Source organism: Oryza glaberrima, chromosome 6, assembly GCF_000147395.1.
Source record: "Oryza glaberrima chromosome 6, OglaRS2, whole genome shotgun sequence".
Lineage (NCBI taxonomy): Eukaryota > Viridiplantae > Streptophyta > Magnoliopsida > Poales > Poaceae > Oryza > Oryza glaberrima.
The window spans coordinates 24,722,139-24,791,031 of NC_068331.1; the positions used below are offsets into that span (position 1 = coordinate 24,722,139).

Genomic DNA, 68,893 nt, shown 5'->3' on the forward strand with positions numbered 1-68,893 from the left:
GGCACAGGGGCGGGCTTGAGCGGCGGCAGCGGTGCGGCTGGGTGGCGACTGGCGGCACGAGGCGAGGCGCGCGACTGACCGCCGCCTCGCCTCGCCTCCTCGGCCGCCCGTTGCCGGCCCTCGCGTGCCGACCGCCCGCGCTGCCGCCCGTCGCCGGACCTCGCGAGCCGACCGCCCGCGCCGCCGTCTGTCGCCGGCCCTCGCGAGCCGACCGCCCGCACCGCCGCCCGTCGGGGTCGACGCCGTGGCCGTCTCCTCCTTCGTCGGCTCCATGTCCGCTGCAGATCGATCGAACGACGACGACGTCGCCTCGGCCTGGGCCCTGACGACGAGCGCGACAGCACGCCGGCGAGTCGGGAAGCCAACCGCGGCGCGGCCAGCAGCACGCGCTCGCCACCGCTCCCCCCTGCCCCCGCCCCCGACCCCGCGCCGCCGCGCCGACACGACGTTCTTGATTTGGTTCGGCCGCCGCGCCGACACGACAAGTGGGCTCGCCGCCGCCGCCTCTTCCGCCGCCACCGCCGCCTATTCTGTCGCCTGCCTCAGTGCGCCAAGGAGCGAGAGAGAGAGAGAGAGGGGAAGGGGTGAAGAGAAGGGGAGAAGAAGAGGGATTGGGCTGACAAGTCGGTCCCATATTTTATTTTACCTGTTTTGGCTGATTAGACTGCCACGTATGCGTCCACGTAGGACCAAAACCGCCCTGAATCGATCCAGGGGGTAATTCATCCGGTTTACAAAGTTTAAGGTAAAAAATAACTGGTATTAAAGTTTAGGGTAGTAAATCGGACAACCACAATTGTTCACGGGGGTAATTCGTATTTTTTCCTACAATTAAACAGCTACATGTCCCTCTATAGAATATAAATAAATAAATAATGTAATTAACTAACAGTGCAAACTATTTCAAATAACAACACCTAAAAAAGATTCTTCGTTTTAAATCGTTATAGTTATGATTCGGTTACTTTTTTTTAGTTTTGAACCTTTTTAAGTTTTAGTTTAAAAATAAAATCTCCAAAGTTATTTCTAAAAGTAAACCTTAAGCTGGTGTGGCAAGAGTTTCGCCACGCCAGACATGATGGTGTGGACAAAATTTGAGAGATTTCATTTTTTATATTAAAAATTTAAAAGGTTTAGAAGATAATAAAAGTTCTAATTCAGTGTCTTTGAAACAAAAGAATAAACATATTCTCTCCGTTTTATTCAGGTAGGAATTTGCTCGGTATACAATTAGTACATTAATTTTTAGACTGATAAGTTGAATCATAATATCAGTATGCAATTACACTAAATTTGATTTTCTTATTTTCGTTTTAAGGCCAACTTAAACACAAAGATATAAAACACCCGATTGTCCAGTTGCAAAACCGCATCTTCGCCATCCAGATTACTTGGAGCTCCACACTGAAACGACGTCATCCAACCCGCGGGGTCTTTGCACGAGCCGTCGCCTCCATTATATATTTTGTACACACCTACACTTGCAAACAATAGCAGCCCAAGCATCCTGCGCGACACAGCAATGGCAGATGATTACTTCTACCTCGGCTTGGCTCTCGCGTCGTTGCTCGTCGTGCTGTTCGCCAGGCGCAGGCGCTCGGCGGCGCATGGCGACGGCGGGCTGCGGCTGCCGCCAGGGCCGTGGCAGCTGCCGGTCATCGGCAGCCTGCACCACCTCGCCGGCAAGCTCCCGCACCGCGCGATGCGCGACCTGGCGCGCCGCCACGGGCCGGTCATGATGCTCCGGCTCGGCGAGGTGCCCACGCTGGTGGTGTCGTCGCGGGACGCGGCGCGGGAGGTGATGCGGGCGCACGACGCGGCGTTCGCGTCGCGGCCGCTGAGCGCCACCGTGCGCGTGCTCACCAGCGGCGGCCGCGGCATCATCTTCGCGCCGTACGGGGGCAGCTGGCGCCAGCTCCGGAAGATCGCCGTCACGGAGCTCCTCACCGCGCGCCGCGTCGCCTCCTTCCGCGCCATCCGTGAGGAGGAGGTGGCCGCCATGCTGCGGGCGGTGGCCGCGGCGGCCGCGGCCGGGCGCGCCGTGGAGCTGCGGGCGGCGCTGTCCGCGCTCGTGGCCGACACCACGGTGCGCGCCGTGATTGGCGACCGGTGCAAGGACCGCGACGTGTTCCTCCGCAAGCTGCAGCGCACTATCGAGCTGTCGGCCGGGTTCAACCCGGCGGACCTGTGGCCGTCGTCGCGCCTCGCCGGCCGCCTCGGCGGCGCCGTGCGGGAGGCCGAGGAGTGCCACGACACCGTGTACGGCATCCTCGACGGCATCATCCAGGAGCACATGGAGAGGACGAGTAGCGGCAGCTGCGGCGCCGGTGACGGCGACGGCGACGACGACGGCGAGGACCTTCTGGACGTGCTGCTGAGGATACAGAAGGAGGGCGGGCTGGAGTTCCCGCTCGACATGCTCGCCATCAAACAAGTCATCTTTGTAAGTAACTATCACCAGTAATATTCATCTATAGCCTCTTATTCAAAATTTGATATATTTAAAGTTGATATCATTCGTATTATTCACAGTAATTTGGAAACACAAAAAATTATAAGTTAGTATGTTTAAAAATCTTTAATGATAAATTAAATCACAGTAAAATAAATGATAATTACGTAAATTTCTAAATAATTAAGATGAACGGTAAATATATTCTAAAAAGTCAACAATGTTATATACTCCCTCCTTCCAAAAGTTTAAGACCTATTTTCATTCTATTTTTATTCTTTAGGTTTTCCAAAAAATCTAAGCCTTATTTGTAGTCATTATGTGCTAAATTAAATTATTGATGAGAATCGAAGAAGCCATTTTAGTACTTATTAATTGGTTGCATATTCATTGGTTTTGTCACATGGTGAATGAGTTAATGGCTTCTTAGTCTTGGTGAAAAAAGAAATAGGACTTAAAATTTTGATGGAGCTATTATTAAGAACTATAGAGTGTCATTTTACTTTCATAAAGCGACCCGTTCTCCTGAGACTTTTTTTTTTTCACTTAGAGCTTAGAGAACTCAACAACTAGTTGTAGTCGGACAGACATGGAGAGAAAACAGGGGCACAAATGTCGTAATATTACTAAATGTTAATATAAATGTTAATAGAGCTATCCTGGAGCAAACAAAGACACGTTTGGAAGTATTTTCGGCATTATAGCAAAAATAGCAAGTGCGGACAATATTTTATTGTTTGCGAGGACAAATAGCAAGTGCGGATAATAAAAAGGGAACAAAATTCTACATATAGGAGATATGGTACATCATGGAACTCATTTTCAAATGGAGTCTTTATCAATGGCAAATCGTCCACCAACTATCAGTAATATACTAATAACTGATCAACGTGGACACATTTTTTTACCTTGAACTACTAAAACTGGTTAGAATATACTAACCTAAGAAACGGTCAAATATCACTCCAAGGCAACCCAATCATTTTTGAAAACTGTTATTTTTTAGTTCACAATTTTTATATACTTGCACAGAAGTACAGAACCCAGTTAGAAAAAATGGTATATCAAAAATTAAAAGTATTTGCAATGTTAGTAAAAATCGTGTTGTTAGAATATCAAAAGCATGAGACTACAAATAAAACCTGGATGATTTATCTTGGAGAGATGTTTGAACTGGTTTTGATATTGAAGATTGCAAAATTAATGCCCCTTTAGTTTTATAGTTAAGATTTTTTTTGGATTATGAATTTATGATGTCCTAATAGAGGTGCCTTCGAGTTATCTGGACAAATAACACCTCTAACCGTACAAGCAAGTACAAATAACTAGATATTAGTATTATACAATTACTTTGCTACATGTATAGGTCAGAAGGGTTATATAATGTTTACAAAGAAAAGAAATATAGATACAACATATGTGGAGGGGCAACCTTTCTCCTTCATTCTCTTCTTCAAGCGTACGATTCTCCTCTCTACTTCTAGATCTATTTATATAATGTGCACTTTTCATTTTTTTTTTGACTTGACACTTTTCATACATTTAGTGATGTATTAGTGTATACCCTGGACGACTGGTTTCTAAAAATAGCATCGTGCACATCAGCTGCTACACAGTGCAAAGTTTAATTAGGAACATGCATGATTGGTTACCAATAAGGGAATAAGAGTCGTACCTTCTTTAATTTTTTTTGAGAACGGGAGTCGTACCTTCGGCTTCCAGAAGTAATAAAAAAAAACCCGATCCGATCTTTGCATTGCCGCTTGCATATGGCTTTAATTTGGCTATTCCCTCCGTACTATAAATTATTGAATTGGATATATTCTATCAAACTTGATAATAATTGACATCATTAGTTTGAAGTGTTTTCAACCTAACTATGTGAAAAGTGAAAAAAAAAATAAAATATTGGGACGTACAGTAAATTTTAATGTATCCATCGTACCAAAATTTCACTGGAAAATATGACACTTATAGAGAGAGAAAAACATAGGGATAAGAAAGTGAACCGTTTCCAGAATCCGAGCTATAAAATGAGCTAAAAAAAATGTAGGCCTTCATGTGCTCTGGTGAAATAGTTCGGGAGAGTAAAATATTTTTTTCTCAAAATACAAATGTTAAAACAGAGTTTATATTTTAAGTTAGAAAATAGTACGAATTACTCCCCGGAACTATCGCAGTCGACCGAATTATCCCCTGCACCCAAAAACCAGGCATTGCTCAACCTAAACTTTTAATACCGGACGAATTACCCCCTCAACCTAATCCAGAGCAGTTTTGTCCTATGTGGCGTACGCGACGCAATCCAGTCAGCATTTTATTTATAAAAAAAATATGAGACCCACCTGTCCTCTCTCTCTCTCAAGCACAAGATGCGCCATCGCGGACGGCGGCTGCCAGCACCACAAAAGGGGGAGGAGATGGAGATGGGAAGACGAGGGAGGAAGGGGAATGGGAGGGAGATATGAGGGGAAGACATGGTGGCCCCTGCTGCGCCTATGCCTCTGGCCGTCACATGCCTCTTTGCCATGCCCCCCGCCTTGACGACGCCTCCGCTCGCCGTCCGCCTCTCCGCCACGCTCCAGCCTCGCCCACCATGGCCACCGCCGTGCGCGCCGACCTCCCCTTGCCAACTCCATCTCCTCCTCTTCCCCATCCACCTCCAATCCCCCTCTCCCCTCCACATCCCACACGCGCCACTGTATGTGCGCACCGCCCGCCCGCCTTCGCGCGCTGCTGTGCATGCCGACCGATGACGCACCTCAGCGCGCCGCCGCCCACTGCCCATCCCTGCGCCGCCATGTGCCCTTGTGCCCAAGAGAAAGAGATAGAGGCGGTATGATAGGTGGGTCCTACATTTTTCTATATAAATATAGAGCTGACTGGATTGCCGCGCATACGCCACGTAGGACAAAACCACTTTGAATTGGATCGACGGGGTAATTCGTCCAGTTTGAAAGTTTAGGATAAGCAATGTCTGATTTTTGGGTTCAGAGGGATAATTCGGTCAACTACGATAGTTCAGCGGGTAATTCATATATTTTCCTTTTAAGTTATTTCACCTGTTTTACAATGTTGACCTTTTACCACTAAATAATGTGGATAAAAAAAGTTTTACCATAAATTATTTTGGTCGGATTTTTTTTGTCTCGTGCTAATCATCTCACACACCTACGCGCAAAAATGTACCATATGCAGGACATCTTTGGCGCCGGCAGCGAAACATCGGCGACGACACTTGAGTGGGTGATGGCGGAGCTGATCCGGAACCCGAAGGCCATGCGGAAGGCAACGGCCGAGGTGCGGCGTGCCTTCGCTGCGGACAGGGTGGTGTTGGAGAGCGCGCTCAGCAAGCTCCACTACATGCACCTCGTCATCCGAGAGACGTTCCGGCTACACACGCCGTTGCCGCTGCTGCTGCCGCGTGAGTGCCGGGAGCCGTGCCGGGTGCTCGGCTACGACGTGCCGCGCGGCACGCAGGTGCTGGTCAACGTCTGGGCAATCGGCCGCGACGAGCGGTACTGGCCCGGCGGCTCGCCCGAGGAGTTCCGGCCAGAGCGGTTCGAAGACGGAGAGGCGGCCGCGGCGGTGGATTTCAGGGGCGCCGACTTCGAGCTCCTGCCGTTTGGCGCTGGCCGGCGGATGTGCCCTGGGTTGGCGTTCGGGCTCGCCAACGTGGAGCTCGCGCTCGCTAGCCTGCTATTCCACTTCGACTGGGAGGCGCCCGACATGGCCGACCCCGCTGAGTTTGACATGACTGAGGGATTTGGTATCACCGCCCGCCGGAAGGCCGACCTCCCGCTCCGCCCCACACTTCGTGTGCCCGTGCTCGTGTCTGGCGTCTAGCTGATGTTGCCGGCCGGCTCGGAGCGGTGATTAATATTATGTATGCTTGCCACCATACAGATCTAGTACTTTATATGAGCTTGGCTCTACTCTCCTCTTCTCCCTAGCGCGTATCCCAAACTATTACACGATACGTCTTGTAATAGCTTTATATATAAAGTTTTTCTTTTCTAAAATTAAACAAATTCATTTGTAAGTTTATACCAGTTAATTATTCATATATTACTGGCATTTTGCGTGCCACCAAAAGCTCGTGCCATCCGACTTCGAATGAGCCATACCTAGTACAAATCAAACAAAGTTGGTTACTTAGGAGATGAACCAGTACAAATGAACTTGCGAACAGTAGCAGATGAACCTGATATTCTTCTCCAAATTATGCAGCAGAAAGGATTGATACCAATAAAACTAAAACTATTAAGGAGAGTTATCCAAGCAATTGCGTGACAAGAATTCTGACTAGCTAGTCTCAGCTAATTAATATAGTAGAATGTGCTGTTTGTGGCTATTAATAGTACACGACTATTGCTCGGATTTTTAAACTAAGTGGTTTTTTCTGTAGTCATTGACATATTCCAATTTCTTTAACATATAATGGAAGCTTTATTAAACTTAGCTAATTATATAAAAGTGATACCACCGACTGAGAATACTCTCGACCTCTGCATAACCAAGATACACAAAACCAATTCCATTTTGGCTTTAATTAGTTATAGCACTTGACTCCTTGCATTAAACACGTAGCAACTCTTTTGCGGATTTCCAAGCAAATCGTAACTTTTAAATATTTGTTAGAAATATTGACAATTCACCATAATATTTAATAAAAAAAGAGCGTAAACAATGACAACATTAACATAAATCATCATGACATAAACCAAAGTTTCTCAACAATAGTAAGCAAACTAGAGATATAAAGATTAGAAGATAGTATAAACGAGCATGGATTGGCACCGGGGTGGGGCAGGGGCAAGTTGGACAGGAAAAGCCCTGCCCCTGCTCCCCTACGAGTTCACTCGGCCTTGGCACCAGAGTGAACAATGGGGTAAAATCAGTCCCCGCTCCCGAATCCTTCTAGGTTGCACTCCTACCAGATACTCGCACCCTCGAGCGGATACGTGATGCGAGCAGAGATAAGGAGAGGGTATGCGGGTCATGGCGCTGCATATCTCTTCTCTATAGACTCACTGCCACGTGGAACTCCATAGGCATCAATGGCGGTGCACGGAACTCAATGGGAATCAATAGAGGTGGCACTACTATTGTGACCTCACCCTCACAACAAATTACCAAAATTGAATTTAACAATATCAAGAATTCAAACAATATTCTAATGATGAGAATTCAATAGTGAGCGCGTTTGACCTGTCTACCCCTGCAGTGGAAAAACATAAAACCACAAACACACAAAAAAGAAATCAAGCAAAGGTTGAGGGTGAAACATCACTACTAATCCATAGTACTAGATTGTATTGAAACAAAATAAATAGAGTTGCAACAGAAGGGATTAACAACATGTTAATTTGAAAGTTTTATTGCAGAATCCAAAATAATGTGAGCATCATTTAACACAACAAGAGGATTCAACATCCTATAAATCCGTGAGAGCAATGATTAGTTAAATTTGTAAGGTTCCAAATGAGCTATGAAACACTTGAAAATATTTGTCCCAAAAACTTGCAACAAACTATTGCAAAACATCCCATATATTTTGAAGGTGATGACCTTGGGCATGTTCCGCAGCTGTTCTTGCTTCAGCGGCTGTGGCTGCGAGCATCCAAAATATATAGGTGCAAGCTATAGAGCGACTTTCAATAACCGATCATGGCCGTTTTCTATTTCTTCAACCTACTTCACTTGTCAGGTCAATTGGAGGAATTTAAAATCGAAATACGAGATACAAATCGATGAGGACATATAAAATCAATGAGATAGTACATCAGATGAGGTCGGTATGCTACTCCCATAAGTCATGTATATTCAAGGGAGTGTATAGATTTGAGGCACATAGAATTTTTCGAAAATTTTAGTTACTTTTGTCACCCATTGTATTATAATATAATGGTTCCCATTACTCTTTTGTTATTTATTTAACAAATTATAGTCCCTTCTTTAGAAGGTTGAACAATTTTTTTTTTTAAAAAAATACATCGCAGAGAAATTCAAATTTAGATAAAAATAAAGTAAAATCACATATAACAAAATAGTTAGAGTTGAAATTTCACATTGCATAGCACTATGATTTTAGTTTTAGCAATGTGTGTAATTTAGATGACTGAAAATTTATAAATTTTTATGAGCCTGAAATCTAGTAAATCCCATATTTCAAATATAAATGACTGGATGGAGTAATACATACTTTTAGACCCAGTTTTAATATATATTGCCGCCATCAATGATGTTGAATATTCGTCCATTCTTATCATAAAGCTCCATTTTATCCTATTTATTTTTCCGTACTGAATTTTACATTTATTAATTTAATGATTTAATGTAACAAAGTCAATTTGATTTCATCAAAGGGCATTTTCATGTGGCACGTATACTTGCATGTGTGATTCATCCACAATCGTCTTGGAACAGCTCTGATCATGATATGGACGCCTTCGTGCATCCAAGATAATATTGTTTTGTTCTAGATAATCTTGTTTTATCTAAGATTAGACAGTTATGAGGTATATAAATATAGCTTCGAGCCAAAGTGCATGGATTAGACAGTTATGAGGTATATAAATATAGCTTCGAGCCAAAGTGCATGTAATAGTTACACTACCTTCTGGTCATGGGTTCGATTTCTTATAGGAACGAATTTCATATCTAATTAAAATTTTACAAGCTAGTCCCTTGTAAAATTACATGTTAAGAATCGATATACGAAGGACCTATTCTCGTGTAGGGGTGGAGGCCTTAAAACACAAGTCAAGGACCAATCTATAGGGGTGAGCCCGTGTGTGGGGGTCAGAATTCGTGGCCTTTCTCGACAGATTTGGTTGAGGCTTTTTTCTTAATAAAAAGTTGTGATGTGTTCTTTTGCCCGTATGTTGAGATTATAAAACATTCGATAATTTTTTTTGAAAAAATTAAAATGAAGTTATACTATAAATAGAGTGTAATTATAATGAAATGCACATAACTTACATGTAACAGGTACATTTAGAAAAAAAAAAAGGTGATTTGTGGTTGTGTTGGCTTGCGTGGTCTCTGCTTCCGCGTTAAGGATCAGGGTTCGAGTCCGTCTCATGCATGCTTAGGCCCCGGTCAGCACAACTTTAGCTTCCAACTCCAATTTACCTAGAACTGAAACTGTGCCAAACGATACAGATTCTTCGTTTTTCAGAGCGGAGCTAACAGAATTGCACTACAAATTTGTAGTATGGGGGTGGAGCTGGGTTTTTGCTGCTCCACAGCACCACTCCACCCTAAAAGAACCACTATCCTTTAATTTTTCAATGTATTAACACAAAATGCCATTGAACTACCCCTTCACACCCCTCTCCTCTCATTCTCTCTTCTCCCATCTTCCTCCCGACCTAGGCGGCGACTGACGGAGGGCTGCGGCGGCGGCGGCGGTGGGCGCGTGGCACGGTTGCGAAGCGGCGTGTGCGGGCAGCAGGTCGCGGTGAGCGTTGACGCGCAAGGTCGCAGGCAACACGCGGGCTGACCGGCGGCGTCGACGGCGCGCAGGCTTGTCGACAAGCATGTGTGGCAGCGACGCCAACAAGGTATTTGATGAAATGTCAATAAGGGACATCGTGGCGTGGAGCTGACAAATCTAGCCAAACACTTTTTACACCCACCTCAGCTTCTATTGGAGCCAGCTCCCACCAGAGTTGAAATTTAGAGTTGGGAATTGAAATTTGGAGCTTTACCAAACAAGGTCGTAATGTGAAAAATTCTCTTATTAATGGTCCATAAATGCAATCGGATGGTCGATGAACTGAAAAATTATCTCTTATTAATGGTCCATAAATGTAATCAGATGGTCCACGAACTGAGGCCGAGTTTAGTTTCAAATTTTTTCTTCAAACATCCAACTTTTCCATCATATCAAAACTTTTCTACACACAAACTTCCAACTTTTCCATCACATCGTTCCAATTTCATTCAAACTTCCAATTTGCGACAATTTTCTCCCGAATCCGCTTTATAAATATCGCCTGAATATGTACTAATGTCCATCCACAGGAAGCCGCTCCGAAAAGGAAAAGAAAATGGTGGACGCGTCTGACGGTGACGGCTATGTCTACGTCGGCTTGGCTGTCGTGTCGCTCTTCGTCGTGCTGCTCGCATGGCGAAGCCGCTCGCCGGCAGTGCATGGCGAAGGCGACGGCGGGCTACGGCTTCCGCCGGGGCCATGGACGCTGCCGGTCATAGGTAGCCTGCACCACCTCGCGGGACAGCTCCCGCACCGCGCGATGCGCGACCTGGCTCGCCGCCATGGGCCGGTCATGCTGCTCCGGATCGGCGAGGTGCCCACGCTCGTCGTGTCGTCCCGCGACACGGCGCGCGAGGTGATGAAGACCCACGACATGGCGTTCGCGACGCGGCCGCTGAGCGCCACCCTGCGCGTCATCACCTGCGACGGCCGGGACCTCGTCTTCGCGCCGTACGGGGACTACTGGCGCCAGGTCCGGAAGATCGCCGTCACCGAGCTCCTCACCGTGCGCCGAGTCAGCTCCTTCCGCTCCATCCGCGAGGAGGAGGTCGCCGCCGTGCTTCGCACGGTCGCCGCCGCGGCCGCGGTGGGAGAAGCTGCTCCCGCGCGCACCGTGGAGATGCGCGCCGCGCTCTCCGCGCTCGTGACCGACATCATGGCGCGCACCGCGTTCGGCAACCGGTGCAAGGACCGGGAGGAGTATCTCGTCCTGCTCGAGCGCATCATCGAGATCGCGGGAGGGTTTAACCCGGCCGACCTGTGGCCGTCGTCGCGTCTCGCCGGTCGGCTGAGCGGTGTCGTGCGCCGCGCCGAGGCGTGCCGCAACTCGGCGTTCAAAATCCTCGACGGCATCATCCAGGAACACCAAGAGAGAACCGGCGCCGGCAGCGAGGACCTCGTCGATGTTCTGCTAAGGATACAGAAGGAGGGCGAGCTCCAGTTCCCGCTCGCCATGGACGACATCAAATCCATCATTTTTGTAAGTGACTGCCACATGTCGAGCATCTTTCACGATGATCAGCTTACGTAGCCTCACAAACACTGTGTCGCGTGAACGCAGGACATCTTCAACGCCGGCATCGAGACATCGGGGACGACGTTGCAGTGGGCGATGGCGGAGCTGATCCGGAACCCGACGGTCATGCACAAGGCGACGGCCGAGGTTCGCCATGCGTTCGCGGCGGCCGGCGCCGTGTCAGAGGACGCGCTCGGCGAGCTCCGGTACCTGCAACTCGTCATCCGTGAGACGCTCCGGCTACACCCTCCGCTGCCGCTGCTGCTGCCACGCGAGTGCCGGGAGCCGTGCCGGGTGCTCTGCTACGACGTGCCGCGCGGCACGCAGGAGCTAGTCAACGCCTGGGCGATCGGTCGCGACGAGCGGTACTGGCCCGGCGGCTCGCCGGAGGAGTTCCGGCCGGAGCGGTTCGACGACGGTGAGGCGACCGCCGCGGTGGACTTCAGGGGCGCCGACTTCGAGCTCCTGCCGTTCGGCGGCGGCCGGCGGATGTGCCCCGGGATGGCGTTCGGGCTTGCCAACGTGGAGCTCCCTCTCTCCAGCCTGCTCTTCCACTTCGACTGGGAGGTGCCTGGCATGGCCGACCCGACCAAGCTCGACATGACTGAGGCGTTCGGTATCACTTCACGCCGGAAGGAGAATCTCCATCTCCGGCCACTCCTCCGCGTGTCTGTGCCCGGCGTCTAGCCGGCTTCGCTGGACGACGACGGCCTTCTCTATGTTGCCACGACACACATCTAGTCTAGAGTACTCTCTCCATACGTTTGGATAGCTCAAAATTCAACTGACCACCGTCAAACATTTATGGAGGTATATGGAAGTGTTTCCTTTTTCCTTAAGGGGACATTCTCTTGTTTTATGCATGACAATCAAAATGTTATCAAAAAATTTTAAATACTTTATAAGATAGATCAATATACGGTATATCTTTTTACAAATATGTGAGTTAAAATTCGATTTATATAATTAAAAAAACAAATTTGGCAGTAAATTACATGTTCTTTTCATAGTCAAATTTGTTATTTTTATTTCTACCTGTATAAGTTGAATTTAAATTTGTATGTTTGCGAAGCATTATAGATCGAGGACCCCGAGTCCCCCAAGCTATTTCGAGCGATAAAGCCATTCCTAATTCACTTCACATTTTCCTCCTGATAAGTTCTCTCCCCTAGCCCAAAGGAATTTTCTCCTGAGCTTGTCTAGCGCCTCTAACACCGCTTTGGAAACCTGATGGAGGTGAGATGGTAGATGGGTTGCGAGATTAGCACCACCTTTAGGCCTGGTTTAGTTCCCAAATTTTTTTCTCAACAACGTCACATCGAATTTTTGACACACACATAGAGCATTAAATATAGATAAAAACAAAAATAGTGCACAGTTTGTATGGAAATCGTGAAACGAATCTTTTTAGCCTAATTAGTCTATGATTAGCCATAAGTGCTACAGTAATCCACATGTGCTAATAACGGCTTAATTAGGTTCGAAAGATTTGTCTCGCGGTTTCCAGCCGAGTTATGAAATTAGTTTTTTTATTCGTATCCAAAAACCACTTTCGACATCCGGTCAAACATTTGATGTGGCATCCAAAAATTCTCATTTCATGAACTAAACAGGACCTTACAAGGGCGGATCTACCGGCTTAATTCAGAAGCTTTCCTTGCCAATGTGTCAGCCTTGTCGATACCTTGTTCACTAGGGGGAAACTGAAACTTACTCCCTTCGTCTCAAAAAAACTCAACCTAAAAGGGGATGCGACCTACTAGTACAATAAATCTGGACTACCCTTTATTCAGATTCGTTGTCTTTAGAGTGGTCTGGTCATATCCTCTTTTAAATTAAGTTATTTTGAGACGGGGGAGTAGCTTTGAAGGAGCTAATGGTAGCCTGAGATAAGTCAGCGGGAAGGTTGTTATTAATTGTTGCCATGAGGTGCACGAGCATGCTGTTGAGGTCGAGGGACCGACATCGAATTGTGTATTCGTTCATTCTTAACGGAAGACGATAAACCTTACCCTATTTAATTTTCCCTACTGAATTTTATCCTTATTAATTTAATTTAACAAAGTCAACTTGATTTCCTCAATGGGCATTTTTATGTCACATATATGCTTGCGTGCGCGCTTCATGCATGTCAATAACTTAGTATACCATACTAATCTATGTAGTGAACCCAATCGTCTTGGAACAGCTCTCGCCATGGACGCCTTCGTGCATACAAGATAATCTTGTTTTTGTTCTTGATAATCTTGTTTTATCCAAGATTAGATAGTACTACTAGTAATGAGGTAGTATATAAATGTCGTCTCGATATGTACACCCACACTGCCACATAAATCCTTTGCGAAAGGAAAGGGAAATGGAAGACGCGTCTCATGGCTACGTCTACGTCGGCTTGGCTCTCGTGTCGCTGTTCGTCGTGCTGCTCGCCAGGCGCAGGCGCTCGCCGCCGCCGGCAGCGCATGGCGACGGCGGGCTACGGCTGCCGCCGGGGCCATGGACGCTGCCGATCATAGGCAGCCTGCACCACCTCGTGGGGAAGCTCCCGCACCACGCGATGCGCGACCTGGCTCGTCGCCACGGGCCGGTCATGCTGCTCCGGATCGGCGAGGTGCCCACGCTCGTCGTGTCGTCCCGCGACGCGGCGCGCGAGATGATGAAGACCCACGACATGGCGTTCGCGACGCGGCCGCTGAGCGCCACCCTGCACGTCATCACCTGCGACGGCCGGGACCTCGTCTTCGCGCCGTACGGGGACTACTGGCGCCAGCTCCGGAAGATCGCCGTGACGGAGCTCCTCACCGCGCGCCGCGTCAACTCCTACCGCTCCATCCGCGAGGAGGAGGTCGCCGCCATGCTGCGCGCGGTCGCCGCGGCCGCGGAGGGCACCGGCGCCGCCGCGCGCACCGTGGAGATGCGCGCCGCGCTCACCGCGCTCTCGACCGACATCACGGCGCGCGCCGTGTTCGGCAACAGGTGCAAGGACCGCGAGGAGTACCTTGCCCAGGTGGACCACACCATCGAGCTCACGGCGGGGTTTAACCCTGCCGACCTGTGGCCGTCGTCGCGCCTCGCCGGTCGGCTGAGCGGTATCGTGCGCCGCGCCGAGGAGTGCCGCGACACGGCGTTCAAAATCCTCGACCGCATCATCCAGGAACGCCTAGAGATGGCTCGCAGCGACGGTGCCGCCGGCGAGTATCTCATCGATGTTCTTCTCAGGATACAGAAGGAAGGCGGGCTCCAGTTCCCGCTCGCCATGGACGACATCAAGGCCAACATCTTTGTAAGTGATTGCAACGTTGACGTGTGACTTAGGAGCGTTTCTGACGATGATGTCGCATGCACGCAGGACATCTTCGGCGCCGGCAGCGAGACGTCGGGGACGGCGTTGGCGTGGGCGATGGCGGAGCTGATCCGGAACCCGACGGTCATGCGCAAGGCGACGGCCGAGGTTCGCCGTGCCTTCGCGGCGGCCGGCGCCGTGTCAGAGGACGGGCTCGGCGAGCTACCGTACCTACACCTCGTCATCCGCGAGACGTTCCGGCTGCACCCTCCGCTGCCGCTGCTGCTGCCGCGCGAGTGCCGGGAGCCGTGCCGGGTGCTCGGCTACGACGTGCCGCGCGGCACGCAGGTGCTGGTCAACGCGTGGGCGCTCGGCCGCGACGAGCGGTACTGGCCCGGCGGCTCGCCGGAGGAGTTCCGGCCGGAGAGGTTCGAGGACGGCGAGGCGACCGCCGCGGTGAACTTCAGGGGCGCCGACTTCGAGTTCCTGCCGTTCGGCGGCGGCCGGCGGATGTGCCCCGGGATAGCGTTCGCGCTCGCCACCGTGGAGCTCCCTCTCGCCAGCTTGCTCTTCCACTTCGACTGGGAGGTGCCCGGCATGGCCGACCCGACCAAGCTCGACATGACTGAGGCGTTCGGCATCACTGCACGGCGGAAGGCCGATCTCCATCTCCGGCCACTCCTCCGCGTGTCTGTGCCCGGCGTCTAGCTTATGATTTCGCTGGACGACGAGGGCCTCCGTTATAATATTGCCACGATACACGTGATTTATAAATGTTTGTTTCCTACATTATCTTTTGTTTTGAAACGAAGCACTGAAAAGGTGTTGGTGTTTAAAAATTGGGACTACCTATTGATCTTGTGAAGCTTTGAATCTTATAGTATTTTTAACCAATGGATGTAGCCCATTTTAAATAAAATAACAAAAAAAGAGATAAGTATGTGAACAATCGTAAATAATCTAGAGAAAAAAATGCTCTAAAATTTAATTTTGGTGCACTCTAATTGAGTGTAAGTGCTATATAACCGAGTATAAATGCACTAACTGAATGTAACTGCAAATTGGATATGCAAGAACATAAATTTTGATGTAAGATCCTACAAATGAAAAAGTGAAAGAAGCCTAAAAATATGTTATAAGTGAAATAACAAAACCGTTAAAAACTTGATAAAATCTTGTTCTGATCGTTGGATATTTATGCTGTAATCGGAGGAAATACTGTTTTGAAATGTTGACTATATAGTTATAATGTAAGGCTTTTTTACGTCTACACATATAAAGCTTATTTGGTTGAGTTTCAGCTCTATGTCTCCTGAGTTGAAGCTCAACCGAATGGTTTGAGCTCCAATTAAAAATGAAGCGGAGTAGGCTGAAGCGATCTAACAAAATAAATTAGAGATGTGAAATAGGGTTTAGGCTACTACACAACTCTATTCCAGACCCAGTTTTTGGAGTTGGAGTCCTGGTGAACATGACCATATTATATTCTATGCACAAAACATGGTAGGGAAAACTATATATACATGTGGTACATTTGATATTGTTGCATCCAAATCACTAGATCCCACCATTATCGTCTTGTCTAAATCATATAAAAAAAGACTGGTACTTGTATTAGAGTTAGCCAAGCACTTGGTTCATAAGAATTTCCTCTAACTAGTTTCAGCTAGTTAATATAGTACTCCCTCTGTTTCAGCTTATAATATGTTTTGACTTTGGTCAAAATTAAATTGTTTCAAGTTTGACTAAGTTTATAGATAAATATAATAATATTTCCATTATCAAATTAGTTTTATCAAATTGATAATTAAATACTCCCTTCGTACTCGTAAAGGAAGTCGTTTTGGACAGCGACACGGTCTCCAAAATACAACTTTGACTTCTTGTTTCTATAAAAATATTTATTGAAAAATGATATATGTATACTTTTATAAAAGTATTTTTCAAGACAAATCTATTCATATAATTTTTACATTTTCAAACTCAACAACTTGAGAGTTATTCATGATTTATATTTCCAAGTATTTCCTCGAGAGTATTTTTGACGATGATGTCGCGTGCACGCAGGACATCTTCAGCGCCGGCAGCGAGACGTCGGCGACGACATTGGCGTGGGCGATGGCGGAGCTGATCCGGAACCCGACGGCCATGCACAAGGTGATGGCTGAGGTTCGCCGTGCCTTCGCCGCGGCCGGCGCCGTGTCAGAGGACGCGCTCGGCGAGCTCCGGTACCTGCAACTCGTCATCCGTGAGACGCTCCGGCTACACCCTTCGCTGCCGCTGCTGCTGCCACGCGAGTGCCGGGAGCCGTGCCGGGTGCTCGGCTACGACGTGACGCGCGGCACGCAGGTGCTGGTCAACGCCTGGGCGATCGGCCACGACGAGCGGTACTGGCCCGGCGGCTCGCCGGAGGAGTTCCGGCCGGAGCGGTTCGAGGACGGTGAGGCGACGGCGGCGGTGGACTTCAGGGGAACCGACTTCGAGTTCCTGCCGTTTGGTGCTGGGCGGCGAATGTGCCCAGGGATGGCGTTCGGGCTCGCCAACGTGGAGCTCCCTCTCGCCAGCTTGCTTTTCCACTTTGATTGGGAGGTGCCCGGCTTGGCCGACCCGGCCAAGCTCGACATGACAGAAGCGTTCGGCATCACTCCATCTCCGCCCATGCCTCCTTGTGTCTGTGCCAGGCGTCTAGCGTACATACGTCCAACCAACTTGCTTTCGTTAGTACTCTCTCTATAATATATTACCTCCGTTTTTTAAAGTAGATGAAACCATTGACTTTTTTAAATGTTTGATAGTTCGTATTATTAAAGAAAATTATGTAAATATAATTTATTTTGTGAGTTATTTTATCACACAATATTTTAAGCATGATTTATATCTTATGTGTTTAAAAGTTAACAGCGTCATCTATTGAAAAATAAAGGGAGTAGTTGCTATTATATATTGTAGTGGAACCATTAGATCCTGTTTGGTTAAATCCCAAAAGGGAGGGAATTTGCTCCAAACCGAACAAGTCATTAATCGTGTATTGAGCTTATGAGCGGTAGCAAATGAACATGTCATTAAATGGATGAATCTTGCCACATCACACGGAAGGGCCAATATATAGCGATAGGTTAAAAAAACTACATGTAGCAACGTGGCATCGTCTCGAGTTACTCTAAACGTTTTCTTTTTCTTCTCTTTCATTAATGTGGTTAACTATAATCTAATTTTCTTAGTAGGGGATTATCTTTAGCATATATATTATTCTACTAATAGGCCATGAGACAACGTGTTTTACTAAACTCCGGATTGACTGGTTGTCTTATGCAGATGTATGCTAGATATTCTCACTACGATTTCAAATTAGAACCAGAATGGTTAACCGATTTCAGGATGGTTACGGAAAATTTCACTCTCTTGGCTAATTGTACCATCCTTTCCTCTAGGTATTGAGATCCTTCGACAAGTTGTTCTTCCCTCGAAGAATTGTCACCAAAGATATTCTTCCATGCTTATTTTACATTAGGTGGGGAGGGGGCTCAAATTTGTAAAAGATTATGGGTTTGTGTTGAAAATTGGCCTTCTAGACCTTTTTCTCCATGCGTACCCCCGTACACGTGAGCTCTAGCAAAACAACCCTAGCTCTTCCTAACAACTAGTAGAATTGGTATTCACTTCTATATTCGGAAGTAGTTCATTAAGAGAATTATTCCTCGGGAACGAGGGCGACATTCCCTCTGCTCTGCTACCTATAGAGGTATAGATCGAGTTTTTATTTTCCAAAATGCTTCCTCCGGTCAGCAGAGGGTCCCTTTTCTTTTCACTTACTTCGACTTTGATCTGTCATTGGGTCTCACCACTTCCTTCCTCAAGGCGTATCAATAGTAGACCTAGCTTGTAGTCACTTGCATGCTTTTTACTTCTCTTCTCTGGTTCTTCTAATTTAGTTACTCGATTGAGAGGAGTAAGAGCTTTTGAGAAGCATCCATAGATTGGTAGAGGTGGTGCATGACACAACATGAGGAAGAATCGATGGGAGGATAGACGAGAGAAGCCAAGCCAGTAGGATGGTGGAATTCAAACCTGGTAAAGGATCTTTCCTTCTGTTGATTTGATAAAAATATCATTTTTCTTTTCATGTCTCTATAGTTTTTGATGAATGAGCATATGGTAATCCTTTTATCTCTATTTTATAGTGCAGGCTCCTAGTTGAATAGATTACTCAGAAATAACCTTAGAAGAGAAAGAAAGGAGGTTGCTACAATTGTGGCAAACCTGGGGCCACGATAAGAAAGAAGCAAGTGAAATAGCTAGAAGCACTTGCTTTGTGCACCCAACATTTCTTATTCACGGGAACCCAAAGATTTGATTCGAACTTCATAGAGCCGGTGCTGATATGGTTCATTCATGGGCTATGCTCTTTAAACAATTGACATAAGTCGGGGGTGGGCAAAGAAGGGAACGAGCTGAATCCAAAAGATAGCCAAAAATAGAAAGGAGCCTGTTCGTGCAGCTAGCTGGGCTCACACGCCAACGTGCTTGTAACGGCCCGCCTCTCCCAGGCCGGGCCCGCTTACATCTGATAGCTTTCATAGGTCATAGACTGCCCTCACAGACCAACACATGTCTTTTCTGCACACTTTGTCCTCACTCGTGTGCACCCGGGAAGAATTTTCCCGGTCGGTCACCCATCCCAAATTGCTCCAGGCCAAGCACGCTTAACCCTGGAGTTCTTTGGAGATTGGCTTCCGGAAAAGAAGTTGCAACTTGTTGATATGAGTATTCTATTAATCCTATTAAGCCCTAGGCCGGGATGTTACACCCTCACCCCCTTAAGAGAGATCGACGCCCCCGTCGATCAACCCCAGGCCAGGAACGTCCTCTCTTGGCCACGTCCATGTGTCCAGTGCCAGCGCATGTGCCATGCTGTGTAACCACTCCCGGTCTACACCAGCCATGCGCACCATGCCTGCGCAACTGCGACACACGCGCCCGTGAAACCGCGAGAGTCGGCTCTGATACCATTTTGTAACGGCCCGCCTCTCCCAGGCCGGGCCCGCTTACATCTGATAGCTTTCATAGGTCATAGACTGCCCTCACAGACCAACACATGTCTTTTCTGCACACTTTGTCCTCACTCGTGTGCACCCGGGAAGAATTTTCCCGGTCGGTCACCCATCCCAAATTGCTCCAGGCCAAGCACGCTTAACCCTGGAGTTCTTTGGAGATTGGCTTCCGGAAAAGAAGTTGCAACTTGTTGATATGAGTATTCTATTAATCCTATTAAGCCCTAGGCCGGGATGTTAAATAAAATGTCATTACAGAGGTAGATAGTTCCTCTCAATCAATAAAGATCTAAGCAGCGGAAAATAAGATAAACGGCGCAGACGATTCCACTCCACAGGCAGCTTGACCAGGGCTACACCTAATCCTCCACACCATCAGCATCACTGTAGAACTCCTCCTCTGATGAATGATTGCAAGGTGAGTATATGACATACTCAGCAAGCCACGCAGCAAATATGCAAGTGCACAGGATAACAAAGGATGGCATAATAGGGTTTCATTTGCATAAACAGCATTTAATAAACATTTCAGAATTTAGTAAAACAGTTGAGTAATAATTAAACAATATTAATCCAACGCTATACAACATACCCTGTTGCATAGGCCCAACCATTCTGAACAACCAATCCCGGCTGCACAGTTCTATCTCCAAACCAGGAATATACCATTCCAAACCAGGAGCTAATCAAATTATTACTAGTCATAGTATCTTTTATTATGATGAGAGGTATGAGACTAATCACGAAAGACATTGTTAAACCCGCCCATAACCGCGGGCACGGCTATTCGAATAGTTTTACTCTGACCAGAGGTGTACCACTGTACCCACAAGACACAGCCCCACGACATGTCACCATGCGCCTTGATACCACCACGGTACCTCAGAAAGGAGCTGTGACAGTACCCCTCGCACAACACAATCCACCACAGCGCACCGTTCCTGGATCATAATCACCCCCTTATAAACAAGGCATGGACTCCCCAGCGACCCCCGTGGGCTTATCTCCGCCACTTCTCAGTCTGGTGCCCCGCAATGAACTATGCTATACAAAAGGTAAAGCCGTTGCCCACGCTGGCTTGTGGTTGGCACGGTTAATGTTTCACAACCGAAACTCGTGAACCGGTCCTTAATTGTCATGAGCACGACCATCAAAACCATGTGCTCACAACCCACCATTAACAGGTTTTAGTTGGCAAATTAATTAATTAACCAATCATGATTAACCATCATGAGTTATCATTAAGCCATCATTAAATAATAGGGAGTCATAAGTTATCCCAATAGTGTGCTAATGTTTCTAAGCATGGCTAAGCAATCACATCTAATATCTAGCTGAACCAATATATAAAGCTCAACTAGTCAATTTATAAGAACCCAAGGTATCAAGGAATAAAATAATCAAGAACAAAAGGGCTATAACAAACAATAGGTTAATTCCACCCAATGACATTCGAAAATAAATGCAATAGTTGAATAGAAACAATAGCTTTAAACGGGATCAACATGTTCAAAGGGTTATTTGGGATCTGTGTGACTTGCCTTGCTGGCCTTGGAACTCTTCAAAGTCTTCTCCTGCGAAAACGGACTCTCCGGAAACGTCGGAATCTAAACAGAAAAGAGCAAAACACCAAAACAGCACATAAACAAGCATGAACAGTACATGTGGATATTTTTAACATGTAGATCTCAATTTTAGAAAAATTTAGAGACTTGAACCAACTAAATCCGAGCTAAGATGAATTAGTTATGAATTTTTAAAGATTAAATCGGATTAAAACACTTATATGGACTTTAATTGAATTATGACGCAATAATGAATTATTTTTGAAAAGGAAAAGAGGATTTATTGCGTCAGCGGCTAGGGTTAGCGGTGAACCGGGTGCACGGCGACGGTTCACAAGATTGGACGGCCGAGATCGATCCATCCAAAACGAACGGCCGAGATCGACCGGTCCACGGCCGGACCACGGCGGACGGCATCGATGACGTCGGCGATGACGTCATCTCCGGCGGCGACCGAACCGCGCGAGCTCGCCGGCGAACGACGGTGTGGCGGCGCGAACGGAGAGCACCTACGGGTGGCGGACGGCACGGCGAACTCACCGACGACCAAAGCGACGGCGGACGATGACCGGACGACGTCGGCGACGAGGAAGAAACGGCGGCGATCTCCGGCTTGACGACGGCGACGATGTTCCGGCGGTCGACAGCGACGGCGAAGGGGCGGACGAGGACGGCGACTCGACGGCGACCACGACGGCAGCCTTCCCGAGCGACGGCGACGACTGGAGCGACGGCGGCGCACGGCTGGAGCGGCGGCGACGACGGCGGCGCGAGGACTCACGGCGCTAGGGCTCTACGGACGACGAGAGGCGAAGGCGAGGGTGGCGACGGGTAGCGGAGACACCGGGGATCCTTTTATAGGGGCAAGAACACGGCGGCGAAGGCCCACGGCGGCCGGCGACGAGAAGGAAAGTCTAGGGTTCGGAGGAGAGAGACCGATCCGATTCGAGATCGAATCCTCCGCTTTCCAAACGATTTAGATAAAGTTCCAAAAGGGAAAAGGTAGAGGAGGTCCCGAAGATCATTTCCCCTCTATTGATTTCATCGGAAACGGAAAGGATCGGCCAGATTTGGAAGGAGACGACGGCGGCGCGGCGCTAGGGTTTCGGGTGGCGGCGGCGCGAGGAAGACGAAGAGTCTGACAGGTGGGCCCCACCTGTCAGCGGGCGGGAGCGCGCGCGCGCGAGCGACGGCTGCGGCTGCGGACTGGGCCGACTTGGGCCGGAGAGAAAGAGAGAGGGTTTTGGGCCGACTTTCGGCCCAAAGCCAAAAGAGACTTTTAAAAACCTTTTTCCATTTAAATTATTCATGAAATGCAATTCCATTTATTAAAAATACTTCCTTAGCTCAAATAAATCCCAGAAAAATCTAGGAATTATAGAATTAAGCAAAGTATTTAATGAAATTTTATCTGGCCCCATTTTATATTGGAATTTATTATTTAAAATTAGATCTTCTCTTCTAGGCTTTTAAAATCAATTCTAATAATTCCAATTAAACAACAATTTATATATTTGAAATTTTTAGGGTGTGACAGTGCTCAAGAGCTTTTCCAGATGCATCAGGCATATGTGGGCTCTCCCCAAGGAATTGGGCTGCATGGGGGAATTTATAGGCCTTCCTATTTGAGGTCTTCAATAGATACTATGACTATTGTGATGTGAGCAGTTCTATTGGTTTGATCTTTCCGGCACACTTGTACAAAGATGCATGAACTACGTAGGCTTGACTTGAGCATTTGTCAAGCTTGAGCCTAGGTAATCAAGTTCGTTTGAGCTCGATTCGTTGATACCCCTAAATGGGTTTCACAAAAGAGATAGTCTTGAAGGTTGTATCTTCTCATTAGATTAGGTTTGCATAAGAAATTACACATGAGACATTGAGATATATGTATATCATAGGAAAAACATGAGAGCTCTTAGGAATTCCAAATGCGTCGCAAAATTTCCACAAAGAAATTACAAGAAAAAGTTTAACATAACAATCACATCAAACAAGCAAAGCTTCCAAATACATTTCATGATAAGGTGCATATCAAAGTACGATTAGTGTAGGTGGAAATCTTATAAGAAGCCGCTTATGAAAATTTATTTTTCACATATAGCCTCAAGCTTCACCATAGGTGGTTGCACCTTTGAGTTGCCAGTCAAAAAGATTGCTTAAGTGTTGTACAAAAATCAGTGTGCTATGATGAGCTTATATTGTAGGCAAGGGTACGTGGACTACAGGAATAAGGACAAGGTCATGGAGCCGCCGCGTGGTGAATCGCATCTCCTCTGTCATGTCTAGGTTCTCAGCGTGTATCCCACTCGGCAGTTCCCAGTTGAAATGGTATAGGAGGCTCGCTAATGTGAGCTCCACATTGGCTAGACCAAACGCCATGCCAGGGCACATCCTCCGACCTGCTCCAAATGGTGTGTACTCAAAATGTGTGCCTTTAAAGTCAACATCACTATGCTCAAACCTCTCTGGAATAAACTCTTCAGCTTCGTCCCAGTACTTGGGATCCCTACCAATAGCCGATACGTTAACAAACACCGTTGCTCCCTTGGGTATATCGTATCCTAGGACTTGGCACGTGCGTCGGCATTCCCGTGGTAGCAGCAATGATCCCGGTGGGTGTAGCCGGAGTGCCTCCTTGATGACCATATGCATGTAATTCAGTCTACATAGGGTATCTTCTGTTACTTTACGATGCCCGATGAGCTCTCGTCGTACTTCATCTTGTGCCTTCTGCATCACTTTCGGATTCCTCACGAGCTCCGCCATGATCCAATGCAGCGTCGTTGCTGCGGTCTCGCTGCCCCCAACCAACATGTCCTGTACACACATAACACGAAGCCAAATTCATTAGCGTTACTACCTCCGTTTCAAACCATAGGCCTATTCAGATTTATAACATTAGGATGTATCATATTCGGTTCTAGATTGCTATATATTGAGGCAAGTAGTATTACATTTCCTAGAAAGTTATGTGGTATTTCGTAGTTAAAAGGTCCTTACTCCAATTGTTGCCTTGATGCTTTCACTGGACAGGGGAAACTGCAGGTCGCCTTCCCTCTGGATCCTCAAGAGCACGTCGAGCAAGTCGTTGTCGTCGTCGGCGGCGGCTGATCTGTTCTCTTGGTGCTCCTGGATGATGGCGTCCAGGAACGCGACCATGTCCCGGTGATGCTGCTTCATCCGACGCGGCATTCGACTGAGGCGCATGGCGAGGCGCGACGACGGGTAGAGATCCGGCAGTGCAGGCTTGGCGAACAGCTTGAGGCCGCGCTCCAGCATCGCCAAGAACGCGTCGCGGTCCCTGAACCGATCGCCCATGATGGCGCGCACCGACGAGTCGGCGGCGTGCGCCGACAGCAGCTCGCTCAGGTTGACGGCCTGCCCCGGCGACGCCGCCGCCACCGCCCGGAGTAGGCGGCCGGCCTCCTCCTCGCGGACTGGTCGGAAGGACTGGACGCGCCGCGCGCTGAGCAGCTCGACGGTGCAGATCTTGCGGAGCTCCCTCCACCGGTCGCCGTACGGCGCGAAGATGATGCCCTCGCCGCCCTCCGGGAAGACGAGCCGCGCCATCCGGCTCATGGGCCGCGTGGCGAAGTCGAGGTCGCGCGTCTTCATCACCTCGCGCGCCGCCTCCGCGGAGGACGCGACGACGACGGGGAGCTCGCCGAGCCGGAGCAGCATGAGCGGGCCGTGGCGCCGCGCCAGGTCGCGCATGGCGACGTGCGGGAGCGCGCCCACCAGGTGGTGGAGGTGGCCGATCACCGGCAACCCCCACGGCGACGGAGGCAGCCGGACGTCGCCGCCGCGCCGGCGCGCGACGCGGTTGAAGTAGACGAAAGGCACGACGGCTAGAGGGACAAGGACGAGCACGTAGACCAGAAACGCCGCCATGGCTTAAACTGAAGGAGCTGCAGCCTGTCTGCTGGTATGTGTCAAATTTTCCAAGGTAATACTGATATATACTAGTGGTAATCATGTGATGACATCGTATCTACTACGAGTAATTATCTAGGAGAATTAGGAAATGACAACTGACAAGTCGTTGACCTACCATGAATCTGTTGGCTATGAGATACTGGCACTGACTTCACCTTTGAAAAAACAAGGCCGTTTCTTGCAGAAGGGATCACAGAAAGAGATTGTAGCCGCTATAGTTTGGAATATTCGGAGAATCCATCGTCATAGAATTTAGAAAATAAACTAGAAGCTAAGAATCTGGATTTTTTAGCTTTTTTTTTATACTTAGAAGCTGACGCCTAAGTTACAATCCAAATGAAAATGTGCTAACATATATATAGGAATGTGAGATCACTGCAGTTGTCCCAAATGTTGATAAAAACTACTATCAAGAAAAGAATCAAATAGTGCGAGATTTAAAAGCCAATAAGACATGAGCTCTCACTTCGCTTGTTCTGCTTCAGAAGATCAGACGCAGGGTTTTAGCACAAAGCCACGAAACAACTGAACATCGTACACTGAGATGCTGACTCCCAATGTTTTCAGGTTTTACTCCGAATATTAACTAGGGTGTTTTTGGACCTCAGATCTTTGCAGTTAATTTGCTCCAAATCAGAATTAATTTTCCCTCCACTGAACTCTGGTTTTTATCAGTTTCTGAGTAAGAAAAGAAACCGATGATGCTTTTACCCTTGCGTTTAGTGATGTTGAGAACCTTCTGTGTTCTACTTTAATCTATTTGTGTTTCTAGAGCCCATCTTTTTTTTTTAGTTGACACGCCTATTGGTAACTTCAAGTTGACATTAGGCCTATTGAACTACAAATGTGATACTGACCTTGGAGTAAATTTGCGCAGATCTGATGACTGATGATTATCTATAAGTTCGAGTTCGACATGAATGACGTGGCCATCAAGTACGTAAGTTTCAGTACTGTCATTTGTTTTGGAGAAGACGTTTACTTTTTCATCAGCTCAACGAATAATAAACCACTCCATGAGGCAAAACCTTGTTAATAAAGCTTCAATGTACAATGTCATATAACAATTAAGAAATCAATATCTTAAAAAGAAAGAATTCAGATATGCGAATTAGACATCATTCTAAAGTAACATACCCTTCATCCCAAAATATAGTACTCCCTCCATTTTTTAATTGATGACGCCATTAACTTTTGAACACATGTTTGACCATTCGTCTTATTAAAAAAATTATGTAAATGCATAAGATATAAATCATACTTAAACTATTATTAGTGATAAAACAACACAACAAAATAAATTGTAATTACATAAAATTTTTAAATAAAACTAATGGTCAAACGTGTGCCCAAAAGTCAGCGGCAAAACGGATGTAGTCCCTTACTACTGGATTAGACACAACCTAGCTATTACCACAAATATTGATATAAGATGTATTTCGAGATAAATGGAGTATATACTCCGGTAGCATTTATCCATGCCTTCTAATTTCTGTGGCTAAAGCACGCCTAAACCAAAAATTAGAATATCATCAGTTCATCACTAATCTGCGAAATCATAAGTGGAGCAACGAACGGCTCTTTTAGTTCGGTTGGTGCAGAACCATGGCTCCCGTTGCTCTGCTTTATCCTGTCGAGTAATCGCGTTCGCAGTTTACGGCCTTGTGTCGTGTAGGCCATTTGTGGGGCTTGGATTCGTTTGCACACGTTGGAAATAGGTGGGCCCCTGGTGGGCCATTTATGGGCTCATTTTGCGTCATTTATTACAAGGCTTAGTATGGGCCTTTCGACTCATAGTTTCTTAGGAGAAGTCCATTTTGATTCCATCAACTATAAGCTGAATCTGTTTTGTATCCCTCAACTGTAAACAGGTAAATTGCATTTCTCCTCTATTAATACCAGTTTAATTTGTCTCCCCAAGCAGTTTGGACATCGATCATGTCACGTGGTGCTTAAGTGGCACGTTGAACTAGTCTTTATCCTACGTGGGTATCATGAAAACAAAAAAAGCAATGAAACCCACATGTAAATCCCGCATCTCATCTTCTTTCTTCCCTCTGTCATCTCTTCCGCCGTGGCGACGGATGAGGTGTCCGTCGGTCATGCCAGCATCCTCTATAGCAGATGCGTAGCCTGTCTTGCTCACCTCAGTGTCCCCTCTGTACAGTTTTGTCATCATCGACGACTCCACCAACATGAAGATCTCCCATGTCGTCATGCTGCACCCCACCACGCCCGTTAGTTATCAGCGCTTTGGGCGGAGCCTAAATGGAGGCACAACAGTCTCCAGATCCGAGAAGGGGAGCTGGCAGTAGGGGCAAAAGATTGCGAGCTATTGTTGCTGCTTCTTTTCCGCAATCATCCACCACGACGATGACGAGCAGCCCGGCTTTCTCAAGCCCCAAAGCATCCCCCACCTGCGCGCGTTTTCTCTCTCTCCCTAGCCTTTCCTCTCTCTACCTGAAGTTCAGCTTGCCGCTTGCCAAGGAGGAAGAGGGCACCTAAATAAGAGGAAGAAAGGAGGGGTACTTCACTGACATGTGGATCCCGTTATATTTTTACTCTCTCTTTTTTCCTCAAGTACTATCCCTAAAACCAGCCAGTCTAACCAAGGTTAGTGCGTCACGCCAGACAAAATCACTCTGAAAATAACCAAGGGAGTCATTTTGTATTGGTTTTAATACTTGGGGGTCTGATATACCCAATGTTGTGGTTGAACGATACATAAGATTCCGAAAATAGTTGAGGGGGTCAAATAGACTTTTTCGTTTTTCTGTCCGGTGAGGAGCAATAATTGCATGTGGTGATGAATCATGAACTGATGATGACCATCGTGTATACTGTGCAAGAGTGTTAGAAGAACCCAATAATTGTTAAAGGTTTTTATTATCAAAACTCCAGAAACTGCTAAAGCCACCTTTCCTTTTCATGAAGGTATATCCCCTCAAGTTGGTAAGGACCATGTGTGAATGTCCTTGTATGAAACTTTGGTTGTTTGACCTTCAATTAATGTGTTTTTTACTCCTTGGTTACCAATCTTTCTTGCATTGGTAATACTGTACAACCAAGAGTTATGGGAATCCTAACTAGAATTTAGGGTCTTAAAATTTTCATCCCTCCAAAAGATTGGTTAAAATTGGCTTTCTAAAACTAAAAGGTGCCCCCTAGAAAACTACCAATAAAAATTATCTAAGAGTGTATCAACAGAAATTTAAGGTGGGTGTTAGATGTCAATGGTGCTGTGGTAGATGCCATCGTCGGTGGCCTCGGCTTAGTCTGGGATGAGCTCGGCGATGCTCTGAAACCTGCACTGGTGGAGAAATCATCTTTACTCCCGGTTTATAACCCCTGTAAATCCGGGACTAAAGATAGCGATCTTTAGTCCCGGGTGAAATAACCGGGAGTAAAGATCGATCTTTAGTCCCGATTGGTGTTTAGTCCCGGTTGGAGACTAAAGAGACGATAGAGGCAGTCCCGGTTGATCCATTTTCTTTTTATTTTCTCCCAAATTGAGTTGGATATATATACCCAAATCAAAAACCAAATCCCCAAATCTGAATGCCATGCATATACCCAAATCCCCAAACCAATGTAACATACCAAATCATTCACATCGCAAATACAAATCCTAAATCTTACAAACCATCACAAATCTTAAACAAATTACACACAAATCAAATGCATCACAGATCGATTATACATCTCAGATCCATGCAATGAATCACAAATTTGTAATAAAAGAAATTATACATCTCTCAAATCACAAATTATTAAAAAAACGGAGAGAACCGGTGCCGCCGCTTGCCATGGCCGCGCGTGCTTCCCCGCCGGCAGCGTCGCCCGCTGCCCGCGCCGCTCGCCGGTTCTCCGGCCGTCGGATGTGAGGAGGAGGAAGGGAAGGAGAGGAAGGAGCTAGATCTGAGGAGGAGGAGGAGGAGGATCTGATGAGGAGGAAGTAATGGTCTGGGACTTAACCGATCAGATGTGGGAGAGAAATATTTACTCCCGGTTGGAGTTTTCAACCGGGAGTAAATATTTTTTTGATCTTTACTCCCCGTTGGTGTTACCAACTGGGACTAAAGTGGTGATCTTTAGTCCCGGTTGATGACACCAACCGGGACTAAGACCCTGTTTGTTTCAGCTTAGGATTATTATAATCTGGATTATTAGGAGTAAACTGAAACAAACAGATAGCTTATTATGATAGATTATTACAATCTATAAGCCAGATTACTATAATCTAGTAATCCACTCTAACTGTGCTTTTTTAGATTATTGGGTTGCTAACACCTAACAACCAGCTAATAATCCAGAGAAACAAACAGCTAACAACTTATTCTATGTCGGCTTATTATAATTCAGCTTATAGTAATTTGTCTCAATAATATAGATTACAGTAATCTTAAGCTGAAACAAACAAGGCCTAAAGATTCTCGACCCCCTGATATGCCTCTGACATGCTATGAACCATCTTTAGTCCCGGTTGGTGGTTACCAACCGGGACTAAAGATCAAAATTTTTATAACCGGGACTAAAAGCAACCTTTAGTTCCGGTTCTTTTTAGAACCGGGACTATTGTTGATTTTGCCAGACCGATCAAAGATGGTTTAGAATCTAGAGGTTGAGAGGTATCCGTCGATGAGCTTGGCCACTGTTCTAACTGCATGAGCTCGCTTGAGAATGCATGCGTCGACCAGCTGGGCTTCGTCGACGTTTATCTCCGGCGTCCGGCAAGGCGGCGAACAGTCACCAACATGTTCGGCGCCGATCGATGAACTGCTCCAGCATCTGCTCCATGTATGCAGTCCACGTTGTTGAGCATCTCCACAAAGTTGCCGATCGATGTTGGGGATCAGGAGGTCCTCAAGCGTCGTCTCAGCACGCGCCACGCCACGCCACGCCACGCCACGCCAGCGTGCAGGATCATGTCGGTGCGGCGAAGTCCGAGCACGCATGAACCTTGTCGTGGCGATGCCCCTCTCGACTGGGAGCAGCGTGACGATCTCCTTCACGAGAAAAACCCTCTGCTTGCACGTCCAAGAGGTTGGCTCCCGACTCGCCGCGGTGGCCGTGCGCCGCCACGCCGATGTTACCAAAGATGAGCCGCACTGGAATATTTCACCAAGCACTCACAGAAAAGTGGTGTGTGGTGGATTGGGAGCAAAATCTCTTCCCTATAAGAAGTGGAGACCGAATCATCCGGATTTGGGAGTTCGATCAGTTGGGAGTGCAGGTAGGGAGTCTATTGGAATTGGTTTTTGAAAAAAAAGGATTCTCAAATTCTCTCATAGGGAATGATATGGAAACTCTTGGTGATGCTCAATGTCCTATCTCTCTTCTCTTCATATTCCTAGATTTTCCTTTTCTTTTAGAAAAAGACAAGTTTATTTTTTATTTTAATCTCCTTTTCAAAGAAGTTTACTGCTAGACTTTAAACTCTTAAATAAACCGAACCATACAGATACACGAGCTATCCAACTAGTCGTATTATACACGAATAGATCGTTATTCATCTGTTGGAAGTTTTCTTGAGGGCAAAACATTCAAATTTTGGATCGTTGGATTTGCTTTGAGATTCGTGCAAATAGGAGGCAAGGTTGGGAAAAATAATGCTAAGTGTTGGGACATGGACCACAGGAAAGTAAAAGTTGGTCTGGCGCAGTATAACCGAACACTTTAGGCCCCTAATTTTCTGTCCGGTCCGATGATGAGTCTAAAGTGTTCGGTTATATAAAGACTTGCTAACACTATCTCAATAATATACCTTGTATGGGCCTTCGTTTATTTGTGAACAGTTGCATGTGGTGATGAACTGATGACCAACATTTATCTTGTCTCAGAGTGGCACAAGATACCAATAATTGTTCAATTTTTTTAATACCACAACCCCATAATAAGCTGCTAAAATCATCTTTCTTTTTCAGTGAGGTATCCCCTCAAGTTGCTAATTAAGGACAATGTGTGGATGTCCTTGTATGAAACTTTGGTTGTTTGACCTTTTCAATTAAGGCAGTCCAAGTATTTTTAATGTTTTATATTCATTGGTTGCTATACCCATACTTTCTTACTTTCTTGTACTGGTATGTTGGCCTATCCCATGTGTTGAGCCTTCTCTTTCATATTACTAGATCCCCCCCCTCTCTCTCACACACATACAAAATAACTCTATTTTTGGACTTCAAATCTTTTTTTCAAAGAAGTTCGCCGTTGGACTTTAAACTTTTAATTAAATCGAGCCATGCAAGTACATGAGCTATCCAACTAGTAGTTGTATACACCACTATGATGAAGCTACTGGCAATGGAACATGGACCACAGGAACAAGTAAAAGGTCATGGAGCCGTCGGGCACTAACCACCATCTCCTCCGTCATGTCTAGATCCGCAGTATCCATCCCATCTGGCAATTGCCAGTCGAAATGGTACAGGAGGCTTGCGAGCGTGAGCTCTACATTTGCCAGACCAAATGCGATGCCAGGGCACATTCTTCGTCCTGCCCCGAATGGTGTGTACTCAAAGTTTGTCCCCTTGAAATCAATGTTGCTATCCGCAAACCTCTCAGGGATAAATTCCTCGGGTTCATCCCAATACTGAGGGTCCCTGCTAATCGCCCACGCGTTCACAAGCACCATTGCTCCTTTGGGCACGTCGAATCCTAAGACTTGGCAGGTGTTTCTACACTCCCGTGGCAGTAGTAGAGGCACAGGAGGATGCAGCCGCAACGCCTCCTTGATGACAAGGTGCATGTAGTTCAAGTTGCTTATTGCATCTTCAGTTACTCTGTCACGACCGGCAAGTGTTTGTCGTACCTCATCTTGTACCTTGTGCATCACTCTTGGGTTTCTTATGAGCTCGGCCATGATCCATTGCAACGCCGTCCCCGCAGTCTCGCTGCCTCCCGCAAACATGTCCTGTACAAATAATAGGAAGCAAAATTCATTAGTGTTAAATGTGACAAAGTAATATCATACTTCCTCCGTTTCACAATATAAGTCATTCTAGCATTTTCCACATTCATACTGATGTTAATAAATTTAGACATATATATATATCTATCTAGATTAATTAGTGTTACATGTGACAAAGTAATATCATAATTCTTAGGGTGCCTCGTTTGACTTAGATTATTGAGCATATTGTTAACGCGGATTATCTAGTTAATTATATGAATGAATTAAATATTTTAATAAATTAGCTTAACCAATAATTTAAAACAAGTTTTTATTGTAGTGAAAAAAATGTTTTTTCAAGATAAAATATTTTGTAAAAAATATGGAGTATGATTTGGTAAATAAGCTAGAAAGAACACTAAAACACGGCCTAATTAAAGTGCTTACTCCAACCGTTGTCTTGATTCTTTCAGTGGACAGAGGGAACTGCAGGTCACCTTCCCTCTGGATCCTCAGGAGCACGTCGAGCAAGTCCTCCTTGTCGTCGCCGTCGCCGTCGCCGGCGCCGGCGGCTCGGTTCTCTTGGTGTTCCCGGATGATGGCGTCCGTGAACGCGTACGCCTCCCGCCGGTGCTGCATCATCCGCCGCGGCATGCGGCTGAGCCACATGGCGAGGCGCGACGACGGGTAGAGGTCCGGCAAGGTGTGCCTGGCGAACAGCTTGAGCCCTCGCTCCAGGAGCATCAGGTACTTGTCCCTGTCCCTGAACCGGCTCCCGATGATGGCGCGCACCGCCGAGTCGGCGGCGTACGCCGACAGCAGCGCGCTCAGGTTCACGGCGGCCTGCGCCGGCGGCGACGCCGACGACGTCGCCGCCACGGCGCGGAGCAGGCGGCCGACCTCCTCCTCGCGGACGGCGCGGAAGGACTGGACGCGTCGCGCGCTGAGCAGCTCGACGGTGCAGACCTTGCGGAGCTCCCGCCACTCGTCGCCGTAGGGCGCGAAGATGATCCCCTCGGTGCCCGCGGGGAAGACGAGCCGCGTCATCCGGCTCATGGGCCGCGTGGCGAACTCGATGTCGCGCGTTCTCATCACCTCGCGCGCCGCCTCCGCGGAGGACGCGACGACGACGGGGAGCTCGCCGAGGCGGAGCAGCATGAGCGGGCCGTGGCGCCGCGCCAGGTCGCGCATGGCGTGGTGCGGGAGCGCGCCCGCCAGGTGGTGCAGGTGCCCGATCACCGGCAGCCCCCACGGCGACGGCGGCAGCCGCCCGCCCTCGCCGGGCCGGCGCGCCACCCAGCCGAAGTAGACGAGAGGCACGATGGCAAGGAGAGCAACGACGAGCAGGTAGGCCAGAACAGACGACGCCGCCGCCGCCATGGCTATGGCTTTTGCTCCTTTGGACTATCGAATGGGTGGATTGAACTGAAGGAGCTCAGAAGCTGTGCCGATAAGAAAGTGTTTGTCCAAATGTCCAAAGTGATACTGACATCTACTAGTGGTAGCCATGTGATGACCTGATCAAATCTAAGCTCTTTTAGATAATGGATTAAATCTAACTATCTATATTATTTTGTCTAATACTAGTCTATTATATCTGACAATTCATTGGCCAGCCAAGCAGCCAGACACAACAGTGAGATAGGATGCCAACATTCCAGAACATGGCACAGTGAAATCACTGCAGCTGTGCCAAATGTTGACAAAATTTTCGAGGGTGGAAAGAAATGGGAGGAGAATGGATATATCTGACCCGTGAGTGTGCAGGAAGGTGAAGCCCATGAGCAAATGAGTTCTTTCATGTTCACATTCAGACGACGTTAATTCTGGGCCGTTGACAAGGTTTTAGCATACTACACTGAAAGGGCCGTGTGTGAACATAGAGACCGGATTTCTTTTCGTTATCATAAAAAATACTTTTCTTTTTTATTCTTCATATTACTTGTTATTTTAGAAGGAGTATTTAATTTCATATCAAGATACTTATCGTTCTCATATTGCAAAGCAGCATTTTTATCGGCATGTACTAGTGTTAGTCATGTGGTGACCAAATCAAATCTAAGCATCTATATTATCTTAACTAATTATCTGTTTATCTGAAAAGTTATTGCCCAGCCAAACAGAGTGTCCTACTGCCCTGAGGTTGTGGAGCTGATACTGATTTGGCCTCTGCAAAACAAAACAAAAACAAAAATAAAAACATTTTGTGTGGAGACACTGAGACAGGATGTCGAAATCCCAAAACATGGCACGGTGAAATCACTGCTGCTCTGCCAAATGTTGACAAGAAGTTTTTCAGGGGGGGATGAAACGGGAGGAGAATGGATGCATACGACGTGTGAGTATCCAGGAAGGTGAGCAGATGAGCTCTCGCTTTGCATGTTCTCATTCAGTCGTTGCTAATTCAGCATAGGCATAGTTGTTTTTTTGGACTTCAGATCATTTGCAGTTTGTTCATTGTTGTAAGTTGGTTCTAATAATCTGAATTCTGATCTTGATAAGTTTCTAAGCAGGGACAAAAATTGTCTGAACATGTTGAAAAATATTGTCTGAACAGGTTGGAAAACATCACTGTCAAGATACCATTGGAGATCACTCGCAGATACATTTCATGAACGACATTGAATGTTTGTTCAAAGCTTAGCCTATCTACTTACTGCTGCTCGAACAAACTAAAAGTCAAACAAAACATATATATGATCATTATTGGGGCTGATTAATTTGACATTTGGACAAAGGACAGCGAGACACTGATCGATATGAATAACGGTCAACTGAAATGTGGATGGCTAATTAACCCACGATGGGGACACGCACAACTGGAACTACCAACAGGTCGGCTTTTCGCCGTGCGGTAACCGCCAGAGTTTCAGTCATATCGAGGTCGCCTGCCTGCATCCCATGTGGAAGCTCCCAGTCAAAGTGATACAGAAGGCTAGCGAGTAAAAGCTCGATGTTTGCTAGCCCAAACATCATACCTGGACAGATTCTTCGTCCTGCTCCAAAAGGTATGTACTCAAAGCTTGTTCCCTTAAAGTCAATGTTGTTTTGCTCGAACCTCTCTGGCATGAATTTTTCGGGTGCATGCCAGTTGCTTGGGTCCCTACCAATAGACCATGCATTGATGAGTACCATAGCCCCTTTAGGTACGCCGAATCCTAATATTTGGCATGGTTCACGACATTCCCTTGGTAAAAGTAGTGGCGCTGGAGGGTGTAGCCGAAGCGTCTCGTTGATGACTAAGTGTAAGTAATGCAGACTACTTATGGTCTCCTCGGTTATTCTTTCTTGTCCATAAAGCACTTGTCGTATCTCGTCTTGTGCCTTCTGCATCACCTTTGGATTGTTCAACAGCTCTGACATTGCCCATTGCAGCGCCGTCGCCGCCGTCTCGCTGCCACCTATAAACAGATCCTACATGAATCGGAAGGAAAACAAATATTCAACTGAATTTTCTAAAGAAAAATGAATCTTGCAAAAAATATATAATTTGACAGAAAAATTTGCAGACAAATATTGCAAATATTAAACCATTGGATCACAACCTAAAAACCTAGATTAAATCCATGGTCTCATATATATATATATATATTGCCCTTAATGGCCTAGTTGCCAGCGCTGCCATTCCCCCCCCCCCCCCCCCCAACCCTCTCACTGCTGCCTATTCACATCGCTAACGTCACCTCCAACACTGGCGAGGCTCGCCGACGAACCCTCTATACTACCATCCTCCATCGGCTTCTTTGTCCACCACCACCTAACATCTTTGTCGTCTCCCTTGCCCTGCTCTACCTTCTCCCTATCTCCAGTGGTTATCGCAGGCGGATAAGCTATGGTCGCTCACCATCTTATGATACAGCTATCTTTTTAGGCCCTGTTTAGTTCCAAAGTTTTTTTTTCCAAACTTCCAACTTTCCATCACATCAAACTTTTCATACATATACAACTTTTCAGTCACATCGTTCCAATTTCAACCAAACTTCCAAACTTCGGTGTGAACTAAACATAGCCTTAATTTGCCCTGTCGCCTACCCTGCTCACTGCCCATTGTCAACCCCACGGCTTTAGCGATGCCGCCACCGCCTCGCTATCGCTGCCCTCCCTCCCCCCTTCCCCCAGCATCCATCTAAGGTGGGGAATGCCCCTATCTCCACTCTCCCCTCTCCCCTACCTCGACCACATACCCAAACCCTAACAGGTCAGGCCACCACCAATTTTCACCGTTGGAGTTGCTGGAGTCAGTAAAATTAGAGGAGGCGTGGCACATGAATCTTCTAGTGAATCGGATTTATCAAAATATGTAAGATTTCTCCTCCTATTTACTACTTCCTCCATTTCATATTATAAAACTTTTTAGCATTATCCACATTTATATAGATCGATGTTAATGGATCTATACATATAACATCTATATGAATATGGGCAATGCTAAAAAGTCTTATAATATGAAACGGATGGAGTATTGAATGTTAATTAGAAAACCCGGAAAAAAAAAAGCATCCATGTAAGTTTTAGATTGTAACTCACAGCAATGGCAGCTTTGATGTTGTCCGTGGTGAGGGAAAACTGAAGGCTACCATCTCTCTGAACTCTTAGGAGTACGTCTACCAGGTCCTCTTTCTCGAGCTCCATGGAGGCCTCGCGCGCCGCCTGATGCTCCTCGATGATGGTATCCATGAACTCCATCATCTCCTTCCTCTGCCGCCTCATGCGGCCAGGAACTCGGCTGACGAGCATGGCCAGCCGCGACGACGGGAAGAGGTCCGGCAAGCTCGGGCCGGAGAACAGCTTGATCCCTCGCTCCATCAGCCGGAGGAACGTCTCCCTGTCCTTGAACCGGCCGCTTCCGATGATGGCGCGCACCGACGAGTCGGCGACGCACGACGATATCATCCTGCTCAGGTTGACGACACTCGCCGTCGCCGTCGTCCCTTCCGGCGACGGCGACGCCACGGCGAGGAGGAGGCGCCGGACCTCCTCCTCGCGGACGGCGCGGAAGGACTGCACGCGGCGGGCGCTGAGGAGCTCGAGGGTGCAGATCTTCCGGAGCTGCCTCCACCCGTCGCCGTAGGGCGCGAAGATGATGCCCTCGCCTCCCTCCGGCAGGGTCAGCCGCGCCGTCCGGGTGACGGGGCGCGTCGCGAAGGCGAGGTCGTGCGTCTTCGTGATCTCCCGCGCCGCGCCCGCCGACGAGGCCACCACGACGGGGAGCTCGCCGAAGCGGAGCAGCATGAGCGGGCCGTGGCGCGCGGCGAGGTCACGCAGCTTGTGGTGGTGCGGGAGCTTGCCGGCGAGGTGGTGGAGGTGGCCGATCACCGGGAGCGCCCACGGCCCCGGCGGCGGCCGCCGTATGCCGGCACGACGCCGGTGACGTGCAGAACGGATGAGGTTGGCCATGGGAAGGATGATCAGGGCAGCGAGGAAGAGTAGGTAGACTGGAAATCCAGCCATGGTGAAAATGTGTCGAGTCTTTTGGATTATTAGTCTGTAATGACCAATATTTAGAGCAAATCATGGTGCCCAATATATTGGAACTCCAAGTTGACACGCATCCAGTGTCAGTATTAAGCATGCATGCATCATGATTCATGAATGCGTGGTTGACCTTGGATTATTCTAGGCGCTAATGGCTGATGAGAACGACGACATTACTTTAGAACTGGCGGCCGGCATTTGAGTATGACCGAAATCACCTTTTTTAATCACATGCATGTTCGAACTCGAACGTTTTCGGAAGATGTTTGCTAATGTTCAACCACTCCATGAACCCCACCCCACGTCCCCACCCAACAAAAATAACTGTGAAGTAACAGCCTATGTCACAATATGTCACATAGAAAAACAAACTAAGCTCCTCTCTCGAACCATCCTAAGGCTATGAGATGTTATAAAAGTTAGTCGATATACCGGAACAACGACTAACCTCCTCGATTTCTTCAATCATTGATCACCCAAGATATGCCTAGATAATGAACTTCGACATGGCTACATTGTGGTACTCCTCTCTCTATTTAAAAGAGTTGCCGGGAGTCCAACTCTAATTCTACCCCTACCACCAATTACAGCTCCAAGTCTAACTGTAACCAAATAGGACTAGTATATTCGACATAATTCTAACAAACTCCAACTTAACGAATATACGTCACCTAAAAGTAGTAGAATCACCATGCCGATCCACCGGTCCTCCAGACTTAGGTTGTCTTCTTTTCGCAGCTTCACCGCAAACCGCTCGATGAGTCTGTGCCAAATTCACCGCCTTCAAGAGACTCCACTATTCCCGTAACTTCTTCCTATGGACTCCACCTGCAGTAGTGCTCCACCTTCTCTCTAAGTTGAGCAAGAACAACCTAACCCGGACTCTCAGCCCCGAACCAGAAAGCGAGGCCAAAACAACCCTTCGCCCTGACCCCGCCGGGCCCCCAAAACCCATTCGGGCCCACATGGAGGGAAACCAGTGCATGAGACGCAGTGCGGGTGTAGAAGTTAGATGCGGACGGGACACTAGCACTCGGTGGTGTGGTGACGAAGAAAGAAGCTACCAGCTAGATGCAGAACAGAGGCCGGTGCTCATCAACGTTTGTTCCAACGCTTGGTGGAATGGTCCAAGTGAGAAAGAGAGAGCAGAAGCGTGGCGGCACTACAAATATGCGATGTCGCAAAACGCCCAATGCGGTGCCATTGGGGGCCTCGAGCACGCAACGTTATAAGGTCACGCAACGTTGGTGGCACCTGAATGGAAAGGATATATAAGGTTAGGGTTTCTCTTGATATATCCTCACCAGCTGTGCCTATTGTGCTTGTTTGTATGTGCCATCTTCATCTGAAAGCATAACTTTGGGGGCCCACAAGGTCCCCGCGGATAGAAACATGTCCCATTCCTCGCGTGAAATTGGGACCCGTCCTGAATTACTAGGGGTGAAAACGGAGCAGGTATTTCCCACTCCCCGGCCAGATCTGAAACTCGTGGGAAGAATTTGGGAGAGAAAGTTAGATATCTGGTACTATCCGAGTTTAAATTTGGGCAAGATATCGTCGGAGCTCGAAAAGTTGCAGAATCACGACACGTTGTTCTTCCAGGTGAACAACCTCACCAGCAGCATACTGTCAGAGCTAGGGTTCCCCAAGAGCCAGAGTTCTTTAGACCTGTCAAAGAATGTTCTCGCCGTGTCAAACAATGTTCTTGCCAGCGAGATAATGGCGAGCTCAAGAACCTGACGCGGCTCAACCTGTAACATAACAAGCTGCGTGGTGACATTGAGGTAAATTAAAAGTAACTGCTATTTGCTCCTCCCATAGCGATTCGGCCGATTTCGGGGCGGCGTGTTCGACTCCGTTGCTATCCACGTCGCCCGCGCTCCCTCCCACGCCTGATGTGGGATCGCTGTGGGCCCGTGCGTGCGCTTCCCGTGCATTGCCTCTGCGGTTTCCCGCGATCGCGCACTCTGCTTGCTGCTGCTTGCTTGAGCTGCTCGACGTGCGCCGTCTACACATGGGCTGGTCCTTTGTCGTTGGCCCAGCAAGCAACGCGCGCTGGCGTTCATATGATTTTCACGCTCACAGAGCAAGCAAGCGAGGCCCAATCAACGGCGGTGCTGTGGCGGGCATCTCATCTCACCTCTCGCTCGTTCGTCGATACGGCGCACTCTGTAGCCATTCATCGTGCGATAATGGATGGCGGAGATATACCTGCATGGCTGCCCTCGACTATCTCCTCCAAAACCCTAGTCCCTGGTTATTGTGCCAATAATGTGGAGAAGGACGGCGGCCCGCGGCCAACCGCCGGAAGCCGGAAAGGAGAAGCAAGATAGGAGAAAAGAGAGAAAAAAGAGAAGAAAAGAAATGTGGGATCCATTGTAATTTTTTTTTTATTTTAACTAGATGCTTACTTGACATGTACGTCCCATAGTTTTTAAAAGACTTTAAGAGCCATGTCAATACCACGTAGATGCCACATTAATCAAAACCACTATTGAAACCGCCTTAGATATCATTTGTACTGGTTCTGAAAAGTTGAGGGGCATGTATTGTGGTTCTGGTCGAATTTCACACTCGGCAGTAATTAAGGGATCTCAAGTGAACTTATTCCACTCGACCAGCCCAGCAGCTAGGACCAAGTGGGTTGTGGGCCGTAACTATATCCATTGGGCCAACTGCGTAACGCTTCTGCGATCGCTGTTCATCTTCTTCCAGCGACCAGAGAGCTCCAAATGAACTACTACTAATGAAGATTTAAGAGGAAGAGAGAAGCAGGGCTGCTCGTTTTTGGAGATTGCGGACATGTAAATATCGAACCATAGCCCACCACCAAAGGCATTGTCTCGTTCCCAAAAGAAAACTTTTCACTCATCACGTCGAATATTTAGACATATACATGTGTTAAGTTGTGATCCAAATTCATTTGCACTTAATAAATGCCAGCTTCAGCCTTCGGAGGCTGGGCCAGAACATAGTGGAGGCTCCCGGGGGTGCGGGACGGAGCCCCCGTGGTATATATACCTCTTGTAAGCCGTCGTGCGGTGTTGTAACCTCACCCCCGATATAGTGAAAATATTTTGCTGGCTGGCGCCCGTGGTTTTTTTCTCTCCTGCTTTGGGAGGGTTTTCCACGTTAAATCTCGTGTCTTCTGTGATTGATCTATTTTTTTTTATCGTTTGTTTGCCTATCGTTTTCTAACAACATGGAGTATTAAATGTGAAAAAAAAACCAACACATATTGCGTGTAAATTGCGAGACGCATCTTTTAAGCCTAATTGCTACATGATTTGACAATGTGGTTTTGACAATGTGGTGCTACAGTAAACATTTGATAATGACGGATTAATTAGTTTTAATAAATTCATCTCGCAGTTTACAGGCGAAATCTGTAATTTGTTTTGTTATTAGTCTATGTTTAATGCTTCAAATGTGCGTGCATATCCGATGTGACACATCAAAACTTTTCGTCCCGCGAACTAAACGGGGCCTAAGAATTAGAGGCCGAAAAGATAAAGCCCTTAGTTTATTTTATTTTTTTTAAAAAATAAAACTAATCCTTTTGATAAACAAGAAGCACCGGCGTGAATAAGGTACTCTTTGTTTAGACTTCTAAGCTGACTTGTGAACCAAAAAGTCCAAACCTAAACAAACATGTAGTTTTTTTGTTTGGCATTTTTAAAACCATAAGCCATTCTTACACGATTAAACCAAAATCTAGGCTGAAAAAACTTTTTTTTTCTTATGTGAGATGATAGTATGACTTCGCCATTAAACTTAAGACATTAATTCCGTTAATTTATAAATCATGAAAGCCAAAAGACCGACTTAAAACACTAAACCAATAAATTAAATCTAAGCCTAGAAAATGAGAGCGTGCTAAGTCTATAAGCAACGACGGCCGGCCAGGAGTGCCTTATAGTTTAACAGTCGATCGAGTAGCCGGCTAGCCCGTCGATAAATTTGTCTGTTGACAAAGTAGTGAGCTTTGACGGAATTTGTTTAACATTATTGTGTATATATGTCGCTCTTTTATGCATGCCGTAAGTTTGGAACCTTGGACTTCTACTAGATTTCTTCCGATCGAGCTCACATCACGTTTGTTTGCAGCTTTTGCGGGCTTTGACCAATTAATATGTGCATTTTTGGGTCAACTGATTTGAACAAGTAGTGGCATATGCAGCTTAGCCAGGACCGAACAGATCGCTATATACGACATTACGTTAACATACAGTTTTAATTACCAAGCTCTAGTGGTATAGATAATCTAATACTAATGTATTACATTAATTAAATTAGAGATCCAGCTACAGTAGGCTGATCTTATCTGAAAAAAATAAATGCCGGCTGCTACTACTACAAATTTCTTATTCTACATATATATAATTTGTAACATGCAATCTTATAGAAGCCACATGCACAGATGACATATTATCATTAAAAAAAAATCTGCAAACCGATTTTTGTGCTAATGAGATGAGATGGCACTATCACCGGTTACAACAGATTAAATATGATATAGCAAATACTCCCTTCGTTTGTAAATATTTAAATTTAGGATAATATTTTTATTAAATTGTATAGAGTGGCCACCAATGGTTTGTCAAGTGTTTAATTGAAAAAGGGAAAATGGTATATATGGCACAGATTTGTTTTCAAGTACTTTTATATATTGTATCTACTAGCAAATATGCGCGTGTGTTGCACAGGATCTAGGAGGGGTTAAACGTTCCGTTCTACTCTATTATAATCTTTTCAGTTTTTTAAGTGTGTTTCAACTTTTTTTCCATGGTTGTTTTCTCCGTTTTTGTGTACGTTCACCGGTTTTTCAGAAACTTTTTTTAGTAGGTGGATCGACAAAATTCTGCTTTCGCCCTTCCTGCATTACAGGAATTACTTGGAGTGAAAAGCTTAGACACCACACGCTGATCCCTTATGGTGGCGGTACAACACAATAATTGAGAAATCCATTGAACATATGATGGTCGTGCTTGTGCGACCAAAGCGTGGGCTCATGTTCTACTCCCATCGTATCCTCAACTACACTGTTTCCTCATCTTCATCGAACCGCTTCCACTGTTGGGCCTTACCAATGCCCAGCGACACCGACCACTTTACCTCCCATTGCGAGTATCTCCACACTCTACATCGCCGCCTTAAATGTCGCGTAGGCCTACCCGACACCACCCGCATGGCCTCCATCGTCGTATTGGTCACCGTCTGAGGCCATTTCAAGCTTCCGGGCACTAGGCACTTCCTCAAGAATGTATATTCAAATTATCAGGTGTATCATTTCTCAAATTGGGTGTTTGTTCATTCATGACTTCATGTAGATCGAATCCGCCTTTTTCTCTAGACGCGTGCGCCGCCTCCTCCTCTTGCGCGGCGCAGGCATGGGTGCTATCCCGCCCCTCCGTTGACGCGCCGCCAGGAGCGCCGCCAGGAGCTGCCCGGCACCTGCAGCCATCATCGCGCCGCCGGGAACCGCCGTCCGCTGTCCATCGCCACTCACCAGCACGCCATCCGCTGCCACGTCGTCCGCTACCACGGGGACGGGTAACCACGGGGATAAATTCACCACGTGGTGATCGGGGCTGGAGAAAATGTAGCCCCCGTGGGGATGGGGATGTGGATGTGAACCCCAATGGTGAATTCCCCGTTGCCATCTCCAAACACTACAAATATTTTAAATATGTAAAGATAAAAATAAAGAAAAAAAACGAGATCACGATGAAAGAAAACATGAACGGTATGGTGAGAAATATTTTCGTCTTTTTTATTATAGATCACTGTTCTTTTGTAAGTAGAAATTTAAATTGTTTGTTTATTTTATAGAAACCAACAAGAAAAAAGAGATCGGAAGGGAAGTCTTTCGGTGATTAGATCTTTTGTCCTTTTGTGATTAGGAATTTAGATGGTTTATTTCCACTATAAAAAACGCACATAGGGACCGGTCTAATAGGTGCCGGTTCATTTAAAACTGGCACATACGGGTCTCTTCCAACCAAGCTTCGCACGATGAATAAAATAAAGAACCAACACCTTTAAGTATTATAAGTACTGGTTCTCAAGAAAAACCGACAACAATAATATGGGTGCCGATTCTAGCACAAAAACCGGTACAAATATTATAGGTACCGGTTTTTAAAAGAACTGACACCTATAATATAAATATAGGTGCCGGTTCTACTAAAAAAACTGACAACAATAAAAAAACTGACCGGCCGACGTCCTTATCCACTCGCATCTCTCGATCGGTCGCTCTACCTCATCCACTTGCTCCTCTCACTCCTCACTCCATCCACTTGCATCCCCCTCCCCTCTCGCCCTCTCTCGCCTCCTCCTCCTTTTCCTAGCAGCGGCAGCGACTGCAAGGAGGCAGCGGCAGTGGCCCCTTCTCCAGCAGCGGCAGTGGCCCCTTCTCCAGCAGCGGTAGTGGCCCCTTCTCCCGGCAGCGGCGGCGGCCGCAAGGAGGCAACGGCGGAGGCCCCCTTCTCATTGCAGCGACGGTGGCCCCTTCTTCCGGCAGCGGCGGTGGTCCCCTCACCCAGATCCGGTGAAGAAAGCGAGAGGAGGCGGTGCTATGCGCGGGTAATTTTTTCTCTGTAATTTTTCCTCTTGTTGTTGAATCTGTGATGAATGTTGTATGGGATTGATATGATCGAGAGGGGAGGAGAAGCAAAGCGAGCGCCCAAGAGGAGGGGGGGTGCGGCGCTTGCTTTTTTCCGCCTCCGATTATTTTCGCTCTTTTTTTCCGCGTCCGATTTTTTCCGCCATAACGGAAATCACTCTTTTTTCTATTAAACGGACGACAGAAACATCTTTAATTTTTTAAGTAGTAGAGAAAACCTATATTGTATCTCATTAGCAAGAGAAATTTTATGAGATACCATATTTTTTTGTAACATTTAGCACTTGACATATTAGGATGTGCTAAAATTTAGCACTTGAAGAACAACATTGGAGTGTCATGGATGATGTGTGTTTTCACTCCTCTCATTACCTGAAAATGCATGCGAGTAACTATGAAAATTTTTTAAAAAAATCGATGTCATTTGTATAATATTTCATACAATATATATCTATTACCCTAGAAAATTTGTAGTATAAATTCGATCCCCACATTAATATTGGAATTTGCTACAAGATGTATACTTTCTCTCTCCCCTTCCCTCTTTCATATCAAGAAAAATCAGAAATAACATAGTGCATGCATAACATAGCATGCTATGTTAATTAATCTGCGCAGATTAATATTGGTAAATAAAAATCAATTGCACGGTGCGGTTGGCTGGTTGTTATTTTTATTCTGTCATAACATAAAATCGATACGATGACAATGCCGTCTAGGAGAAGATAGTTTATGCTCTGATATCATGCCGACATCAGCGAGATGTCAGCATGAAACCTAGGCACAGATGCCATGCTTCTTCCATGTTCTCATGTTGAAAATTCATGCCAATTATTTCTATCACACTCAATGACGATTGCGGCGGCGAAGCCTGCAATTAACACTACATATTGCCTTGTGCAGGTGATATCATCACCAATTCACCATTAGCTATCTTACCTGCTTCCCTATAAATACCCTCAGCCGGAAGGGTTAATCATATGCATCAAACACACAACACTAACTCATCACGAGTTTAATACACATAGTAATCCTACGTAATCAAACTTAATTAGATTGAGTTAATCAACTCAATACTACAAAAAATCATTTTTGCAGGCGATCAAATTAGGGTAAATTAAGTGACTGTAAGCTTTGTTAAACGCCATGGATTTGGTGAAGAGTAATCCGCTTCAGGGGAGCCCATGGAGCTTGTTGAACTTGCTGGTATTGATCATTGTCGCCGCCATGATCTGCGGCGAGCTACGTCATCGTCGTCGTCGTCGTCGTCGTGGCGAGAATGGTGGCGCCACGAGGCTGCCTCCGGGGCCATGGCGGCTGCCGTTCGTCGGCAGCCTGCACCACCTCGCGGTCATGAGGCCGCGCGGGGTGGTGGTGCACCGCGCGCTGGCCGAGCTGGCGCGGCGGCACGACGCCCCCGTCATGTACCTCCGCCTCGGCGAGCTCCCCGTCGTGGTGGCGTCGTCGCCGGAGGCCGCGCGCGAGGTCCTCAAGACGCACGACGCGGCGTTCGCCACCCGCGCCATGAGCGTCACGGTGAGGGAGTCCATCGGCGACAAGGTCGGCATCCTCTTCTCCCCCTACGGCAAGAAGTGGCGCCAGCTCCGCGGCATCTGCACCCTCGAGCTGCTCAGCGTGAAGCGGGTGCGCTCGTTCCGCCCCATCCGGGAGGAGCAGGTCGCCCGCCTCGTCGACGCCATCGCCGCCGCCGCCGCCGCGGCGTCGTCCACGGCGGAGGCGGTGAACGTCAGCAGGCAGATCACCGGGCCGATGACGGACCTGGCGCTGCGCGCCATCATGGGGGAGTGCTTCCGGTGGCGGGAGGAGTTCCTGGAGACGCTGGCGGAGGCGCTCAAGAAGACGACCGGGTTCGGCGTCGCCGACATGTTCCCGTCGTCGCGGCTCCTCCGCGCCGTCGGGAGCACGGTGCGCGACGTGAAGCTGCTGAACGCCAAGCTGTTCGAGCTGGTGGAGTGCGCCATCGAGCAGCATCGGGAGCAGATCAGAGCGGCTCACGACGACGACGACGACGCGCATGGCCATGGCGACAAGGAGTGCTTGCTGAATACTCTGATGAGAATTCAGAAGGAAGGTGATGATCTTGATGACACTCTCACCATGGCAACCGTCAAAGCTGTCATTCTTGTAAGTATCTACTCTACACTAGCTGCTACCTCCATCAATTTTTATAGGACTTGCTTTATTTTGAAAAAATCATCGAGACTTTTATTAATAACCGTGAAGCTATATTATTTTCTAAGTAGTGCCTATATTTCACGCGCCTAAAATTTCTTTAAAAAAATTGTTACCTTTCTCAAGATAAACAATCCAATGGTTCTCATCACCTCTCCTTATCTATTGCAACCTCCATCCCATAATATAGTAAATAGTAGTATATAACAAGACATATTCTAATACTACGAATCTGAACAACCCTTGTCTAGATTCGTAGTGCTAGAATATCTCATCACGTACTAGTTGCTATGCATGGTATAGGATTTGGAGAGAGTATTTATTACTTATAATTCTCCTATGTTGATTAATAAATTATTCTAACATAAATTTTACAATATTACATCAAACCAACTTATTATAAATCATTAAAATTTACAAAATCACATGCAAAAAAAATTCAGACAAATACACAAATAAAGTAAAATTAATCATGTGTAACTCCAAAATTATAGTTAAGATGAACTTAAACTCCATATTGCATAAGGATTAGTAATATGCAATTTTAGGTTACTGAAAATATACAAATTTTTAGGCGTCTAAAATCTAGCAAATCCCTATTTTCTGAGAGTCGTTTGCAATATGAATATATTGGTACACTAAATATACTTGTAATTTGACAAAATTATTGACAACATAAAATGGCAAGTATAGATTTGTGTCTTGAAAAGAAATTCATAATCTCCAAAGATTTATTAGATTTTATAAAATTATCTAAATATATAAAATTATGGTCAAAGTCACACCTTAAATACCGTGATAAAAACTTCAATGTCAATAGTATGTTCAATCAGAGGGAGTACATATTTATGTATGAATGGTTTCCCACCTTGTGCCCTACTACCCTCCATCAACAAAGTAACACTGTAAATATGCATGTTTCCTTTAACATGCACTAACATATGCATGACATGCATTGGCCAGGACATGTTTGCAGGTGGAAGCGAATCAACATCAACAACACTTGAATGGGCCCTGTCAGAGCTTGTGAGGAACCCTCATGTGATGCAAAAGGCACAGGCAGAAATACGACATGTTTTGCAAGGAAAGTCTAGGGTAACTGAAGATGACTTAATTAATTTAAAGTACCCAAAGAACATAATCAAGGAAACACTACGGTTGCATCCTGTAGCACCTCTACTTGTCCCAAAAGAGTGTCAGGAGTCGTGTAAAATCCTCGGCTACGACGTTCCTAAGGGAACAATCATGTTCGTGAACGCATGGGCTATCGGCAGAGACTCTAGATATTGGAATGATGCAGAAGTGTTTATGCCAGAGCGTTTTGAGAAAGTTGCGGTTGATTTTAGAGGTACAAACTTTGAGTTCATACCATTTGGAGCAGGACGGAGGATGTGCCCAGGAATAACGTTCGCAAATGCAACAATCGAAATGGCCCTCACTGCTCTTCTATACCACTTTGATTGGCATCTCCCTCTAGGTGTAACACCGGATGGGTTGGACATGGAGGAGGAATTCGGCATGAGCGTTTCAAGGAAAAGGGATCTTTATCTACGACCGACACTCCATATGGGACTTGAAAGAATACGATGAATACACGCGTGTTGTCATGGAAAACGTTGATAGTAGCCGAATGGTGTATGTACCTATATAGGAGAACAAAAATACTTTCTACAAATTATAGTACCTATACTTACAAGATGTTTGGAAGGTAGGAACTCCTAAGATATTCAGATATTCCAGAGCTCCGAGTGCATTAGTAGAAATTCATGCACGAACACAATATATAAGGCGTTGCTGTCATGTACAAGAGCTAGTGTATTGTACGTTTCCAGATGTAATGTAACAAAAGTTTGCAAGATATATGCACCTTTTGAAAAATTGAAACATGAGTACTGCATCCCAACGTACATTGCAATATAATTTGTCTTTTATACCTGAATTAATTTGTGCCTCAAGCTAGTACCGCGTGAAGAAAATGCCATGTGGATCGATGAGAACAGCTGATCTCCTACATTAAGGTCAACTCTTACACTTAAAAAAAGGTGATTTGATAGTGAATCACCGAACTATACTATATATTGTGTGAAGTAATACTCAATCCAACAAGAACGGAAATTTGGGTAATAAAGACAAACTCGTGTGTTAAGTACATACGTAATTATGCACCGATGAAATAGCCGCTTAGGAGTCAAAATGATTTTTTTTATTTTGAAGAAAATTTAAAACGAAATTCTAGGTTGACTTAAGAAGTTTCTGACTGCTGACTCTGTTTTTTTCTGACTGCTGACTCTGTTAATTATTTTCTATCAATCACCCATTATTTTTTATCTAAAAAAAATCTGTGTTTTGAAGTAAATGCAGATGCAGAAGTAGCATAGGCTCTGTTCGTTTCATGGAGTTCCCAACTCCCCCATCTCGTTTTCCGCGCACGCTTTTCAAACTGCTAAACGGTGTGTTTTTTGCAAAAAAGTTTCTATATAAAAGTTGCTTAAAAAAATCGTATTGATCCATTTTTTTAAAAAAAAATTAGCAAATAATTAATTAATCATGTGCTAATGAACTGCTCCGTTTTTCGTACCGGAGGGATGGGTTCCCAACCCAAGCAAAAGAACAGAGCCATAGTACAGGTTTACAGGCTCATGGAGTATACAACTCAGAAAACACAATTACAAGGGGCTAAGTAATGAAATCAAAAGCTAGTGCCCTTACTCTCTCTGGTTTCATTTTAATTAACGCTTTGCACAATAACACGCTCTACAAGATATACCTTTGACCTTATTTTTCTATTATAATATATACAATAAATAAATGCATGTTTACTTTTATTATAGTGTTTTGATTTACAAATCTATATATGTTTTTCTAGTTTCTTTAAGCTAAATTTTTTTAAAGTTATTGATAGTCAAAGTTATAAAAGTTTAACCTCAATCTTGTCCAAAACGTCAATTAATATAGAACTAGAGGGAGTATCTTCTAAAAGAAAAAGAGCTAGTGCTCTTTTGAAAGTCAAATTAAGGACAAATTTCAAGTTAGTTCGTACATTCGAAGCCAAGAAATTTGATTGAATTTCGACAAATAAATCAACCGTCTCATCTAGCTCGTCTCCGTGTTAGGAACAGGAACACGAACAGTAGCATGCAGCCACAGATCGCTCTTCCTCCTCGCCGTGATCCCGAGCCCCTCAGCCATGTCCAGCTCGCCGGCGGCGGCGGCGCCTCCGGCGAGCTCCCAGTCGAAGTGGAAGAGGAGGCTCGCGAGCCCGAGCTCCATGATGGCGACGGCGAATGCCACGCCGGGGCACATCCTCCGGCCGGCTCCGAACGGCACGAACTCGAAGTCCGTCCCCCTGAAGTCCACCGCGCCGCCGCCGTCGAACCGCTCCGGCCTGAACTCCTCGGCGTCGGGGCCCCAGACCGCGGCGTCGCGGCAGATCGCCCACGCGTTGACGAGCACCATGGCGCGCTCCGGCACGTCGTAGCCGAGCACGCGGCGGCGTGGCTCCTGGCACTCCCGCGGCAGGAGGAGGGGCACCGCGACGTGGAGGCGGAGCGTCTCCTTGATGACGAGGTGGAGGTAGTGGAGGTCCGGGAGGGCGTCCTCCGTGACGTGGGTGTGCCCGGCGAGGACGCCGCGCACCTCCGCCTGCGCCTTGCGGAGCGCCGCCGGGTTCCGCATCAGCTCCGCCATCGCCCATTGCAGCGTCGTCCCCGTCGTCTCGCTCCCCGCGCTGAAGAGATCCTACATGGTGGACGGCGACGGCTTGTCAATTTCGTCGAACACCTTGGAGGGAGAAGAATTTGGTCGAACACTTGTGGGGAGAGAGGGTGGGAGAGCTTACGATGATCACGGCACGGATGGTGCCCATGTCGAGAGGGATCTGGAGGCCGCCATCCTTCTGGATCCGGAGGAGCACGTCGAGGAGGTCCTCGTCGCGCCACCCGGTGGCGGCCCTCCTCTGGCGGTGCTCCTCGATGACGCCGTCCATGAGACGGGTCATCTCGCGGCTGTGCGCCTCGGCCCGGCGCGCCGCCCCGCTGAGCACGCGGGCAAGGCGCGATGACGGGAACACGTCGGCGAGGGTGAACCCGGCGGCCACCTTGACGCCCTCCTCCAGCCTCTCCAAGAACGCGTCGCGGTCACTGATCCGGTCACCCACCACCGCCCGCACCACGGCGTCGGTCACGTACCTGGCTACGAGGGAGCTGACGTTCACCGGCTCGGACGTCGTCGTCGACGACGACGACGACAGCGACGCGACGAGGGCGGCGGCCTCGGACTCGCGGGCGCGGCGGAGGCAGCGGACGCGGCGGGCGCCGAGGAGCTCCGTGACGCAGAGCTTGCGGAGGCAGCGCCAGTGCTCCCCCTGCGGCGCGAACGCGACGCCGAGGCCGTCGCGGGTGAGCGCGCGGAGCGTGGCCGTCTGCGGCCGCGTGGCGACGGCGGCGTCGTGGGTCCTCATCACCTCCCTCGCCGCGGCGGGCGACGACGCCACGACGACGGGGAGCTCGCCGAGGCGGAGCAGCATGAGCTCGCCGTGGCGGCGCGCCAGGTCGCGCATCGCGCGGTGCGGGAGCTTGCCGGCGAGATGGTGCAGGCTGCCGATGACCGGCAGCTGCCATGGCCCGGGTGGCAGGTTCTCGCCATTGTTGCGTGGCCAGAGCTTGACGAAGGCGAGAGATAGTATCAGTACAGTGGCCAAGAAGAGATACTGCTCCATGTTTCTCTGTTCAGCTTTGCAGTGGTTGCAAACTTTGCAATGAGAAAGCAAGCTTTATAATTTTTCAGTGAGAAAGCAAAGCTTGAGAAGATGGAAAAAAAATTGAAATCAGAATGTGTTTTCACCCAATTTAAATGTTTTTCTAAATTCGAATTTCCAGCTGATTAGGGGCACCGACTTGTAAACTCGAACTTTCAGAAATTCCGTTCAGGAGAATTTTTTTTTTCCAAACGGCCAATCAGATTGACTGTATTTATATTAATAGAGGGAAGTTCAGTTACAGAACCAAAAACTAAAAGAAAGGAAAAAATTGTACAAGTCTCACTACAACACATGCTTGTACGTCTGTCCTCCTTATGGCAACAATCCTGGGAATGATATGCTTTTGCCGTAGCTATGTGAGAATGTCAAACCAGATTTGGTTTGAGGCTGGGCATTATTCGTTCAGGAACTGTGAACAGCTAGCTGGATACACGACCAGCCATATTAAACGAGCAGGAGAATGGCGAGTGATTAGTATATTATGGAAACAAAGTAGTCAAGCCCTGCAGCAAAGGCCATGTTCCTACCTATTTTTACTTAGGGATGCAATTTCGTTTGTGCATAAACCTTGTAACATGCAGTAGATGCTTTGGACAGATTATTAATTTTTACCGACGATATTGTATTTAAAGATGAGCATGTGAATTGCGATTGGACTATAGTATCATGCTATGGAAGATCAGTATTCTGATCTTGAAGCATTGTGGCAGCTAAAACAAAGGGCATACATATATTATTCTGTCATTTTACACAGCATTAAACAATTCTCCACTACACTTGTGCCATGCTTATTCCATAACAAACAGGATTCTGTGCATAGCACGAGGTTGCTAGCAGAATTCAGAAGATAAAAGATGTCCTTTGTTCACTCGATTTCGGTTCACATAGACAAGATCTAAGTACAGTTTTCAGAAGATCAAAATGCGCCATAAACTGATTACAATAGGATCTTTCTCAGCTTGCAGCTTCAGTATCTTGCTATCTTCCAAGCTCAGTATCTTCAGTGGGGTGTAGTCGTGCAGATGACACGCTAGCAGTTGTAGCAGCACCATCACCTAGAAGACGTCTGGATTGCAATGGCCGGAGATAATGCCGTGTTGCGTCGCTTGGGCAAGATGTAATGACAGGACATAATTCCTATGCTGCAAGATAAGAGATGAACAACCAAGATTCTTGTTAGAACAAACATTAGAAATAATAACATAAAAGAACTGAAAATTAATGAATGTTGTGATAAACGCACAAACCTGTAGCGCCTTTATCTCCTTTTCGTACGTGTCGATAATCTGCGACCGCTCCTGCGACATTTTCTTTTCATAATCATTGAGCCGATTGTGCTGCTTAAGAAATGCGCGCTTCAGGACACAGTTCTGTTCGAGAAGGCCTCCTAACATCAGCTTCAGTATCTTGTGTTCCTGGAAGTATCAGTCAAGTTGATCAGTCAAGCTTCCATAACTTTCATAACTGGAAGATATTGATAATTCAAGACGACATTATTATATCTGGATGGAGTAGTATTTGTTACCTCGCGCATCTTCCGCATTTCAACTGGACTGATACATGCTGCAGTGGATTTCTCGAATAGGTCAAGTAACCTAAATGCTCGGTTCTTGGCATCAACCAAATCTAGAGCAGAGGACATCTCCTTGACAACTAGCTCAGCCCATTCAGACCCATTGGATGGGATGTTCATCGCTGACAAATCAGATTCAACTGCAACAACCATCAGTAAAAGAGAGTTTCAGATATCCGCAAAATTAACTAATTGGTCTGGAAGGGTAATCATGAATGAAAGGAAAACAAATGTTACCATACCTTTAGGAGAGACCACCTCGTTTCCTGTATCACCGGAAGCCGCCTCTGTGATCTCAGTATCAGTATGAGACTGCAAACGATGTTTGAATCCCCTAATTGCAGCGTCCAACACATTACCGGACGCTTCAAAAAAGCTCTTCAGGAGCTACAAATTCAAAAAGAGAAAAAAAAACAGTATCAGATAAACTGGCAGTCTGGCACAGACATCAAATTAGATGCAAACACAATGAACAATGATGAATCGTATTCAACATCAAACACAATGATCAATGTTGAATCATATTCAATACCAATATCATCAACGATGAAACATCTAAAGTCTCATCAGTAATATCAGGATTCTTAAGTCTTAACCCTCTACTTACTAATTAAGTGCCTGTGCAAGTGCAAACATGAATCCCACAAAAATAATAGATGCGTGCTAATTTCTGCGGCTGATGATTCATTCATAAATCACAATCCTTTCATCTGCATCGTGATCGAATAGCGCTCCTATCCTATGGTGAAGAAGCTTAAAAAAAACAGAGCAACCAGAAAAAACAGAACAGAAGGTAAACAAAGATCGATGGATGAATCCTGCAATACCTGCGGATCTTCATGGGGGAAGATGAGCTGCAGCACTTCGATCGGATCGAACTCCAAACTCACCCCGAGGTCAGCCGCGGAGGCGGCCGACGACGAGCACCGGCCGCGCTTCGCCAGGTGGTGCGACGGGAGGGGGAACGGGTCGTCGAGGATGTCTGCGACTGCGAACCCGCGCTTCCGGCTGCTGGCGGCAGCGACCGTGGCCGCCATTGGTGCGGGCGATCGGAGGGGAGAGGGTGTACCGGCGGCGAACTCCTCGGATCAAAGGCGGAGAGTGATTCGGATGGAGCGGCGTTGCGGCCTCGCGGCCCGCGTGGCTTGCTTTTATAGGCGAGAAAGCCAGGGGAACTCGAGATCGGAGAGCCGAGTCCGATTCCGAAGCGGCACGGTAGGGGCAGATCCAACTTGGGACATGGGGGTTCAGTTGAGCCCCAAACTTTTCGGGGGAAAAAACAAACTGTTACTTGTATTAAGGTTAAGGTTAAGGCTTTATTTAGTACCCAAATTGTTTTTTCTTAAAAACATCACATTAAATCTTTAGACACATATATGGAGCATTAAATATGGATAAAATAAAAAACTAACTACACAGTTTGCATGGAAATCACGAGGCAAATCTTTTAAGCCTAATTAGTCCATGATTAGCCATAAGTACTATAGTAACCCACGTAAGCTAATGACAGATTAATTAGACTTAATAAGGGTTTGCTTAGATTGTAGCCAAAATAAACCTTACCAAGTTTTGTCAATGCCAAAATTTTGGCAAGATGGTAATATTGTCAAAATTTTAACAGGATTTCTTATGTATTGATTAAATTTGGCAATAAACTAGACATAAATATTTTTTGACAACTTTGTCAAAAAATGGTATGGTTGAAAATAGCATCAAAGTGAATAGGCCCTAAATTCGTCTCGCGGTTTTCAGATGAGTTATAAAATTAGTTTTTTCATTCGTATAAAAACATCTTCCGATATTCGGTCAAATATTCAATGTGACACCTAAAAATTTTATTTTCGCAAACTAAACAACGCCTAAGGCTCTGAAATTAAAAGAAGAACCTCTTCCAGCTCTAGAAGAGAAGCTAGGGTTAACGAACGAACGCAAACAATATCCAGACAAAAGTAGTCACGATGGGAGAGAGAGATGAATCTGCTCTGCTCTGCTCGCCAGATGGAGATCGCCGCCCCTCTCCCTTGTTCTGTTCAGCCGGCACTCGTCTTGGCAGCGCAGGGAGCGGAGACAAAGAGACGGGAGATTTTCTTTCTTTTACGCTGCCAAGGAAGATATTCTACTCGGAGAATATTTAATTATTTATCATCCTTAATACTGGTAATTAAGAATTTGTCATTAAACCTACGTGTCATAAACTGTGAGTGATAAATTTTTAATTACCATATCTTAAAAGTGGCAAAAAGTTAATACGAGTACTCCCACCTTTATCTCAATATTTTTACTACTTTAAAATTAGCTATTTCTTTATAATGACTAGTTGCCCACGTATCAAAAATTAACAAACTCGATTAGCGATCGTATCGACAACAAACTCCTCATACCACCAATAACTCCTCATACCACCAATAACAACTATCACTCCACGCATCGCCACCACCGCTCTTTCTCCATGAGCCACCATCGTTACTCATCTCCGCCTTTGCATGTGCAATCGCACCCTCAAGTTATCCTCCATGGGTCACCCTTTTTTCTCCTCCCCTTTCGTCATGCACACTATCATTATGGTCGCCGTTAAGGTCGGTGGTGTCGGTCTTACAGAGACTCAGGGAGTCAAGGAGGAGGCAGGAGTCGACCCGATGAAGAGCGAAGACACTAGATTCGGGCTCCTTCTTGCTGGATATAGCGGTTCCCCAATTGTCGGAGGGAAAAAAAATGGAGAGAGAGAGAGAAAGAGTTAGTGTGCGGAGTGGTTCCTGAGTCACTGTGATGTGACCATCAAGTATATGCAACCAAGCATGAGAAATATAAAACATTGTCAAAGAATGCATCGGATGAATGAAGGATATACAAGATATTCAAGTCCAATGAGTTGTGGAATATAGTTCGGCCTCCGGAGACAACACTAACTTTATATGAACCTAGCATCTTCATGCCAACTCCGATTTGGGTAATCTTGTACTTGATGGAAAGCTTATCTCATTACCTTTCAAATGCATCTGGTCTCATATCCAAATTCATTCCGAGTCAACGGGAATCATCAAAACAAGGCAGTGTTGTTGCTGAAACCGAACTTGGGCTTTCAGCCTTGTAATAGACTAGGCCCATCTCGGAAGTGTCTCCGTCCACCTCCACGAATTAGAACATAACCCTAGATCTATTTTCCTCTATAAATGTCTATGCACACCCTCTAGAACAATTGGGTTTTGTTTAGTTGAATTTTGCCAAGTGCCATTCACCTTGTCTCTAGTCCTCGCTCGATTAGTCGGTGACTATAAATTTAGAGCCCCCAATAGTTGGTGTGTTGATTTGCCGGGTCGATTAGATCTACCACTTCAATCGCAACTATTCCTTTGTGCTTAATTACCTATTCGCAATATTTAGATTGCATCTTATCTTGTTCTTGTAGTGTTCTCTCGTTTGCATTATAGGGATCATCAACCGCGTGCCACGGTTGGTACGACATCGTTTGTGGTGTAGCGATTGCACGGCGTCCTAGACTTGTTATGGTTGGTAGCCATATCGCAAACGTCGCACTCGATCAAAGCGAGAGTTATCCCCCTCATCAGAAGATCGGGCCACGAGAGAGAGCGTCGTCACACCGGACTTGGATATGGATGGAATAGGGTGGTCCAAATTGAAATGTAAAGTTAGCTCTTTTGTAAATGAAAAGAATGGTTAAAGATGACATAGTATGAAAACTTTTAAGAATACATAGTACGAACTATAATTTACTTTTTTTCTTTAGCACAATTATTAAAGATGAGTTGTCCATTGCCCGATACTACTGTGATATACTAAGTCTTTAGCATAATTAAAGATGAGTTGTCCATTACCCGACAGTCTTGTGATATACTAAGTGTGGTTGGGTCGGGTCGGTGTACTTAGCTATTACTAATAATCTCATGATATGTTGATGCATCAAGATACGGACTCCTACTTACACGGGTTAATTAATTATGGTTAGATAGATTAAGCTAAAAAAGATAAAATTAATGCCATCAATTACACTCAACAATAAAGCATTCGACTCTAGTCTCCTTTTCTCACTACGTGATATACAATGATTATATCAGTAGGCATTTCCATAATTCTATCATATTAAATTTTTTTCTACATATACATTAATTTGGACTAATATTTTTCTCATAATTAAATAGATAATAAATCATTTTTTATATTTCTCCTATAAAATGTGAATAGGGCATTGTATAATGCGAAAATTATGTTATATGCATGTAATTTAATGTGTAAGATATGGACTATTTAACTTTTTCTAAAAATTTTGCACAATAGTAGATAGGTAATGAACTGAACAACCATAAAAAAATATATAGAGAATCCATTGTGTGTTACTGATTTTGTCCTTGTTCTACAATATGTCACTAGGTTTGCCAATTTCTAGTATGCCATCGCACTATGCTTAACTTCTATAACATACCATCGTCGTCTAGCTTCCGTTAGAATTGTACAATTTTGACATAATGACCGAAATACCCCTAGGACGAAAAATTACAAATATCAGATTGTAACAAAGTTTGAGATGCGCAATTCTCTGCCTTGTTTATAATGACATTTCGGATTTTTTGCCAAATTTTAGAATTTCCGTCCCATGGATATTTTGGTCATTATGACAAAATTATACCGAACTAACGGAGTCTAAATGGACGGCGACGGTATATTATAGAGGATAAGCAAAGTACAATGGCATATTGTATAACTTGACAAACTCAGTGGCATATTATAGAACAAGGACAAAGTCAGCGGCACACAATGGATTCTCTCTAAAAAACAATCTAGTCAAATTGTTTGTTTATCTCATTCAAAACAAAACATTTTTTTTATCAAACACGTTAGGAGAACTTCAAAAGAAGGTAAGAAAAAGAGGAGGTTAGTCACTAGCTCAAACACACGTGGGGAAAAGTTACTCACATCCATGGTATGGTATATGCTCACATTAATCGATAATATACTAATATTATTAAAATTGTTCTTCGTCGTAATACGGTGTGAAACTAAAACTTTAACCTTATATTCTTATGTTGTTCCATCTTCTTCTTGTTTTCTCATTCTTATTCTTTTATAATAATATTGCCACAACCAGCACTATTATTTGCACATGAATATTAGTAGCTAACTCATGTGTGTGCGCTCCGTAATATATATTATTGTTGACGCGAAAAACACGCACTGGCCTGAGAGATCTGCTTAACTCTAGTGCAGGTCCAAAGAGATTACCTTCGGGTTCTGAGCGTGCCAGTTGGTTTGATCCTGCAACCAACAAGAAATAAAAAGAGACAAAGTTAAATCCGTCAACGATAGCCGATCGGCTGGATTGACAATGACATATCGTTTGGAGCCAAGTCGATGTAACTTGCATCAGATCGGCAAGGGAAGATAAAGTGTAGAGATTATTAGATCTACTCGATCGGTTGAAGATGTCAACGATACACGGTCTATCTAATGAAATACATTTAAACCAAGTGATTGGGATAGATCGGACGATGTGCCGAGATAATATAAATCACTTAATATCTAAATGTGCCTCAAAGTAAAGATTGTGTATGCTCGCAGCATAGCCGATACAGCAAACCTAGCATGTATCGGCTAGTACTCCAGTACGACTCTATACTAAGATAAGAGGGTAAATGAAATATATAAAACGCAAATCAATCTAGCAAGTAAGATGGACTGGCAGACTGATAAAGAGCAAGATATGCTTCGAATAAACGAGATCTTAATATAAAGGGCAGATTTAGAAGATCGAGAACCATAAAAGGCACAAGACAACTAAACCAGATAAGATCGGCTGAAACCCCGATGCTATCTCTATTAGAAATCATAGGAAAAGCTAGATAAAACGATTCAAGACATCACTTAACAGATCGAACCTAACGATGCAGCATTATACGTGAAAAGAAACATAAAATCTAAACAAATCGATGAAGACTCATTCAAGATGGTAGATACGCTTAATAATCTAGCTCAATACCGATATCTAAATCTATCGGTTCTTTTCAATGATAGAGGCTAGCCGATGAAGTTAGATGACGGGATCGATCTAGGCTATACAACATATATGATAACTCGGCGATTTACATAGACAGGATTAGAGTGTTACAGAGATGTAAGCACTAATCCCGAAAATGCAAACCGCCATAACAAGCTTTACCTCTTCGTCGGAGATCGAACTCGATACAGCCCAACTCGAAAGCAAAGAACTCGTCGAAACAATAGAAAAAAGGTGGCGATGCGCCGAAGTATTATTGAACTGTCGTCCCATGATTACAAGGTGTCGGGTCATATTTATACCCGAGGTACATAACATGTCCTTGCTGGACACCACTCTTATCTCTATTACAATTTAAAATATGAACAAGTCCCTTAGGCGGACTCTTACCAAAAATATCTCTAAAGAAAAGCGTCATCGGCTTGTCTTCATCGGATTTAGCGTCAGCCGATACATACGACAGGCGATGCCGCCTGTAGCCGATTCATACGGCAGCCGATGCTGCTCGTAGCCGATACGCACTCTCCCTTCCTTATGCATAATTCCTCCAAATCTGGCTTTGACTCTAGCTTTGAACCCAGCCCATGGCCTTACCAAATTTGGTCGTTAACAATTATCTATGTTTTTACATGTGTAAACAATAATTATTATCTTTATTAATATTATTATATTTATATAAGGTACCTGACTAGTTTTTTAATAAGTGGAAAGATATTTTTATTAAACATAATCTAGAATGCTATAAAGATTTATAATATTAAAAAATATATAATCATATCAAAAATTTTATAGATGAATTAGAGATTGACACTTGTTATAAATCCAATTATTATAATGTTATATATATATATATATATATATATATATATATATATATATATATATATATATATATATATATATATATATATATATATTGTTCAAGTGAGTTGTGACATTCTATTTACTAGTTACATGTCAATGCATTACAATGCGATCTAGAGATAAAAATAATATTTAATTTATTTCTAGTCTAATTTTTATGATATATTGGGTTTTTTATATTTCTTTAGAGAAAATATTGTACAACAATTACATAATTTATTGTTTTATAAGTAGATTAGTTTATCGTACCCCATTTATAAAATCCTACGTCCGCTACTGCGGCTCGGAATCCGAAGAGGCATCGCGAAATCGTGACGTGATTGTGTTTACATCAAGTGTAAAACTTTGGCGTGTCACATCGAATATACGGAGACATATTTAAAATATTAAACGTAGTCTAATAACAAAATAAATTACAGAATCCACCTGTAAACCACGAGATGAATTTATTAAGCCTAATTAATACATCATGAATTTATTAAGCCTAACTAATATGTCATTAGCAAATGTTTACTGTAGCACCACATTGTCAGATCATAGCGCAATTAGGCTTACAAGATTCGTCTCATAATTTACACGTAATATGTGTAATTAGTTATTTTTTTCGTTTATATTTAATACTCCATGTATATGTCCAAATATTCGATATGTCGGTGTGTAAAATTTATAAGTATTATACACATTAGTTATAATTATTATACACGGACAAAAATCCCAAGCATCCAATCTTACATAAACACTTAACATAACCAGTTTTCCATTGTTTTACTTCACAAGGAAACATAATCGAATCCGTTGAATAACACAATGCAAACACAAGGTTGACGCTACAAAAATTATAAAGGTGGAAGCGGAAACACATAAACAAGTACCAAATCTATAAAAAAAAAACTAATCTTTCACCTTAATTTGCAGCACCTCACGATGTGGCAAATCCGGTTGTGATCGAATCAGCCGCGGAGGCGGCCGACGACGAGCACCGGCTACGCTTCGCCAGGTGGCGCAACGGTAGGGGCACGGGTCGTCAAGGATGTCCGTGAACCCGCGCTTCCGGCTGCTGGCGGCAGCGACCGTGGCTGCCATTGATACCGGCGATCGGAGGGGAGAGGTCTACCGGTCTAGGGTTTCGGCGAGCCTTGCGGCGAACTCCTCGGATCAAAGTAGCGGAGGCAGAGAGTGATTTGGATGGGGTTGCCGCGTTGAGGCCTCACGGATGGCTTGGTTTTATAGGCGAAAAAGCCTTGGGAACTCGAGAAGAAGCAGAACTCGAGATCGGAGAGCGTGCGAGTCCGATTCCGAAGCGCAGGCCACTAGAATCCGAAGAGGCATTGCCAAATCGACAAGAAGTGGAACTCGAGATCGGAGAGCATGCGAGTCCAATTCCGAAGCGCAGGCCGCTAGAATCCGAAGAGGCATTTCCAAATCAACGTGGTTGTGTTTACAACATGGGTGTAAAGCTTCAGCGTATCACATTGAATATACGGACATATATTTAAAATATTAAACATAGTCTAATAACAAAACAAATTACATAATCCGCTTGTAAACCACGAGACAAATTTATTAAGCCTAATGAATCCATCATTAGCATATGTTTATTAAGCCTAATTAATTCGTCATTAGTAAATTTTTACTGTAGCACCACATTGTCAAATCATGGCGCAATTAGGCTTAAAAGATTCGTCTCGCAATTTACATGTAATCTGTGTAATTAGTTTTTTTTTATATTTAATACTCCATGCATGTGTCCAAACATTCGATGTGATGGGGTGTAAAATTTTGCCAGGGAATCTAAACAGGCCTGTAGTAATTTTTCTGTCACATCCACTTTTCGTCCGTCCAATCTAGGCTGTGTAAAGTTTTAGCGTATCACATCTAATGTATGGATACACATATGTATGGACACACATTTAAAGTATTAAATGTAGACTAATAACAAAACAAATTACAGAATCCGCATGTAAACCGCGAGATGAATTTATTAAGCCTAATTAATCCGTCATTAGCAAATGTTTACTGTAGCACCACATTGTCAGATCATGGAGCAATTAGGTGTAAAAGATTCGTCTCGCAATTTACACGCAATATGTCTAATTAGTTATTTTTTCGTTTATATTTAATACTTCATGCATGTGTCCAAATATTCGATGTGACAGGGCGAAAATTTTTACCAGGAGATCCAAACAGGACCCTGGTGATAGCCTTCGTCCATGTACAAATTACAAGACACAAAATTAAAGTATCAATCTAAATCCATTCAAACAATCATTAATTATAATTATTATACACGGACAAAAATCCCAAGCATCCAATCTTACATAAACACTTACCATAATTAGTTTTCCATTGTTTTATTTTACAAGAAAACATAATCGAATCCGTTGAATAACACAATGCAAACACAAGGTTGATGCTACAAAAATTATAAAGGTGCAAGCCAAAACACATAAACAAATACCAAATCCATAAATAAAAACTAATCTTTCACCTTAATTTGCAACACCTCACGATGTGGCAAATCCGGTTGTGATCGAATCAGCCCAAAGATCTTCATAATAGCCATGGAGAGCCAATCGGGTAAGCACTAAAGGTTCCAAAAAAAAAAAGTCACAAATTTTCAAAGGACGAGCATCCAATCTGGCTCCCGAGGCAAAGAACAAATTTCCGTTCGTCGGTCTGTTTCCATGTCCCGAGCAAGTTGTGTGAACCGTGTGCATAGTTCGTTGTGTCCAACTCGGTTCCATCAATGAAAAAAAATTGACGAGCCAAAAAAAAGACTCAGATCAAAATCAAAGATCGATGAGATCAATAAAATCATCGCCAATACTAACAGAATGTTGAGATTGCGGCGATGCCGCTGTTGCTTGTCGGAGGTCGAGGCCACTGCTCGTCGGGGTCGCTGCTGCCGCCGGGCCTAAGTCCGTGGCCATCGCCGCTCCGCTGCTCGTTGCACATCGACGTCGAAAACGCCACCGCTCCCGCTGCTCCAATGCCTCGCCGACGACGACGCCGCACCTGCTGCTCGCCGACGACGACGCCACTCCTGCTGCTCGCCGACGACGACGCCACTCCTGCTGCTTGCCAATGACACTGCCGCTCCCACTGGTCGTCCATGCCGAGGCCATCACACCTGCTATTCACCAAGGAAATCGTCGCTCTCGTTTTGAGGACGATCCGATCAGGCCTGCGTGAAGGAGAGATGAGAGGAGAAACGATGGAAGAGATGTGGATGGTAGGAGATGGATTCGGATCCTCTGACGTGCAAGAGCAACGTCAGAGGCGTGCAGTTCCTGCGGGGTTTTAAATCTCCCATTATAACTGCCGCTATCTCCCGCTATAGTTGTTTGAGAAGGGTTCTAGCTATTCGCTCTCTTATACAATTTAATAGCTATAGTTCTATTTAGCCCGCTATAGCTGTTTAATAAGCTAACCGCTAAATGCTTTAGCCCGCTATTTAAAACATTGGTTTCTGCACATCCACCGTCCAATCTCATCTAGCGGCTCACAATCGTTCCCCCAATAATCTTCTTCCTCCTCTGTCCACTGAAGCGTGTTACACTGCCTCCGCCATAGCTCTTGACCTCTCCATCCAACATGCCACAGACAGCAGCAGCATAGAGAAGGGGGAGAACGGCGAGGAGCGTGGTTGTTGTGTCGCTCCCATATGCGGGTCTCATACATGGTTTATGCAGCCCAGTGCAGAAAGTTCTCCCAGCAGAACGAGTATGCGTGTCGTTGAGTTTCATTGTAGTGATGTTCAAGTACTACGATCCATCTGAAATCAACAACATAGGAAGAAAAATATATGATGATCGACTGAGAATGAAGGGAGAATAATATGTTTATTACCTTCAATTTAGCAAAAATTCGCCCCCCCCCCCCCCCACCCTCCCAACCGATTTGTGAACAGTGAACTGGTCGAGATGGAAAGCAGTTGGCAGTTTGGGGAGTATTTATAGGCCCAACACACCTCAAACGGGTTAGGTACACAAAGCCCGTGAAAGGTGTTGTTCATACCTCAAACGGGCTTAAATTGAGTTGCCCGTCACAAGTATCGACCTACCTGTGACTGGCCAGAAAACAAATCTGTCACAGGTGGCGGCCCATCACCTGTGACGGCTTATAATTACGCGGCCCGTCACAGGTGAGGTGATACCAGTGATGGGTTGGAGGGAAAACCCGTCACTGCCTCACCTGTGACAGCTTTGTCTTTTGGCTCGTCACAGATGAGGTGATACCTATGACGGACCGCAGCCAGATGCCTCACCGATGACGGCATCCCGTATGACCCGTCAAAGGTGACGGTCAACACCTAGGAATTGAGTGGAATCATAATTTAGAGTTCTTTTAGATGATTGTCCTAGCAAGACTCAAGTTTGCTCAAAGGGGCTTCCTGGAGGTTTTCTTTTTGGCAGCCTACCACATTTGGAAGAAGAGGAATGGTTTAATCTTTAAGAGCATTCAGCCCTCCTTCCAAGCCTGGAGATTTCTTTTTGTGAAAGAAGTTCTTTTGCATATGTGCAGAATGAAGGATCCCTTAAAGTAAATTGTTTTTAATTGGTTACAAGCTTTATAGTTTTATTCGGTTTCTTCTTCTGTAACTTTGTAAATATTTTTTGAGTTTTATAAAATTACACTGCTGGGCAAAGTCCTGGCAGTAATTCCGGTCAAAAAAAAAGTGACGGTCATCAGTGACCAAATCGTTTGCTCGTCACAGGTATCCCGTCAGAGGTGTGAGGATCTGGCGTAGTCAGGGGCGGATCCAGCATGGGGGCGGTGGGGTCTCGAGCCCCCACTACTGGCGTGAAGACTATAAGAGCCCCACAAAGATCACACTAAAATTTTTTACCATATGTAGATGGGAGGGAGACTGTAACTCTATCTAGTTTGCTCAGACCCCACCGCTATTTCTTTTTGGATCCGCCACTGGGGCGTAGTGAGTGAAACACCTGAAGCTGGGACTAGACAATATTGCTTTCTTCAAAGCATATGCCTCTAAAAATTTTAGAAAATCAAGAATAAGATCGATCAAGCATAATGGGGTAGAGGTAGCTGACCATAATGGAAAATTCCAACTTATGTACTCCTATTACAATCAACTTCTGGGCCAGCCTTCTTGGGAATTTGATCTACAACAACTATATACAGACGAAGAATGTGATTCGAACCTTCTAGCTGGACAAGGACTGCAGATCACTCAAGAAGAGATCCTAACCTCAATTAAAGGTATGAATTCAACTAGTGCGCCAGGACCAGATGGATTTGGACCTAGTTTCTACCGTGCTGCTTGGAGCTGGATCAAAGAGGATGTAATGAGGTTGGCTAGGAGCTTTACAACTTTGGGGCTAACCTTGAGAGGATTATAGAGCCTTCATTGTTCTAACACGAAAGCCGGGAAAAGAAAACACTGTCGATTGCTACAGACCTATCTCCCTGCAAAATTTCTCACTAAAGTTTATCTCCAAAGTTCTTGCGACTAGGCTCCAAAAAGCTCTAATGAAGATGATTCACTTGGACCAAACTGGTTTCCTCCATGGAAGATGCATCTCGGAAAATCTAATCTATGCGACTGAATTGATTCAAGCTTGCTATAAAAGGAAGTGCCCAACTGTAATTATAAAGCTTGATTTTGCAAAGGCATTTGACTTGGTCAAGTCTCTTCCAAATACTTGCTGTCACAGGATTCCCAGAAATCTGGATTCAATGGATTCAGAGTTTACTCTGCTCCTCAAAATCTTTTGTCTTGATCAATGGAGTGCCTGGGAGATGGATCTCATGTAAAAAGGGGCTCCGGTAAGGAGATCCTTTGTCGCCATACCTGTTTTTTGGTTGCCGATGTGCTACAAAGAATGCTCGAGCAAAACCAGGCAATCAGACACGCCGTCTATCAGGATCGCCCTTGCGCCACTATACGGTACACGGATGATACTTAATCATCTGCCGAGTGGAAGAGGAGGATGTACAAGCACTTAGGCCTTGTTTAGTTCCCAAAAATTTTCCAAAAATATCACATCGAATCTTTGAAAACATGCATGGAGCATTAAATATAGATAAAATAACTAATTGTACGGCTATGATGGAAATCGTAAGACGAATCTTTTGAGCCTAATTATTCCATAATTAGCCATAAGTGCGACAGTAACCCACGTGTGCTAATGACGGATTAATTAGGCTCAAAAGATTCGTCCCACGGTTTCCAGGCGAGTTATGAAATTAGTTTTTTCATTCGTGCCCGAAAACCTCTTCCGACATCCGGTCAAACATCCGATGTGACACCCAGAAATTTTCTTTTCGCAAACTAAACAAGGCCTTAAGGATACCCTTCTAAAGTTCTCTAATGCCACTGGGTTAAAAGCACAGTGATTACCCTGAATGTCGATCAGAACAAGGAGTTGATCTTGTCAGGACTGCTACAGTGCAAACTGGAAAAACTGTCGATAGCCTATCTCGGGCTTCCTCTTTATGTCCATAAGCTATCTTCAGCTGACCTGCAACCTCTGGTTTCCAAGTTAGATGGTTTCTTATCTGGATGGGAAGCCTCTCTTTTGTCGCAGGCAGAACATCTAGTACTGATAAACGCGATTCTTAGCAGTCTCCCAGTCTACGCGATGTCTGCATTCAGATTACCCCCAGAAACCATAGAGGAAATTGACAAACGAAGATGGGCTTTTCTCTAGACTGGAGACGATGTCTGCTCGGGAGCACAATGCCTGGTTGCCTAGGATTCAGTATGCAAGCCAAAGGCACAGGGAGGGCTCGAAATCAAAAACCTAAAAATTCAGAATGAAGCGCTCCTTCTTAAACGCCTATTCAGTATGTACAACTAGGGATGAAAACGGAGCGGATACGGACGGATAATGCTCATACTATATTCATTTTCATATTTTTTGCCGGATACGGAAACGAATACGGACTATCTCGAATACGAATAAGAACCGAATATGATCGGACACGAATACGGAAACAAATTTTTCTCGGAACACGAAAACCAATTCAACTTCTAATAGAAACAAATATCAACATATATAATTAGCTCATTTTATATAAAATGTAGTATAATTTATAAATACGATCCGAAAGGTATTCGTATCCGATCCGAAAGGTATCCGTATTCGTTTTTATCCGGAGCGGACGGAAACTATCCGCTCCGTTTTCATCCCTATGTACAACTCAAAGATCTCATGGACAAAATGGATCTGGAAAGAACACTCAGGGCCTGTTTGGGGGAGCTTTAGATTCTGAGAAGCAGCTGTTAGGTAGCCAGCTTCTAAGAATCTGGAAAAGCTCTGAAACCCAGCTTCTCCAGCTTCTGGCTTCTTAGTTCATTTTTCAGAATATGTAACTACAGATTCTCAGAAACTGTGGATTGTTTGGGGCAGCTTTTGGGAAAAGCTGCAGCTGGGACAAGCTCCCCCAAACAGGACCTGAGATACTCCGCTTCTAACATCTTTTCGACTTGGGCCTCACTGGACCTCAATGTAGAAACTGCTGCCTGATCTACAAGCCCTAACTGAAGTCGACGTTGGAGATGGGTTGCGAACTTCCTTCTGGCATGATCGATGGATAACCAACGAGACTTTAGCGATTTAATTCGGGCCCCTTTACACCCATGCAACTAATCGTCAAGTTTCGGTCAAAGATGCCTTTCAACGAGGAATAACAGAAGATTTTGTTCCAAGACTATCTGAAAACAGCTAGAGCGGAAATGCAGTGTCTGCAAGTTTTGCTACAGATCGAACTTCTCCCTGCGAGATGAGCCGGACATTCGACGAAGTGGAAAATTGGGCAAGCTAACGACGAAGAAAATACACTATGATGCAAGGTTATCCCCTGGCATATCGTCACCAAACTGGGGTTTAATCTAGCAGTGCAGAGCGCCGTTGAAAGTAAAGATGTTCGCTTGGGGATCGCCTTTCCACAAAAGGAAACCTGCTGAAGAAAAAGATAGTGCAAACGTCGATTTTGCACAGGGGGAAGATTAGAGTACAACCGCAAATTCAAGATGTGCAGCTCCTCCACCAACTGAAACCAGCTCACACAGTGCCAGCGCTTCACTATCACGTACTCCCTCTATTCTAAATTGATCTACATATTTCATAGGTACATCAAGACCAAGAAAAACTAATAACTCTCTCATACTATATTTACTCTAGCAACAAACTCAATGCATGCACCATCCCCACTATTTTCTAGCCAATAGCAAATCAAGATATTGCATGTGGATTATAAATACTTGTGTGCATGGATGCATGCATCAATGTCCATTTACTCCAATGCACAAATAACGAATAGACTTAATGAATGAACACAAATATGTAGATCATTTAGAAATAACCTTAAAAAAAACTATATGTCCATCAATTTGGAATGGAGGGAGTATTTTATCTGCTCTGTATGTGGGCGATCTGGAATCATCGTCATGATGTCATTTTCAAGGAATAAACCCCCTCGATTGGATCCTGCCTGCAACGTTGCATCAGCGAGGCAGCTCTCTGGGCAGAGAATCTTAAGATTGAAGACCGACATGTAGTCTCCGTTTGGAAAGAAATTTTCTCCTCCCCACTACAAACTCTAAATATGTTGTAATGAACTTTTCATCCACTATGCAATGACAAAATTCAGGTGGGGAAGCTCTCCCCCCTGGTGATTTAGTCTAAACAAGTTTGATGGTAAATTCAACGGTGTAATAACACGACAATTTTGATCTCCTATCGCAGAGGCAGTAGGCAATTTCCCACCAACAACACAACACATGACATCTTCAGAGATTATTATTCATTTCCCACCAACAACAACACATGACATCTTCAGAGATTATTATTCTGGACAGACCGTCTTGCGACAAAAGTTAGAAGACGTCAGGATTGAAGTGCCCGGGGATGGAGTTGTTCTGCTGAGCCTGCTTCAGATGCATCGTCAGCGCATAGTTGTTTATCTGCAGCATTTTTGACCCCAGTAGATTCTTCATCAGTATGTATGTTAGGCAGAAAAAGAAAGAAACTTGCAAAAGGAGATAGGATTGTGGTTGCCACCTCTAGGGTCCTCAGTTGCTCCTGGTACTGCACAACAAGTTGCTTCAAACTCTGAACCTCCTGGCTCCTCTCGTCGAACTCCTTTTGGCGCTCATGTTGAATGGCGACCGCTCGCTTGAGGACAGCGTTCTCTCGCAGCACGACGGTCAATTGCTCCTTAAGCATCATA

General features: G+C 45.5%; 11 protein-coding genes across 11 annotated transcripts in view; 5 read left to right on the forward strand and 6 right to left on the reverse strand.

Moving 5' to 3' along the window:
- Window positions 1-1,382: 1,382 nt before the first annotated feature.
- LOC127775831 (dolabradiene monooxygenase-like) lies at window positions 1,383-6,536 on the forward strand. Its single transcript, XM_052302136.1, has 2 exons — window positions 1,383-2,443; window positions 5,651-6,536. The coding sequence occupies exons 1-2, from the start codon at window positions 1,523-1,525 to the stop codon at window positions 6,296-6,298; spliced, it is 1,569 nt and encodes a 522-aa protein (XP_052158096.1). The 5' UTR covers window positions 1,383-1,522; the 3' UTR covers window positions 6,299-6,536.
- A 3,924-nt stretch (window positions 6,537-10,460) lies between these two features.
- LOC127777309 (desmethyl-deoxy-podophyllotoxin synthase-like) lies at window positions 10,461-12,338 on the forward strand. The gene is made up of 2 exons (XM_052303884.1): window positions 10,461-11,433; window positions 11,515-12,338. Exons 1-2 carry the CDS (start codon window positions 10,510-10,512, stop codon window positions 12,154-12,156), a joined length of 1,566 nt encoding a protein of 521 aa, XP_052159844.1. The 5' UTR covers window positions 10,461-10,509; the 3' UTR covers window positions 12,157-12,338.
- Window positions 12,339-13,803: 1,465 nt separating this feature from the next.
- Window positions 13,804-15,686, forward strand: LOC127778073 (desmethyl-deoxy-podophyllotoxin synthase-like). The gene is made up of 2 exons (XM_052304719.1): window positions 13,804-14,749; window positions 14,816-15,686. Exons 1-2 carry the CDS (start codon window positions 13,826-13,828, stop codon window positions 15,455-15,457), a joined length of 1,566 nt encoding a protein of 521 aa, XP_052160679.1. The 5' UTR covers window positions 13,804-13,825; the 3' UTR covers window positions 15,458-15,686.
- Window positions 15,687-16,753: 1,067 nt separating this feature from the next.
- Window positions 16,754-18,187, forward strand: LOC127777037 (tabersonine 16-hydroxylase 2-like). The gene is made up of 4 exons (XM_052303547.1): window positions 16,754-16,894; window positions 17,099-17,419; window positions 18,065-18,066; window positions 18,181-18,187. Exons 1-4 carry the CDS (start codon window positions 16,754-16,756, stop codon window positions 18,185-18,187), a joined length of 471 nt encoding a protein of 156 aa, XP_052159507.1.
- Window positions 18,188-23,561: 5,374 nt separating this feature from the next.
- Window positions 23,562-25,259, reverse strand: LOC127778074 (desmethyl-deoxy-podophyllotoxin synthase-like). The gene is made up of 2 exons (XM_052304720.1): window positions 24,369-25,259; window positions 23,562-24,185 (listed from the first exon to the last, which is right to left on the reverse strand). Exons 1-2 carry the CDS (start codon window positions 25,257-25,259, stop codon window positions 23,562-23,564), a joined length of 1,515 nt encoding a protein of 504 aa, XP_052160680.1.
- A 6,252-nt stretch (window positions 25,260-31,511) lies between these two features.
- LOC127775359 (zealexin A1 synthase-like) lies at window positions 31,512-33,667 on the reverse strand. Its single transcript, XM_052301585.1, has 2 exons — window positions 32,641-33,667; window positions 31,512-32,214 (listed from the first exon to the last, which is right to left on the reverse strand). Exons 1-2 carry the CDS (start codon window positions 33,571-33,573, stop codon window positions 31,585-31,587), a joined length of 1,563 nt encoding a protein of 520 aa, XP_052157545.1. The 5' UTR covers window positions 33,574-33,667; the 3' UTR covers window positions 31,512-31,584.
- Window positions 33,668-35,398: 1,731 nt separating this feature from the next.
- Window positions 35,399-37,662, reverse strand: LOC127777183 (desmethyl-deoxy-podophyllotoxin synthase-like). The gene is made up of 2 exons (XM_052303723.1): window positions 36,721-37,662; window positions 35,399-35,594 (listed from the first exon to the last, which is right to left on the reverse strand). Exons 1-2 carry the CDS (start codon window positions 37,642-37,644, stop codon window positions 35,541-35,543), a joined length of 978 nt encoding a protein of 325 aa, XP_052159683.1. The 5' UTR covers window positions 37,645-37,662; the 3' UTR covers window positions 35,399-35,540.
- Window positions 37,663-45,442: 7,780 nt separating this feature from the next.
- On the forward strand, window positions 45,443-48,079 carry LOC127777038 (desmethyl-deoxy-podophyllotoxin synthase-like). Its single transcript, XM_052303548.1, has 2 exons — window positions 45,443-46,441; window positions 47,453-48,079. Exons 1-2 carry the CDS (start codon window positions 45,443-45,445, stop codon window positions 48,077-48,079), a joined length of 1,626 nt encoding a protein of 541 aa, XP_052159508.1.
- A 1,434-nt stretch (window positions 48,080-49,513) lies between these two features.
- Window positions 49,514-51,214, reverse strand: LOC127777397 (desmethyl-deoxy-podophyllotoxin synthase-like). Its single transcript, XM_052303981.1, has 2 exons — window positions 50,328-51,214; window positions 49,514-50,227 (listed from the first exon to the last, which is right to left on the reverse strand). The coding sequence occupies exons 1-2, from the start codon at window positions 51,204-51,206 to the stop codon at window positions 49,583-49,585; spliced, it is 1,524 nt and encodes a 507-aa protein (XP_052159941.1). The 5' UTR covers window positions 51,207-51,214; the 3' UTR covers window positions 49,514-49,582.
- A 742-nt stretch (window positions 51,215-51,956) lies between these two features.
- On the reverse strand, window positions 51,957-54,022 carry LOC127777705 (uncharacterized). The gene is made up of 5 exons (XM_052304315.1): window positions 53,649-54,022; window positions 53,064-53,208; window positions 52,774-52,961; window positions 52,496-52,663; window positions 51,957-52,390 (listed from the first exon to the last, which is right to left on the reverse strand). The coding sequence occupies exons 1-5, from the start codon at window positions 53,856-53,858 to the stop codon at window positions 52,304-52,306; spliced, it is 798 nt and encodes a 265-aa protein (XP_052160275.1). The 5' UTR covers window positions 53,859-54,022; the 3' UTR covers window positions 51,957-52,303.
- A 14,237-nt stretch (window positions 54,023-68,259) lies between these two features.
- The window catches only part of LOC127777401 (uncharacterized), a 3,404-nt gene continuing 2,770 nt past the window's right edge, over window positions 68,260-68,893 (reverse strand). Inside the window, exons 4-5 of the mRNA XM_052303985.1 lie at window positions 68,725-68,893; window positions 68,260-68,627 (exon numbers count right to left, since the gene is read on the reverse strand). The exon at window positions 68,725-68,893 is cut by the window's right edge and continues 5 nt beyond it. Of these exons, the coding sequence (XP_052159945.1) occupies window positions 68,541-68,627; window positions 68,725-68,893 (256 nt within the window). The 3' untranslated portion in view covers window positions 68,260-68,540. The remainder of the gene's footprint in view (window positions 68,628-68,724) is intronic.

Bases quoted from the DNA above. Each gene is read 5' to 3' on its own strand.
- LOC127775831 (XM_052302136.1), top strand. From the start codon at position 1,523: ATGGCAGATGATTACTTCTACCTCGGCTTGGCTCTCGCGTCGTTGCTC. The intron at 2,444-5,650 runs GTAAGTAACTAT...TACCATATGCAG, and splicing joins CCATCAAACAAGTCATCTTT to GACATCTTTGGCGCCGGCAG.
- LOC127777309 (XM_052303884.1), top strand. From the start codon at position 10,510: ATGGTGGACGCGTCTGACGGTGACGGCTATGTCTACGTCGGCTTGGCT. The intron at 11,434-11,514 runs GTAAGTGACTGC...GCGTGAACGCAG, and splicing joins ACATCAAATCCATCATTTTT to GACATCTTCAACGCCGGCAT.
- LOC127778073 (XM_052304719.1), top strand. From the start codon at position 13,826: ATGGAAGACGCGTCTCATGGCTACGTCTACGTCGGCTTGGCTCTCGTG. The intron at 14,750-14,815 runs GTAAGTGATTGC...GCATGCACGCAG, and splicing joins ACATCAAGGCCAACATCTTT to GACATCTTCGGCGCCGGCAG.
- LOC127777037 (XM_052303547.1), top strand. From the start codon at position 16,754: ATGATTTATATTTCCAAGTATTTCCTCGAGAGTATTTTTGACGATGAT. The intron at 16,895-17,098 runs GCCATGCACAAG...CGCGGCACGCAG, and splicing joins AGCTGATCCGGAACCCGACG to GTGCTGGTCAACGCCTGGGC.
- LOC127778074 (XM_052304720.1), bottom strand. From the start codon at position 25,259: ATGGCGGCGTTTCTGGTCTACGTGCTCGTCCTTGTCCCTCTAGCCGTC. The intron at 24,186-24,368 runs GTAAGGACCTTT...ATGTGTGTACAG, and splicing joins GCATCAAGGCAACAATTGGA to GACATGTTGGTTGGGGGCAG.
- LOC127775359 (XM_052301585.1), bottom strand. From the start codon at position 33,573: ATGGCGGCGGCGGCGTCGTCTGTTCTGGCCTACCTGCTCGTCGTTGCT. The intron at 32,215-32,640 runs GTAAGCACTTTA...TTATTTGTACAG, and splicing joins GAATCAAGACAACGGTTGGA to GACATGTTTGCGGGAGGCAG.
- LOC127777183 (XM_052303723.1), bottom strand. From the start codon at position 37,644: ATGGCTGGATTTCCAGTCTACCTACTCTTCCTCGCTGCCCTGATCATC. The intron at 35,595-36,720 runs GTGAGTTACAAT...ATCTGTTTATAG, and splicing joins ACATCAAAGCTGCCATTGCT to GTGGCAGCGAGACGGCGGCG.
- LOC127777038 (XM_052303548.1), top strand. From the start codon at position 45,443: ATGGATTTGGTGAAGAGTAATCCGCTTCAGGGGAGCCCATGGAGCTTG. The intron at 46,442-47,452 runs GTAAGTATCTAC...TGCATTGGCCAG, and splicing joins CCGTCAAAGCTGTCATTCTT to GACATGTTTGCAGGTGGAAG.
- LOC127777397 (XM_052303981.1), bottom strand. From the start codon at position 51,206: ATGGAGCAGTATCTCTTCTTGGCCACTGTACTGATACTATCTCTCGCC. The intron at 50,228-50,327 runs GTAAGCTCTCCC...TCCACCATGTAG, and splicing joins CCATCCGTGCCGTGATCATC to GATCTCTTCAGCGCGGGGAG.
- LOC127777705 (XM_052304315.1), bottom strand. From the start codon at position 53,858: ATGGCGGCCACGGTCGCTGCCGCCAGCAGCCGGAAGCGCGGGTTCGCA. The intron at 53,209-53,648 runs GTATTGCAGGAT...TTGAATTTGTAG, and splicing joins TCCCCCATGAAGATCCGCAG to CTCCTGAAGAGCTTTTTTGA. The intron at 52,391-52,495 runs GTTTGTGCGTTT...CTTATCTTGCAG, and splicing joins AGGAGATAAAGGCGCTACAG to CATAGGAATTATGTCCTGTC.